This window comes from Myotis daubentonii, chromosome 1 (assembly GCF_963259705.1).
Source record: "Myotis daubentonii chromosome 1, mMyoDau2.1, whole genome shotgun sequence".
In the NCBI taxonomy this organism is placed as follows: Eukaryota; Metazoa; Chordata; class Mammalia; order Chiroptera; family Vespertilionidae; genus Myotis; species Myotis daubentonii.
The window spans coordinates 637,044-697,991 of NC_081840.1; the positions used below are offsets into that span (position 1 = coordinate 637,044).

At 69.8% G+C, this 60,948-nt stretch overlaps 1 protein-coding gene across 5 annotated transcripts; it reads right to left on the minus strand.

Annotated features, from left to right (window-relative positions):
- Positions 1-20,912: 20,912 nt before the first annotated feature.
- KIF26A (kinesin family member 26A) lies at positions 20,913-54,649 on the minus strand. Of its 5 annotated transcripts, XM_059684986.1 has the most exons (16): positions 54,061-54,248; positions 53,501-53,746; positions 43,378-43,830; positions 37,630-37,820; positions 32,144-32,330; positions 29,037-29,249; positions 28,502-28,595; positions 27,984-28,246; positions 27,697-27,868; positions 27,445-27,607; positions 27,009-27,168; positions 23,819-26,522; positions 23,157-23,359; positions 23,057-23,077; positions 22,557-22,707; positions 20,913-21,960 (listed from the first exon to the last, which is right to left on the minus strand). In XM_059684986.1, the coding sequence occupies exons 1-16, from the start codon at positions 54,100-54,102 to the stop codon at positions 21,779-21,781; spliced, it is 5,445 nt and encodes a 1,814-aa protein (XP_059540969.1). In that variant the 5' UTR covers positions 54,103-54,248; the 3' UTR covers positions 20,913-21,778. The 5 variants fall into 5 exon arrangements, with proteins under 5 accessions (XP_059540969.1, XP_059541008.1, XP_059540988.1 ...); XM_059685025.1 differs by lacking the exons at positions 32,144-32,330; positions 54,061-54,248 and adding an exon at positions 54,516-54,649; XM_059685005.1 differs by lacking the exon at positions 53,501-53,746.
- Positions 54,650-60,948: the final 6,299 nt, after the last annotated feature.

The window sequence follows — 60,948 nt, forward strand, 5'->3', positions numbered from 1 at the left end:
AGGCCGTCAGCCCTGTGAGATGATCCGGGGCCTGGACACCAGGGGCAGCTGTCACCCCGGCCCTGACCCCGACACAGAGAGAAGGGCGTGTCCGTGTCACAGCCGGCGGCCAGGGGCTGAGACATTTATTTATGAGCCCAGAGCCCAGGCCGCCCCGCGCGCCCTCCTGGCCGCTGGCCACGGCTCCCGGGCACCCAGGGCCGGCAGGAGCTGGCGCCCAGCCCTGAGCTGCTCCTGGGGAGGGGGCACTGCCTCATGCACGGCCGCCCTGGGTCTCCGCCGCCAGCCCGGCTCAGGCGTGTGGATGCGACCGGGAGGGCGGCCGTGTGCGGTGGGGGTGGTGACACCTGCAAAGGGGCCTGTGCAGGGCCCTGGTGTGTGTCTCGGAGGGCGGGGGCGGCCAAAGCAAAGAAAAGCTCCTTCCCGCTGAGTCCCTGTGGGAGACACAGCAGGGGGGGCCCTGGGAGGAGCCTCCCTCCAGCCCCACTGGCCCCCCTGGCCCCCCAGCCCTGCCTGGTCCCCCAGCCTCACCAGCCCCCCCAGCCCCGCTCGGCCCCCCAGCGCAGCCCACCCAGACGCCGCCACAGGCCACTAATTGCTGGAAGCTGGTCGAGCGCATTAACATTCATCGCCACGCTCCCCGCTCCCCGGACTCCAGGCTGTCGCCTGCCTGGCCAATCGCTGAGGGGTGGCCTGTGAGCCGCCCTGCGGGACCTCTGTCCCTCTGTCCTCTGTCCCTCTGTCCCTCTGTCCTCTGTCCCTCTGTCCCTTTGTCCCTCTGCCCTCTGTCTCTCTGTCCCTCTGTTCTCTGTCCCTCTGTCCCTCTGTCTTCTGTCCCTCTCTCCTCTGTCCCTCTGTCCCTCTGTCCTCTGTCCCTCTCTCCTCTGTCCCTCTATCCCTCTGTCCTCTGTCCCTCTGTCCCTCTGTCCTCTGTCCCTCTGTCCCTCTGTCCTCTGTCCCTCTCTCCTCTGTCCCTCTATCCCTCTGTCCTCTGTCCCTCTGTCCCTCTGTCCTCTGTCCCTCTGTCCCTCTGTCCTCTCTCCTCTGTCCCTCTGTCCTTCTGTCCCTCTGTCCTCTGTCCTCTGTCCTCTGTCCCTCTGTCCCTCTGTCCCTCTGTCCCTCTGTTGCTGTCACGTCAGGAGGGGCGGCCGCAGGGCTTCCACCCCCAGCATCACCGCTCGTCGTTAAACATCAGTGAGAGGCTCAGGGAGGCGCCATGCAAACTAGGCATCGACCTCCGGGCAGGGCTGAGAGGAGGGAGCGGGGGGGGGGGGGGCGGGGGGGGCGTGGGGGGCGTGGGGCCCACCCTCCAGCCTCTGCCCCCGCTGTCCCCGCCCCCGGCAGACCCCTGGGCCCACTCCGCTCGCTGCCTGCATGTTTTTTATTCTGTTCGTTAATGGGAGCGTTTGACTTCTTTTCACCTAATAGACGTGTAAATGTCTCAGACCTGCGGCCGCACGCGTGTTCTCCCCTTAAAGCGCATCCTCCCTGTCGCAGGCGTGACCGTTACAGACGGCCCCTCGGAGGCTGCCCCGCCCCCGCCCGCCCTCCCAGGCCCGGGAGGAGCACACACGCCTGTCGGTCCCCCCCGTCCCCCCCACCCCCCCTTCCCCGAGGCCCCGTCTGCTCGGTCCCCATCCCCCCCCTCCCGGAGGGCCCCCGCCTTCCCCGAGGCCCCGTCTGCTCGGTCCCCGTCTGGGGATCTTCTGTTCGCCCGTCCACCTCGTTCATGAGACGCCCGTGTGAGTGACCACGGGGTGCTTGTCTTCCTCTGAAAGTCCCCTTTGCAACAGGACCTCAAAGAAGGAACGACTCGGCCGCTGTGAAGAGCGGGCCGCCTCCGGGTCACCGAGGCCTGGACACGGCCCTGACCCGCGGGTGGGAAGGCCCAGCGGCCTTCGGGGGGAGGCGGGAAGGTAGGGGCTGCGACGGCGGCACCTGGTCGTGAGCCCCACCCTCGCCTGCACCTGCGTTCAGCCACACACTGACCCTCCGCCTGAGGGCGCCCTCGGCCACACCCCGGGGCAGCCCCTCCACCCCCCCCCCCCCCGCAGGCGGAGCCGTGGGCACATCTACCTCCTGTCCTGGGGCCCCACAGGGGCTGTACCCACCTGCCCGAGGTTGCTGGCTCCCCCTCTCGCCCCCTTGATTGGCCGTGGCCCAGGGGGGGCTCTCTAGTCCACCAGTCCCCGGGGGCACCCGCCAAACCCTGAGAGTGTGAGTCCAGAGGGTGTGGCCCCTTCACACATGGAGAAACTGAGGCAGAGAAGCAAAACCACCCGCCCACAACCCCAAACTGGTCCTTTGCAAGAAGGTGGGCAACGCTGGGCCGGGCTCCAGGGCCGCCTTCTGTATCCACGGCCGGCTCTCCCGCCCCCGGCCCCGGCCATGTCCTCATCCCCCGCCCTGCGCCCCCCCTGCCCGTCAGGGACCCACGAACGTCCTTCCCTCGGAAGCAGGGCGGCCGCTCCGCCTCCCGGGACACAGGAGGCGGTTCTCTGCCCCACACACACCCCAGCGCCCACGCCGCCCACGCAGCCCACGCAGCCCACACACCCACCGCCACGCGGCCGCCACCGGGGACCCCCCCCCCAGCTGGGCCTGGTGTGTGCGCGCGAGGAGCGCGGATGCAGGACTGAAGGCCTGTTTGTGAGTGAACATCGGTTCTGAGCAATTTCTCTGCAATAAACTCTGCCCCGGCCGGTGCGTCCCGCGACTGTGCGCTGGCCTCTCCAGGGCCCGGGGCTGGGGCGCCGCCCGCCGGCTGGCAGGGAGCCTGGGCGGGAGCGGGGTGTGGGGTGCAGTCGGCTCTCCAGGGAGGCCCTGAGCCCCAGGTAGGAAGGACCCAGCTGAGGAGGGCAGGACCCTCAAGGCCCCAGGCTGTGCCAGCTCCCGGGCAGGGGCAGCGCCTTGCCCAGCGCCTGGCTTCGACCGGGTGGCCCAGGGACCCCGGCTCCTTCGCCCTGGCACGCCCTGGTGTGCCCCGCCCGGCCCCCCCAAAACCCTGCTTCCAGGCATCGACTCCACTCTGCGCGCCCCAGGCCCCGTCACTGCGCCCGGAGCCCCAGGGCCACGGCCCCTCTGGGGGGTGGGACCCTCCCTTACAAGCTTCGGGGACCTGCAGGCGCAGGCCCGGGCAGAAAACAGGCAGGGGTGAGGCCGCGGGGAGGGGGGCGCCCTTTCAGCTCCTGCAGCCGGGAGCCCGCCCTCCCTCTGACGCAGGAGGAGGCGCTGGGAGGCACTCACTCACGTCTAATTAGACCTCGTCGCGTTTCTATGGAGATCGCTGGAGCGGAGCGGGAGGACCAAGGTGCCCCCCTCGCTGCCGGCTGTGGATGGAGGGGCAGGAGGACAGGGCGGGGACAGGTGGCTCGGTCCTCGGGCCAGGGGTCAGCTAGCGAACCCCCGGGCAGAGACCCCACTGAGCCCGGGGTCAGCTCTCCTGGGGACCCGCCTCCCTGCGCCCAGGGCCCCACCCAGCCCTCCAGAGGGGCCAGCGCCCGAGGAGCTGTGGGCGGTGTGGACCCGGAGGACCCAGCCAGCTGTGCCCCTGCAGGTGCCCTGCCCAGCACCCCTCCAAGCCCCGGCCGACCCCTGGGGTGGGCAGGGCACACGGCCACGGAGCAGAGACAGCCTAGCGAGGGAGCCCAGAGTGGGGGACCGAGGCTCGCCCCGCGCCGCCTCCTGCGCCTTCCCTGATTCTCCTCCCTCTTTCCAGAACGTTCTCTGACCCGCCCTGCCATGCACGGCTCCCTCCCTCCCCCCCTGCAGCAGCATCTGTGCCAAGGCCCAGGCGCCCCGCCCAGGCCCAGGCCTCGGGGCACAGCCCAGCCCTGTGAGGTCACCACGTGCATGTGCCCCTCACGCCCCAACAGGCTGGGGCCGGACACAGGAGCCGCCGCCAGGGCCGTGCCAACCTGCCTCCACATGGCGGGGGGCAGGGGCGGGGAGCGGCTACCGCGTTTGGACAGGTTCGAGCCTCGGACTGAGGAGAGGGCACAGTCCTCTCATGGCAAGGCCAAGTGCAAGTCCCAGCTGGAGGGCAGAGCCACACTGGCCTGGCCAGGTGGATGCAAGCCGGGCCCCGATGGCTGCTGGGTGCTCACCGAGCGGCCGTGGGACTGAGCAGCCCGCTCCCCGAGGCGTCAGCACGGCAGGGCGAGGGCGGAGGCCCCTGCACCCCCCGCGGGGAAGGCAGCTTCCCCCCAGGCCTCCCGGCACCCGCCCTGCCTCCTCCGCACTGTGGCGGCCGTGCGGCTGCCGGGGCAGAGCCCAGGCTCAGGCTCCAGCCAGGGGTGCGGCCGGGGACCCTGGGGGGCTCCTCCCCGGCAAAGACCCAGGACCCCCCCACTCCCCACCGCCCCTTCCCACGGGGGCTGTCATTGGAGGCCCCAGGGACAGGCACACCTGGCTGCCAGGACACAAATCACCGCCCCCCGCCCGCCCCCGCCGGTCCCCAGTGAAGATCAGGCCGGCCTGGGCCCTAACCCTCACCCTCCCGGGAGGGGGCCCAGGTGCCGCGGCCAGACCTGCACTGAGACTCTAATTGGCACCAGGATGGCGGGTCCCCACGGCTGCTCTCGGGCGCAGGTGGAGGGGGGTCAGCCAGGGCTGGGGGCCCCTCTGTCTGGAGGGGGAGGGTCTGCGTGGGCCCAGGACCAGAGCCGCTCAGGACCGTAGGGTGTGCCTGTGCGTGCGGACCCCGCGCCTCGGCGGCTGTTCCAGAGAGGCGGGCGGCACCCACGGCCCGACAGAAGGGGTGGAGGAGGCAGGGTCACGCTGAGCTGTTCTCCGGGGCAGGGGGGGCTATCGGCGGCTCTCTCTGTTTTCTTTTTCTTAAATCACTTTCTTGTTGAGTCTTGCAGATGCCCCCTTTCACCCCGCATTCACCCCTCCAGCCGCCCCGCCCAGCCCTGGCCACCTGCTGCCTGTGTCCATGGGCCACACCCATGTGCACACAAGGTCCCTGGTCGGTCACCTCCCACCCACCCGCCCCCCGCTTCCCCCCAAGGCTCCGCAGCAGCTCCTTCCATGCCCTGGGCACCCCCCCTCCGTCTCCCAGTCTGTGTCCTGGGCACACCCCCGCCCCCTCTGTCTGAGGGGAGACCGGCCGCATGTCTGCCTGGTGCCCGCCGAGGGGAGCTGCCCGCAGGCAGGCGAGACTGACCCAGACTCCACGGCTCCTGCCCCGGTTCCCCTGCTCCAGGCCCCCAAGGACACCCTGCCCTGGTGTCCCCGTCAGAACCTCAGGGTGCCCCTATTCCAGCAGAGCAAGCCACCTCCCAACGGTCCCCAACCTGCCACACTCCCCGTCCCCAAGGCCTCCTCCCGGGGCCCAGGTCCACCCCGAGCCCTGTCCTCACCTTCGCTGTCACCCACCGCCTCTCCCTGAGGGTCCGCTGCCCCCCAGGGGGTCGCCCGGGGACACCGGCCTCCACACTCGGTGCCCGAGAGGACACGCTCTCCGTCACAGGGACCGCACCGGGCCGAGCTGCAGACCCAGGAGGCCCACCCACAGGTCAACAGAGAGCAGAGCCCTTCCCGGGCACATACATGCACACACACACACACATGCGCGTGCACACACACACATACACGCACACATGGGCACACACGTGCATGCATGCAACTAGGCATACATATGCACACACTCGTGTGCACGCTGCATTGGACGTGTGTGCCCACTGCTACACATGCACACACCTGTACACACACACATGCATTTGCACACGCACACATGGCAGGCATTCCCCATCATGCACCCCGCTTGCTGGATGGATGCCCGAGGCCGCCCCCCCCGCCCCCCCATCCTCTGTGTTCCCTGCACAAGTCCCACCCCCAGGGGGAGGCTGGTGACCGAACACCCCCCACGGGGCCCCCTGCCTCGCCCGGCGGTCCCGTGGCCGCATCACTGACGCCCCCGGAAGATGGTGGCCCTGAGGTAGCCGGGACCCGGTGCAGGCGGAGGCCGGGGGCAGAGCGTGACACATCCGACTATTAATTGTGCCCATCTCAAACCGACAGCCCCGTGCGGCGAGACAAAGGCCCCCCGCTCGGTTCACACGCATAATTTACCCTCCATTAACGCGGACACGCTGACAAATTAGGGGCCGTGCACCGGCTCCGTCTGTGGCCGTCGGCGGGAGGGGCCCTGCCCGCTTCCAACACTTAAGCCTCCGCATAAAACCGGCCCGGAGCGCGTGCGGCGGGAGCCTCGCGCTATCTTTAGGGGCGAGGCCTGCCCGCCCCCCTCACTCCCCGATGCAAATGTCCCGCCTTTATCTGCAGCTCACAGGCGTGTCGAATAGGATTAGAAAACCATTTCGTGAAATGGAAACGAACAAGATTTAATGGAAAAACCAAAAGACGGTCCGAGACCCATTTTTCTTTAATGGTGTTTCTGGCCAGGAGGTCCCCCGGAATCCCTCCTGGGCTGCCCCTCCCCCAGCACACCTCCCCCAAAGTGGGGCAAACGCCAGACAGAGCTGGGGGACCCTGGAGGGGGCCCGGGGAGCAGGCCCGGCCACCCGCCGGCCGGAAGCCATCACGCCATTGATCTGCCGGGAAAATTCACTTAACGGCTTTGCTGGGCTCGGTGGCAGGAACGACTTAATCTCTGGCCCCGGACTCCCCCTGGGTCCCCGGGAGCCCGCCCTCCACACCTCAGCCCAGGAGGCCCCGGCGGTGGGCACACCGGAGCTGCCGGCCGGCCGGAGGTGGAGGCTGGCACGCCGACCTGCAGGCTGGCCACACACCCAGAGGGGGTCTGAGACATGGGGCAGCCCTGTCTGCCCTCTGCCCATCCCCCCAGTGCCCCAGGCCGATACCCGCCCTCATCACTCCCGACAGGTGGCTGCAGTCTGGCCCCAGCACTCGAAGGCCGTAGACAGAGACTCCCGGGTCTTGTGGCTTCAGGGGACCCCTCACCCTTGCTCTGCCCTCAGCCCGGCTCTCCGCACCCACCCCCTGCCAGATCTCCACACCCACCCCCTGCCAGCCTCAGGCCCGACTCCTAGAGCCCCATCCACAAGCCCCGTCTCCACAGGTGTCCACAGCCCCCAGCCCAGCACCCCCTGGCCCAGCCCCTGTCTGACGCCCGTCTCCCCAGAACTCGATGCTGGGGAGCCCCGCCTGCCACCCAGGCCCGCCCAGAGCCAGGGGTGTCGCTTGCTCCCTCCTCCCCACATCGCCAGGACGGGACCGGCTGGGCGAACCCCATCCCAGGAGTCAGGCAGCTTCCAACCCAGGCGGCCTTTTTACACCGAAAATAAACTCGTCCTCACAGCATGTGTCTCCCACAGACGCCCAGAGGAAGGCAGGGAGGGGGGTGGCCGGAGCATCACCCCAACCCTGGCGGGCCAGCCCCGAGCAGCCTGAGCCTCGTTCCTGCCCCCCACCTCCCCTCCCCGGCCCCGGCCCCGGCCCTGGCCCCACATCGGGACACGAACGAGCCCGGCCTGTGCTGAGCCCTCCTGCGTGGGCTGCTTCCGCCCGTGACGTGAGGAGCTACTGAAGGAGGGAGCGCGTGTCAGAGGCGCTCACGCTCCACCCCTCCCCACGGCATCGGCCTGAGCCTCTCCAGCGGGTGCCGGACCTCAGCGTGGGGTGGGGGAGGGGGGTCAGTGTCCTGTCGAGAAGTAAGAACTCACGGCCCCGCCGCGTGGCTCTGTGGGTGAGCGTCAACCTATGAACCAGGAGGTCAGGTTTCGAGTCCCCATCCGGGCACCTGCCAGGGTTGCGGGCTCAGTCCCCAGTGGGGGGCGTGCAGGAGGCAGCCCATCAGTGATTCTCATCATTGATGTTTCTCTCCCTCTCCCTTCCTCTCGGAGATCCATAAAGATATGTTTTTTAAAAAAGGACTCACGCGTGGGCCCCGCGTCCCGCTTGCACAGAGCCCGGACACGCCTCTCTGCGTGGGGTCCCCGAGTGGACCTCCAGGGTTGGGGGTGAGGTGCCGAGGGGCTCCCGCTGCCAAGCAGAGGTGCGGCCATCTCAGCCTCTGACAGCTGTCCCTCCGGCCGTGTCACCCCTGCCCTGTGCCATCTTCCGCGCGCCCGCCCACCTGCTGCCGCGGGTCAGGGGCCGGTCTGCACGGGGCCTGCGTGCCACTGGGGGCTGGCCGGCCAGGCACACCAGCTCCCTCCTACCCGCTCAGGGCCCTGGAGGCGCGGCAGGCTTATTGGGCTCTAGGAACGAAACCGTATTTTAAAATCCAGTATTTAGGTGCGATTCCTTACACTTCAGTTGTTTTTTTCATGTTTCAAAACAGCTCAAGGTCCTTGAGGAAAATCCAACCGATACAGAAAAGGCGGCAACTGCCCATGTCCTGGCCCCCAGTCCCCGGTGATCCTTGTGCCCCAGGCCCCAGGGCTGGGGGTGGGGGCTCCCGTCCTGTGCCCCCCACAGTGAGGCATCCGGGCCATCGTCCTGCAGGGCCAGGCGCCGGACACAGAGGACGGGGTGCTGGCTCGTCCCCACGACCCAGCGGCAGAGGCAGGGCCCGGGAGCTGCAGCGACAGCGGGTCCACGGCCGGCCCGGAGCCAAGCCACCTAGCGGGACCTCAGGCCAGCGCGTCCCCCGGCTCCGCCCCGGCCCGAGGAGGGGCAGCAGGTCAGAAGGAAGGTCACGGAGTCCGCCTGGAGAGGCCGCTTTGTTCTGTCACCCTCCCTCCCCCCTCCCCCCTGCTCCTACCCTCCCCCTCCCCCTCCCCCTGCTCCTACCCTCCCCCCCTTCCTCTTGTCCCCGTCCCCCCTCTCCCCCCCCCCCCCGTCCCCCATCTGCTGCTCGTGGGCCGTGTTTACATCATTAGCGTTTCACAAACATTCGTCAGCCAGAGCGGCTTATGGTGTGCGAGGCGCGCACACACGTGCACACCGCAGCCGCCAACTCCCCCCCTCAGCTGCCTGAGCCCGCGCCCCCCAGATCGAGGGCTGGAGGCTGCCCCATGCAGGCGCCCTGCAGACGGGGCCCTGCCTGCCCTGCCCACCCCTGCAGGGGGCGCCCCTCCTCACCACCAGCAGGTGGGAGCGGAGGGCCTCAGGGTCCTCCTGCCCAGGGCCCTGTGGGAGCTCCCTCGCCCCTGGGGCCGCGCTAGGGCCCCCTGAGGACACTCCCTGCTTCGGGGCGGGGACAGGACTTGCCAGGTCCCGAGTGCCCCCTGAGGACCTGCCCATCCCACCCTCAGAGGTCACCCTGTGCGCCCCGTCCTGTGGGGCCTCAGCCTGTGGGGAGACACCAGCCCGGCCGCCACGCCACCCGACTTCCCGCCTCCAGAGCGTGAGAAAGCGCCTGCTGGCGGCGGTGGCCCATCGGGCGCAGCTAGGGCAGCCAGCAAACCCGTGCCGACACCTGTCCCAGGAAGCGAGGCGCAGGACGAGACGGGGCGGGGGCACCCCTGCACTCCTTGCCTGGCTGACCCGCCCCAGGCCCTGGGTCTGAGCTTCCCTCCCTCCCCCTCCCCCTGAAACCCACCAGGTGCAGCCTCCCCCTCCACGCCTCCTCCCGCTCAGCCCCCGCCCCCACTGGGACCCCCTCGGGGAGGCGGAGGGGACGCAGCCCCCTGGTTCCCAGCCCGACTGACCGGCCTCCGGGAGCGAGGACAGACCCCCTCCCCCACCACCCCAATCAGCCTTTTGCCAAACACAGTCAATAAATTATTCAGTTTGCAAAATGCCATTATGTGTGAGTTTACTTAATTGAATAGAATAATTTATGGTAAAACCTGGGGAAAGAAAGATCGATGGGGCCGCGAGCGGAAGAATGATTGAGTTTCGCGGAGGCAATTTGATTTTTATCCCTCATTATAATAACGTTAAGGGGGGCATCAACTCGGGTCAGAATCAATATTTGCCGCGTGGCCGGGCCATGAATTCTCGCTGGAGGTGGCGCGGGGGCTGGTGGCCGGCGGTCACGCACACCGCGTCCGCCCCAGACAACAGAGGCCCCCACCCCGCCCGCCGCGTCGCGGGTGGCCATAAAAGGTGATTTAGGAACAAGTCTGCTCAAGACACGCGGGCGACACCCGGACATGATTCAGGAGCAGTTACGTGGCCGCTCCCCGCAAATCACCGGGAGACACACGCGCAAGGCCCGCCGCTTCCTCGGGCCGAGGGGCGTCCAGACGCCAGTGCCCGACCAGCTCAGCCCGCAGCCGGCCACGGCCACGGCCACGGCCACGGCCACGGCCACGGCCGCCTGACCCTGCGCCCGACCCCAGGCCTGGCCGCCCCTCCCGCCGAGGGCACCTCAGGGGACAGGGGGGCTCCGCCACCCGCCAGCGTGGGCCCCGGCACGGCGCCTGCCTCCGCCCGGGAGCCTGGGCCACGCAGGAGGCCGCGGCTGCAGGAAGGGCTGCTCCTGGCTGGCTCCCTCCTGCTGAGAGGGCTGAGCTGGTGCGTTGAGCCCCAACTCTGGCCGGCCGGGTCCACAGGCTCACGGCCAGACGCCCACGGCCACGCCTGCAGAGAAAACATCTGGTGTCGGGTCTGCGGGTCTGGGGGCAGCAGGCGGCCCCTGGGGCCCGGGCAGCTCTCCAGCCTCAGTCCCCGAGCTCCCTGCCCCTGGACTCTGGAGCCTCCCCAGCCCCCCAACCCCCCGCCCCTCGGTGCCCCCGGCACACACAGAGTCAGCTCAGGGGGCCCGGCGTGTGCACATGCATTCAGGACCGCCACCCCATTGGATAGATGAGGAATGGGCTCAGGGCTTGAGGGACCCGCCCAGGGTCACCCCCCCAGGTGGCAGAACCAGGTCCAGGGCTGCCTACGCTGCCCCCTCCCCTTCGGACGACCCAGCCACTTGGTGCTCCCGGCGTCCATGCGGAGGGAGGCAGCACAGTGCCAGTGCCCGAGGGCCTGGCAGGCAGCCCAGGCACAGCCACCACTTCAGGCCTCTGTGGGGACCGGGACATCTGTTCTGAACAGAAAGTGGCCGCCAGCCATTGGCCTTGTGAGCAGAGGGTGGCACCAGGGCCCTGGCTCACGGAGTGGCCTTGGGTGTGGTCCTCCCCTCTCTGGCCTTCCTCCCAGTTTCTAAGCGCCTCTCCAAGCCCTGTGTCCCCTGGGCTGGGGGCAGGGGTGGGCGGTGGGCCAGGATCCCTCCTCTCATTCAGCCTCAACTCACAGCACAGAAAGCACAGATGACGGCCTGCGGAGAGCCGTGCCCACCGCAGCGTCTCCCCTGCACTGCGGGGCCAGAGCCCAGCCCGGCTCATGACGGCACAAATGGCCTGAACGCTTTCCCGTATTTCACAGATGCTTCTCCTGCCCACAGGCCGAGGGGTCCCCACGCGCAGGGGCCGTGTCTACCTCATGTCTGTGTGGCCCCCACCCCCCCCAGCCCTGAGTCCAGCACCAAGTAGCTCTAAGTGCGGCAGGATAGGATGGTGAGTGGGTTGGTGGATGGGTGGGTGGATGGGTGGATATTACAGATGGATAAATGGGTGGGTAGGTGGATGGATGGATGGATGGATGGATGGATGGATGGATGGATGGATGGGTGGGTGGATGGTGAAAGATGAATGGATGGGTGGGTGAATAGATGGATGGATAAATGGATGGATAGGTTGGTGGATGGTTGGGTATTACAGATGGATGAGTGGGTGGGTAGATGGATGGGTGAGTGGATAAATAGACGGATGGATAAATGGGTGGATGAGTGAATGGATGGGTAGGTGGATGGTTGTGTATTACAGATGGATGAATGGGTGGGTAGATGGATGGGTAGATGAATGGGTGGGTGGGTGGATGGATGGATGGATGGGTGGATGAGTGGGTGGATGGGTGAAAGATGAATGGGTGGGTGGGTGAATAGATGGATAGACAAATGGATGGATGGGTGAATGGATGGGTAGGTGGATGGTTGGGTATTACAAATGGATGAGTTGGTGGGTAGATGGATGGGTGAGTGGATGGATGGGTGAGTGGATGGATGGGTGGGTAGATGGATGGGTGAGTGGATGGATGGGTGGGTAGATGGATGGGTGAGAGGATGGATAGGTGAATGGATAGATGGATGGATAAATGGGTGGATGAGTGAATGGATGGGTAGGTGGATGGTTGTGTATTACAGATGGATGAATGGGTGGGTAGATGGATGGGTAGATGAATGGGTGGGTGGGTGGATGGATGGATGGATGGATGAGTGGGTGGATGGGTGAAAGATGAATGGGTGGGTGGGTGAATAGATGGATAGACAAATGGATGGGTAGGTGGATGGTTGGGTATTATGGATGGATGAATGAGTGAATGAATGAATGAGTGGATGGATGAGTGAATGCATGGATGAATGAATGAATGAGTGAATGGATGAATGAATAAACAAGTGAGTGAATGAATGAGTAAGTGGGGGAGGGAGTGGGTAAGGGGGGAGGGAGTGGGGGAGGGAGGAAGGGGAGGGGGAGGGAGGGGTCCCTGGAACAGCAAGCCCACCCTCGCGCTGATTGGCAGGGCCAGAGGCTCTGACCGCGGTGTGTCCCAGAATCGCGGAGACGAGCTGAAGCAGCTCAGGGCCAGCGCCCTGCGGGTCACAGCGGGACAAGAGGCCCAGCAGGAGGGGCTGCCGGCCTCACAGCGGCCCTGGCTGGACCCTGGTGGCTGCCGCCTGTCACACCAAAGGACAGGGGTGGACAGACATGGCCTGGAGGGAGCGAGCCACCTCTGGACAGAGCGAGCCACCTCCGTTCACAGGAAACGCCGGCCGCCCAGCTCCAGGCCTGCCTCCCCCCAGCCCCCAGCCCCAGCCCCAGCCACTCCTCCCCCGACATCCTGGCCCCTCTCCGCTGTCCCTCATTTACACCCCCATCTTTCTTCCTCCAGCCTGTCCCACGGGCGTGCTGGTAAGTACACACACACACACACACACACACACAGAGATACACACACACAGAGAGATACACACACACACACACAGTCATCATAACCCTCGCTGCGACCAAGGATGCACCGCACAGTTTACACCAGAGCCGATCCAGACTCCCCCTGTGGTTCTGCCCAGCCCTGTCCACACAGGTGCCCCGGCTCTCCCACTGGAGTTCCTGTAGCCGACGCCACAGCTGCCACTCAGGAGCCGGGACGCAGGAAGCCGCACCCTCACCTCGCAGACCCTTCCCGGGAAGCTCACGGCCCAGAGTCTGGACTCACTGCTGCGGGGATCCCGCCCTCAGGCCGACGAGGTGGCCGCAGGCGGGGCTCAGGGCTTGGCATCAGCCCAGGGCCAGAGGTCACGGTTCGAATTCCGCCAGGGCACAGGCCCGGGTTGCAGGCTCGATCCCCAGTGTGGGGCGTGCAGGAGGCAGCTGATCCATGATTCTCTCTCATCACTGATGTTTCTCTCTCCCTCTCCCTTCCCTTCTCTGAAATTAATAAAAATATATTTTTAAAAATAATTGCGAGGGCGAGTTTATTCACTCAACAGAAACTCCTCCAGTGCCCCTGCAGCCCGAGGGGAGGGGAGGGGAGGGGAGGGGACGGGCGGGTCACGCTCCTCAGGTTTCAGGACAAACACGCCACTGTGGACGGAGGGGCCACGTGCTGACCTGACAGCTCCGGGGAGGCCTGCGGGCGGCCTCGCACACTCAGACCTAAAGTCACCGCAAAGGAGGGTCTGAAATTAAACTTTAACTAAAGCAGTGATGGTGGGCCGTTACGTCCTGGGCGGGTATCTTCCCTGACAAGGTCAGCCTTCACCTTCACGGAGCCTGTCTGTCTTTTTGCATCGATGATAACACAGCCTGGAAATGTCTGGGTGCCTGGTAACTTCCCCCCCCCCCACCCTCCGGGCACCACCTCCTGTGCTGGGCGCCAGGACAGAGACCACAGGTTCCTTCATCATCATGTTAATTGTCCCTGCACCCACCTAAGAACTGTCCATCATTTCACCTCTTATCCAATCCCAGGGGTTCCCGCTTTGCTTGCTCCCGCCTCTCTAGTCTGTCACCAATGGATTCCATGTCACCCACCCACGTCCCTTCCTGGACTGCAAATGTATAGAAATAGAGGCGAGACGGCCGTTCTCCGGAGAATTATCTCGGTCGTTGGCGCCCTGCTTCCCGGCAATTGGCCGCGGTTTGGCTCAAATAAACTCACCAACATTCTCTGCAGGTTTGAGTGTTTGTACGTGAACACTGCCCACCGGCTCGCACACACCTGCAGACTCGGCACTGGTCTCCCCTCTGCACCCGGTCTCAGCCCGGAGCCCCGCCACGGCTGTCGGAGTCGGGGGGCAGCTGTGCACCTCAGGCCAAGCGGGTCCCCAGCAGCTGGCAGCTCGCAGTCCACTCCCGCTGGGCCGTGTCCTCGCCGGGCCGTCCACCGTGGGGGACCCACGGAGAGACCGGAGCCATGAGGTTCTCTCCGGACCACGCTGGTCCCGCGGGAAGCAGCTCGGCAAACGGACAGCCGTGATGCAAAACGCGCCAGAGAGAGGCGCCGGGACCATGTTCTTGGAGCAAGGGGACCGCCGGCCTGGAGCCGCTGAGCCCCCTTTCCTGCTCCCTCCCCAGGACAGGCTGGGAGCCCGGTGTGGGGACCCAGTGTGGCTGTGGGCCTGGGGGGCGGGGGGGGGGCAGCCCAGGCTCCGGGAAGGGGAGGAGATTACAGTGAGAGAAGGTTCCGGGGCACAGGGGGCTCTGGTTTCCACCCTGCAGATCTGGGGAGTCCACGCGAGATGGGGGGGGCAATGGAGTCGCAGACGTGGGATCTGGGGGGCCCCAGCGTCGAGGAGTCATGGTGTCACTCGTGGGAGGGAGGTGGTCTGGGGAGAGCGTGCAGGGAGCGGGCCACCCAAGGGGCAGAGCAAGGACCCCTGTGGCCAAGGACCTCCAGAGAGGGGAGGGGGGAGGGCCCCTGATTCCAGGAGCGGCCTGTGGCCCTCACCTGCACCCTAGGGGGCAGCCCCGCCACCTTGTGGGGGAGGGGAGGCTGGGTGCCGCCCTGCCAGGCTGTGGGCCCTCCGCAAGGCCAGGCCCTCCAGCCGGCTTCACACCCACACACCAGCGCCCGCAGCCTGCCTGCCGCCGCCTGGGGAGCCGCCGCCTCTGGGCTCAGAGCATGGGGCCCTCCTCACCCGCCCACCTTGCAGGAGGCTGTCCCAGCCCTGGCTCTGGGGGAGACCTGGGGTTAGGCAGGAGGGGGCACGCAGGCCTAGGCCAGACTGGGGCCCGGGGTTTCCTGGAGGGGAGGGGGCAGGGGCAGAGCTCTCCCCCTCCCACCCCACGCAGGTCCGGAGAAACCACAGGCCAGTTGGGGTGCCCAGGGCATCACAGATCCCAGCCCTCTGTCCCCCTGCACCTGGCCCTCCAGCTCCTTCTCTCAGCCCCCCTGGCCCAGCCCCTCCCTCACCCCAGCCCCTCCCTGACCTCAGGACCCAGCGTCCTGGTGGGCGTCAGTGGCCCAGCGTCAGATGCTAAGTAGCTCTGGGGACAAAGGGCCCAGGAATCATGTGTGTGTGAGTGCATGTGTGTGCATGTGGGTAAGTGTGTGCATGTGTGAGTGCATGTGAATGCCTTATGGTATGGGCATGTGTGAATGTGTGTGTACACGTATGTGTGTATTTGTGAGTACATGTGTGGTGCATGCATAGGGTGGCATGGGGACACGTGTGAGTGGTGGATGGGCAGGCGGGTGGCGTGGGGACACGTGTGAGTGGTGGGTGGGCAGGCGGGTGGCGTGGGGACACGTGTAAGTGGTGGGTGGGCAGGCGGGTGGCGTGGGGACACGTGTGAGTGGTGGGTGGGCAGGCAGGTGGCGTGGGGGCACGTGTGGGAGGCGGGCAGCGGGCTGTAGATCACCCTCCTGTCCCAGGTCCTCGCCGAGGCCCGTCCTGCCTCGTAAAGATGCCAGCGCCGCCGCATGGGCGGCCACAAATCAGGGTGGCTCCAGTTCAGAGCGGCCCCTCAGCCGGGAGATGGGCTCCCGGACGCGGAGCCTGAAGAAATACGGCGCCATCTGCGAGGCCGGGGAAGCAGGAGCGGTTTTCCAGCCCGAGGCCGTGGCCCACGTCTGGGCGGCGCAGACACTGCAGGCGCCCCCTCGACGGGAGGGGGTCCAGGCACAGGCGGGGCCCCCAGAGCAGCGGCCGGTCCCCCCCACACCCCAGCCGCGTGCGGCTCAGAGCGGGGGAGGGGAGGGGGCTCCTAAGGCAGGGGGAGCCCGGCTATTAGCCTGTACCCCGTTTTCCCAAGTGACTAGAAAGCGGGAGCCAGCGGGGGAGGAGCAGGCCGGGGCGGGGGGGGGGGCTGGCACTGGAGGCGGCGTGTCCTAACTGACCAGCGTGCGAGGGGTGACGGCAGGAGGGCGGGCGTGGTGACCTCAGCGCGGAGGGAGCCGCCCTGTGCTTGGCCGTCCCGGTCCCCCCACCCCCCGCAGCCCCGGCTGGGCCGCCCGCCAGGCACCCTGGCATCACTGTGCCCTCAGCACTAGGCCACAGCCCTGCCCACGGGCCAGCGGTCAGCGGCTGCACCAGCCCTCACCCGCCACGAGCTCTGCAACCACAGAGGGGACTGCTCAGCCTCGGCAGCCCCGTGACCACCCGGCTTCCTGGTCTCCCGGCTGCTCACGGGCCTGGGCTGCCGCCGGCTCCAGCTCAGGGAGGCCCGGGGCCCAGGCCCCTGCTCCTGCCGCCTGCACCGCGACCGGCTCCCAGGCGCTCAGGTGCCCGTGGGGGCGGGGAGGCCGGGGAGGCCAGGCCCATGGGCAGCACGTGCCCTGACGGTGATGGGTGCCCGCTCCGGACAGGGCCACCCTGGGAGGCCCAGAGGACCCTAAAATGGCTCTGACCGCCTGGCTGGTGGGCCACAGGGTCCTGGGTTCGATTCCAGTCAAGGGCACGACCTCGGTTGCAGATTTGATCCCGGCCCTGGTCAGGCGTGTGCCGGGGCAACCAATCACGTGTCTCTCTCACATCGCTGTCTCTCCCCCCTTCCCTTCCACTCTCTAAAAATCAATGGGACAATCCCCTCTGGTGAGGACTAACAAAAAATAAAAAAATAAAAGATAAAATAAAAGAGGGCTCTGAAAAGGGTGGGGTTGGGTGGTGGATGCCAATGACATTCTGCTTGTCCCTGTGGGGACATTTCAGAAGGGGAAGGAGGGGGGGAGGAGGGGAGGGAGGAGGGGGAGGGGGCTGAGGGGGAGGGGGAAGGAGGGGGAGGGGAGGGGGCATAGGGGGAGGGGAGGGGGCATAGGGGGAGGGGAGGGGGCAGAGGGGGAGAGGAGGGGGCAGAGGGGGAGGGGAGGGGGCTGAGGGGGGAGGGGAGGGGCAGAGGGGGAGGGGAGGGGGCTGAGGGGGAGGGGAGGGGGCTGAGGGGGAGGGGAGGGGGGCAGAGGGGGGAGGGGCAGAGGGGGAGGGAGGAAGACATTCCGAGCTCCCTGGGACAGGCTCAGAGCCGCCTGTTGGAGGCTGAGTAGGGCATCTGTGGTTCTCACCTGGAAGGGGTGCTGGGGGCCCTCCGCTCCTCCCCTGCCCAGACCACCCTCCCTGGACCTCAGATGACCCTGGATGCAGGCGGGACACCCATGGCCTGTCCTGTGTGCTGGGAAGTCGTCCCCGGCCTGGGCCTCAGTGTCCAGGGGAAGGGGTACGAGGACGTGCCCGCCGCCCCGTCCTGGGCTCTGGGTGGGCAGGGGCCCTCCGGGCTCCGGGCTGCCCCCCCCCCCCCCCCCGCCGCCCCCTCGCAGGCCGGACCCACAGGAAGCGGCTCCTTGCCAGCCCGGGGACCCTCCCGCCTCCGCCTCCCGGCTTCCTGTGTGGAAACGGCCGGATCCGCCTGGCGAACACAGTGTCGGGAGGGGGTCGCCCTCCAGCTTCCTGTTTGCTGGGAGCAGACGCGGGCCCAGCCCGGCCCAGGGCCCAGGCACCCGGGGGGCAGGGCCGGCGGCTGCTGTCCCAGAGGTGGAGCCGGGCCCTGAGCCGGCAGGGAGCACGGCCGTGCACCCCCAGGTGGCGGGGGGGGGGCAGACCCAGCCCTCAGCCCTGGACCCACAGCACAGACCGGAGGGCGAGGCCCTGCCTCCAGCCTCAGGGCGGTCGGGTGTCCGAGGGGAGGGCAGCAGGTGGGCGCGGGCGCTGACCCCTCACCTCCGCCCCCCCAGGCCCCGCCCACACCTGCAGGGCCCTGCCAGTGGGAGCCCACGGAGGTGCTGCTGAGACCTCACCCCGTTTCCCGGCAGGCCCCATCTGGCTTCCCCGGGGCCAGCGCCGGGGACAGTGCCTGGGACAGGTGCCCGGAGGAGCAGGGGACTGGGGCCTCGCAGTGTGCCCGGGCTCCGGGGGCAGCAGGCATCTCCCAGGCTCACCCGTCTCTGTGTCCCCGCCCCCACTCTCACTGCTGCCACCCCCTCCCCCCCACAGACCACACCACACGGATGCCACCCTCCCGCAGCCATCGCTGTGGTCACTTTCGCCGCCTGATGGCAGTGACCACAGAGGAGGCTGCGGCTGCTCCCCGGCCCCCCGCCTGGATGAGGCCCAGGGGGGAGGCGCCAGGACGCGGGGACAGGTGGGCCCCGGGGCCCAGGCCGTGGGTCAGCTCGGCCTGCAGGACAGGGGCTCCGGCCCTGCCTCCACAGGCCCCAGCCCAGCCTGACCCCGCCTGGCCTGCCTGCCGCACGGCCTCTGGGTGCCAGCCTGGTGGGCGGGTGCAGAGCAGGCCTGGACTCGCGGGGTGAGTCAGGCAGGCACGGAGCCCAGGGAGCCGGCCGGCTGAGAGACGGTGTCTGCGCCAGTTCATGCCCTGGTCCCCGCATGGCCCAGGCAGGGCCCAGCCGTCTCCCACCGGCTCCCAGGCCGCCGCCCCCGCCCACCCCACCCCCGCACCGGCTGGTCCTGGCCGCCCCCGTCCACGGAGCCTGTGAGCTCCGACTCCGTCCCTCCAGGGAGAAGGGACTCCAGTGCCCGCTGGGGCTGTTTCCCCAAACGGTCCCCAGCAGGCCTGCGGACGCAGCAGGCAGCACGGGGCGGCCTGGCCTTGGCAGCCGCTGGGCCTCACCGCTCCCATCTATAAAATGGGCGTCCTGGTTCCCAGCCCGTAATGACAGGGCCGACCGAGGGCTTTGATGTCCCAGATGAAAGCAGCCTGGGCTCGGGGCCCAGGACAGGGGTTCCCTCCAGGAGCAGGCGCCGCCCTCCCGGCTCCCCAGGCTGTGGGAAGTGGGCCCCACCAGCCGGTCCCAAAGTTCAGCCAGGTCCGCTCCAGCGAGGCCCCAGCCAGGACCCCAGGGCGGTGCTGGGAGGGGGATCCACCCGAGGGCCTCTACATGTGCATGTGCGAGGGAGAGGCAGGCCCTGGGCTCATCCAATGATTGACGGAGGGGAGGGGAGGGGAGGGGAGGGGAGGGGAGGGGAGGGGAGGGGAGGGGAGGGGAGGGGAGGGGAGGGCCAGGGTTGCTCTCTGCAAAGGAAGGGACCGCCCAGCAAGCCCCACGCATCCCCCACCCCTCACAGCCCAGGGTCACGGCCGCTGGGCCAGGTGGGCTCCTGAGAGCCTCCCTTAGACATCAGGTCCCCAAAGGATCCATCTCCCATCACACCCACCGGCCCCCCAACCCCCTAAATCCAGTGACAGGGGAGCCGGGTGGGCGGCATGTGGCTGGGGAACCCCCATGTGGCCTCGGAACAGAGAGGGAGACGGAGGGGGGGGGGCGAGGGGAGTCCGGCCCAGAGCCTCCAGGCTGATGGGACCCAGTCCCACAGGCTGGGCCGGGCCAGCGGCAGCCCAGTGAGGGGGCGGCCTGGGCGGGGGCTGGGCACAGCCGGCTCCGGGGCTGACCCACAGGGGCCAGTGGCCACGCGAGGACCAGGCTGGCTTTAGGCCGAAAGGAGGGTCCGGGCCGGCACCCGGCAAACTGAAGTGATGTGGGTCTTGGGCCGCTTCCGGCCCAGCTGGACCCTCTGTGATGAGAGGCCCTCCCTCCTCCCCTCCTCCCCCCCTCCCTCCCCTCCCCCCCTCCCCCCTCCCTCTTTTCTCCCCTCAGCAGCCACTGAGCGGCCCAGGGGCCCGCCCTGCACCCGCGTGGGGGAGCAGCAATGACTCAGACCCCACCCCACCCTGGGTGCCCCCCTGGGGTGGGAGACAGGCTAGACCACACAGGGGGGACGCCCCAGTGGAGGGGCTGGGGCAGCAGGGCCACCAAGGAGGGCCCCCCACTCACTGCCTGGAAGGTGAGGCCCAGATACAGGGCTGCACAGAGCCCAGGGCTGGGGGCGGGGGGCAGGGGGGGGCTAAGGTGCCTGGAGCCCGAGGCCAGGACCCAGCGGGGTGGGCAGCACCAAGGTGGCCCGGGCCTCAGAGCAGCCTGAGGCTGAGGTGTGTGTGAGGGGGCGGGGGGGCTCGTGTGGCTGGGACAGCTGAGCTCCAGGCCCCCAGACCCCAGGAGGCCCCAATACCAGGGGAGGGGCGCCGGGGACAGTGACCCCAAAGGGTCCAGGGGCCCTGTGTCTATACAGAACTGGGGCCCAGTCCTCCAGGATGAGCCCCAACCCCAGGCCCCAGCAGGGGCGGCTGAGCGGGCTGGGTTCCTGCGGCTCCTGGGCCTGGGCTCTGGCATGTCCTCAGGGTGCCTGCTGCCTCTCCTGGAGGGGCCAGGGGCGAAGCGGGGAGACCAGGGGCCTCCAGGGGCACACCCCCACCCCTGCCTCCGTTTACCCAGCTAACAGACCCCCGGGGACCAAGAGCCAGGAGCCAGCAGGAAACAGCTTCCCCACAGCCCAGCCCGTCCCCTGCCTCAGCCTCGCGGCACCAGCGTGGCTGGGGAAGGAGACGGGGAGCGGGGTCAGCTGCGGGCTGGTCCAGCGTGGGCGCCGCAGGGCTCGAGGGCCGAGTCCCCCGCTTCCCAAAGCCCTTGGACCCCCGGACGCCTCCCTCCCCGACCCCAGGCCCCTCGGAGGGCTGAGCGCTCAGTGACTCAGGAGCCGCGCGAACAATCGATGCGTCTTTTATTCACAAATAGAAGCCACGGAAAGTGAAATCTACACATTTGTACAAAGGGGTGGGCGCCCCCGGAAAAGCGCACCGCGGTCAGAAAACAGCCCGCCGTGGCGGGGACGCCCTCGCCCCCCCCCCCCCCCCCCCCGTGCTGCCCGGGGGCCCCAGAGAGCCCCCGAGGGCACCTTCCATAGAAAACCGTAAAAACATAGACCCTTTGTCTGCAAACCCCACGGCAAATACCGCGTTTATCACAAAATGATACAAAACACGGGCCTGACAGAACCGCTGCAAACCCCCCCCCATCCCGTGTGCGGGTTCTCTGCTGTGGTTTTGGTAAGAATTCCTGCCGTGGAAGAAGGTGCCGCGTGCCGTGGGCTCGGCCCTGGGCACTGCCTCCGGGTCCTGGGACAGAGCAGGTCCTGGCGGGAGGAGCCTGCGGGCGGAGGCAGCAGGAAGGAGACGGGCTGACTCCTGATGGGACGGGGGGCCCCGCCTGCAGCCACGTGAACCTGCTGCAAAGGAGACAAGACGCCCCCACACGGCCGCCCCCACGCCCGCCCCATGGCCGGGGCCCGGCACAGCGGCTGCTGGTGTCTGGAGTGCTTAGCACCAAACGTCAAGGAAGAGAAGTCCGATTCCAGTTAAAGGCACTTGCGTTGCTGTCTGGGTGGCCACAGTCCCCTCGTCACGTGCACTCAGCCCTCCGCCCACGCCTCGCCCTCGTGTTCCACCGACTCCCGGCCCCCGTCCTGCACGGGGCCCCAGCATCCACGTCCCCCCAGCCCCCCCACATCCTCCGTCCACCCCACATCCCGCCTCAGCCCTGCACGTCCCGCCCCGAGCCACGGCCTCCGGCCTCAGACGTCCACCTCCTGCGGCCCCGGGGTGGCGGCCGGGGTGGCGACGCGGATGTCGAAGCAGGTGACCATCATGACGTGGGCCTTGCACAGGTTCACGTGCTGCTCCAGCGCGGCCGTGGCGCGCTCCAGGGCCGCCAGGTACTCCACCGACTCGGGCTCCAGCGCCGGGTCCACCTCAACTGGGAGGGACAGCAGGCAGCTGGTCAGGCCGGGCGGCTGGCGCTCCCAGAGCGGGGCCGGGGGCGCATGGCGGGCAAGGGAACCGGGGCGGGGCGGGGGGGAGGCCTGCAACCTCTGCCTGTGGGGGTCTCACTGCGCCAGCCAGGGGGGGGGTGGGGTTGCAGGGGGGTACAGGGGGGGTGGAGAACAGGACTCACACTGCGCCAGCCAGCGGGGGGGGGGGGGACCGGGTGTGGGGGGTGCAGGGGGGTGGAGAACAGGACTCACACTGCGCCAGCCAGCGGGGGACGGGGGGGCAGGGGGGTGGAGAACAGGACTCACACTGCGCCAGCCAGCGGGGGACGGGGGGGGCAGGGGGGTGGAGAACAGGACTCACACTGCGCCAGCCAGCGGGGGACGGGGGGGCAGGGGGGTGGAGAACAGGACTCACACTGCGCCAGCCAGCGGGGGACGGGGGGGCAGGGGGGTGGAGAACAGGACTCACACTGCGCCAGCCAGCGGGGGACGGGGGGGGCGGGGGGGGTGGAGAACAGGACTCACACTGCGCCAGCCAGCGGGGGACAGGGGGGCGGGGGGGGTGGAGAACAGGACTCACACTGCGCCAGCCAGCGGCCAGGCTCCACCATCAGCCGGCCCTGTGTCTCCGCCAGCTCCATGCGAAGGCGCTGGTGCTTGGCCTGTACGTCCCGCAGCCTCTGCTGCCTGCGCTCGGCCAGCCGCAGCTGCGCACTGGCGCACACCAGGCCCTGGGCGGGGGCGGGTCTCAGGCAGGAAGGACTCCCAGGGCCCCCCCACCCCCCGGCACCCCAGCCCCGCCCATGAGCCTCCCTCCCCCTCCAGGCCTGGGTGGGCACAGTGGACCTTGGAGGTGGGCAGGGGCGGGCCCGGGCCCTCAGGTGGGGCTGGCACCAGGCGGTGCTCCCAAGCAGCCTGCCAGGGCCCATCTGGAACTGGCCCAGGATGGGTGGGCAGAGGGGGAGGGAACCCCCACCCGGCGCGACTCCAGGGAACAGCAGGGGAGGCCGAAGGACCCCTCCAGCACCCCCCTGCCCACAGCGGGCATCGGGCCACCACGGGCTCAGGGCGACTTCCTACCTTCCCGGTGTCCTGGGAGGGCTGTGGACAAGAGGGGAAGGTGAGGTCAGAGGTCTGCGGACCACGCCCCCCGCCCCCCTGCCACGCCCCGACCCCTAACCTCCACGGCCTCGCGAGGGGGCGGCCGGTGCCGCTGCAGGCGCTCCACGTCGTCAATCTCGTACACCTTGATCTCGAAGGGCTCCTTCAGCGAGGTGCCCAGGGGTGGGGGCAGGTCCACCCACTGCCCGGGGAGGCTGGGCTTGCGGCCCAGGGCCACGGCGTCGGGCAGTGGGGCGGGGATCAGCCGTCTGCGCTGCAGGCCTGGAACAGAGAGGGCGTGGGTGAGTCCCTGGCCGGGTCCCGTCGGGGAGAGCACAGGCCCAGACCAGGCCTGCCCGCCACGGCTGCCGGCCGGGCAGATGCGGCCTCAGCCCCGGCTGCTAACGACCACCCTGACTGGCCGCACCGCGTCCCAGCTCACTGCCTCACAGACCCCCAAGCCAGGCCCCCGTCTCCCCACCACTGTCCCACCCAGCTCGGCCCCAGAGCGTGCGGCCCCTCCCGCACATCAGCCAATGGCTGGGCCCCCCCCCTCCAGGTGCCCAGAGACAGAGGGTCCAAGGGATGGAGGCAGGGCTTCCAGGCAGCTGGGCCCCGGCCCCAAACCCAGGTCCTCTCCCATCAGGGTGACCTGTGCAGCCACCCTCTGGGGCAGAGGCGGGCACACCGGGCGTGTCTATAAACTGCAGAGGCTGTGCCAGGCGGGCAGGCAGCACCCACCTGTGGCCCTCTTCTTGGGGGACTTGAGGCTGCGGGCGCGGGAGCCCGGGGAGCCGGCCCCGCTGTCGCTCATGGAGTCGGGCGCGGAGGAGGCGCTGCCCGTGGCCTCGCTGTCGCGCATCATGCTCTCGTAGCCGCTGCTGCCCCCGCTGTGGTAGAACAGCGCCGTGCGGCCCATGGCAGGCGGCAGCTCCCCGCTCAGCACGCTGCTGTTGTCGCTGCCATGGCCGCTGCTGTAGCGCTGGGGCCGCCGTGGGGCCGTCACCTTGCTGTAGGGCGAGGGCAGCGTGGGGCCCGCGGGCGGCCGCTCCTCGCCCACGTTCACGCCGCTGTCGTTGCCGCTGTCCGAGTCGGCCGAGCCCCAGGAGGGGCCGCCTCTGGCCGCCAGCTCGTTCACACGGCTGTGGGCGGCCCGGAGCGCCTGCTTGGTGCCCATGATGGTGCCCCGGCTGGCCTTGGCCCCAGTGCCCGGGGGGGCCCGGGGAGCCGCCCTAGGTCCTGCCACGGGGCTGCCGGGGCTCCTGCCTGCCACGGGGGCCAGCAGCTTCGCCGACGCTCCCAGAGCCCTTGACCCGCTGGCAGCCAGGCTGCGGCCCTTGCTGCCTCCAGCTGGGGACTTGGGGAGCCCCACGCCCTTGACCGGGCTGCCCCTACAGGCAGGAGCGGGCCCGGGCGGGGCGCCGGTGGGGGGCACACCCAACCTGGGCACGGCCCGAGCGGGCCTCCCGGCGGCCTCCCGGGCCTTGCCGCCGCCGTGGGCCAGCCCCTCGCTCCGCTCCAGGGACCCGTGGGTGGGGGAGCGGCATGCGGCCTCCGCCTTGCCCGCCCGGACCTTCAGGCTGGACACGGCCCTGGAGACGGAGTGGTCGGCCCGGCCGGTGGGCCTGGCCTCCTCCTCCCCCCGGCAGAAGGCGGCAGCCCCGGGCCTGGTCAGGGCCCCGGCCGGGGTAGGGGCGGGCGCAGGGCCGGCCTTGTGCTCCAGGCTGGACTTGCGCACGGGTGGGGCCGGGGGGGCGGAGCCGCCGGGCCTGGGGACCAGGGTCCCCTTGGGGGCCACACTCTTCTTGCTGCTGGGGGCGGCCTTTGCGCTGCCCAGACCAGCCGCTGCCTCGGCTGGGACCTCCCCACAGGGCGTGGCGGGCGTGCTCACGCCCAGGGTGGTGGCCCCCCTCCGCAGCGGCGGGATCTGAGCCACGGCCTGGGGCCTGGGGGCCCCCCTGGCTGCCACCTCACAGCCATCCACCACCCTCCGGGAGCAAGACATCACACCGGCCGGGCTGGGCATCCTGCCGGCGGCCCCCTGAAGCGGGCCACACTCGTGCCCCCGGAGCAGCCAGGGGTCCTCGAACAGGCCTCCGGGGCCCGGCGGGCTCAGCGCCAGGCGCGGGCAGCCCGCGTGGCTGCCGGCGGAGGTAGCTCTGGGTGTCCGGGGAAGGCTGGAGTGGATGGTCTGCGCCGGGGCTGCCCCGTGTGGGGACCCGGCCCAGGGTTCCCTGCCCCGCCGGACCGAGGCTGCGGCAGCCACGGGGCCAGGACCGTCTGGACTGCCGCACTCTGAGGACCCCAAGTTGCCGTCCTCCGGGGGGCTGTCCGGGATCGGAGGGCCCAGAGGGCCGGGCCCTGCTGAGTCGGGGCTGAAAGGGTCCGGGCTGGCCCGAGAGGGCGGCTGCGGGGTGGGGCCGCGGCTGGGGGTGCAGGCGCTGAGCTCGCTGAGCCGGGAGCTGCTGGAGGAGCCAGCGGCCTGCGCGGTGTAGGCGTCAAACTCGTCGTTGATGCTGCTGATGATGCTCACGGGCCTCGAACCCGAGGCCAGGGCCTGGAGGGAGCAGTCGCTGCTGAGGCTGGCGAGGCTGGCGGGGCGCCCGCCCAGGGCCAGCTCCTCCACCACCGTGAACACCAGCTCATCCTCGCCGTTCAGCTCCAGGGGCTGCTGCAGCGTCACCGTGGTGGTCAGCAGGCCCCGCGTGCACGGGCGCGGGTGGCCCCCCTGTCCGCTCATGCCCACCGGGGGTGTCCGGACCACGTCGTCCGCGGGCTGGTCGGGGGCTCGGCCAGCGTCCAGCTTCCCAGGTGGCGGAGGAGCCGGGCTGGGCAGTGGCCTCCTGCCTCCGCCGCCCGTGACCTTGCCTGGCCCCAGCTGCTCAGGCCTGGAGCTGCCGTCCTCCCGCAGGTCCCTGGTGGCCTGGGAGGGCTCCGGGGCGCCCCGGTGGGGGTCTGGGCCAGGGCTGCCGTGAGGCGTGCTGGCGGCCAGCGGGGTGCCCACGGCCATCCTGGGGGCCGCGGCCTCGGGCAGCGACGGCTTCCTGCCCCCCGGGGCTGGGCCGGGGGGCCCCTCGCTGCCGTCGATGCACTCGAGCCGCTCCTGCAGCTCCGCGAAGGTGCTGCAGCGGAAGTGGTCGGCATCCCGCGGGCCCCCAGACGGCCAGCGGCGGCTCAGCGCCGGAATGATGGGCACGAAGTCGGGCGGGCCCTCGTTGTCCGTGAGCTCGCGGTCCGACAACGCCGCCCCGCCGGGTCCCACGTAGATGACCGTGTCGCAAGACTGCTCACTGCTGGACGAGTAGTCGGGGTCGCGGGGCGAGCTGGGGGCCAGGCGGCCGGGGTCCTGGGCCCCGGAGCGGGGGTGGAAGGGAGGCAGGGTCGGGGGGCGGCGGGCACGGCCTTCCTCACAGGAGCTGTCCCCCCCGGAGGAGCTGGACGCATACTGGGGGCAGAGCAGGCCGGTGTGAGCCGGTCCCCACACGGCTCCTCCTGCCCCCACGCACCCCAGCTGCACGCACCCTCTCATGAAGGGTGTCAGCAGCCACCCGCTGGGTCCCGCCGAGCGTGGGAGACCGATGCCTCAGACACAAGCCCAGCCCAACCCTCAGCAGCGTCCAAGGAACGGCCAGAACCGAACCAGGGAGGCGAGAACAGCGCCCACAGCTCCTGCCCAACACTTCAGAGCCGGGACCCAGACCCAGGTCCCTCTGGCCCATCTCTGCCCTTTCACCAGGGAGCGCCCCAGCCACCCACCCACCCTGGCCAGGCAGCCGGAAGGCCTGCCTCCTCCGGCCCTGGCAGGTGGGCGCAGCCCCGTGCCCCCAGGACCCACGGGGAGTCTCAGGTCCCCCAGGGTGTGGGGCAGAGGCCCTGGCAGGACAGGGACCCAGGTCCTCGGGTGGGAGGGGCAGGCAGAGAGGGAACCGACCTTGACCTTCTTCCTGCGCAGGCGGTGAATGCGGGCGGCCAGCTGCGCGGTGCTGAGTGTCTCGGCGTGGCGGGCCGGGGCGGCGGAGACGTGGACGATCATGGTGGCGTGGCAGCCGGGGGCCAGGGCCTCCCGCAGCAGCATGGTGAGCCGGTGCTCCCTGGGCCGAGGGTCAGGGTGAGAGGCCGGCCAGGCGCGGGGCGCGGGGCTGCAGCGGGGGAGGCGGGCCCCTCACCCGACCAGGGCCCTGCCTGCATCGCCAGGGGTGGGTCTGCCACCCGCCTCTGTCCCCGGGGTGCTGGGGACCCCTCCAGGCCTGGGCTAGTGAGGCCCCTCAGGTGGCAGAGCCACAGAGCTAAAGCGCTCAGGCCGGACACAGGGGCCTGCCCGGCCCGCACCTGCTCCCCCGGCACCAGCGCCCGAGGCCTCCGCTCACCTGTAGGGCACCTGCTTGGCTCCGCTGACCAGGGCCAGGATGACGCTACCCAAGGCCGACAGGGACACACTCGGGGGGCCACCGGGGGCCTCCCCGCTCCGGCTGGGCGCCCCCTCGCAGCTGCCCAGGTCAATGAGGTGCAGGCGGCTGCGGCCCCCGGACACTGAAACCACAGGGCAGGTGGGTGAGGCGCGGCCACGATGGCGACCCTGCGTCCGACCCCAGCCCGCGGCGGGCGCAGTGGGCACCTACTTCCGCCCTTGCCGCACTTCTCCACGCGGTACTGGTAGACGTGCAGCGTGAAGAGCATGTGGGAGCCCCGGGCGTCCTGGGGGCAGCTGGCACTGCGGGCCGCCAGGGCCGCGTCCAGGTAGAAGGCCGCCTTCTCGGCCGTGGGCGCCCGCAGCTCGCTCTGGTTCTGCAGCTGGGCCGGGGAGGACAGGGTGCCTCAGTGGCTCCGGGCCAGGACACACCCCCGCCCACCTCCCGGGCCGCCCGCCCCTGCTCCCCGCACGACGACGGCGGAGGTGGTGGCCTACCTGCGCCCCACAGACGGGGTCCTCCCGCAGGTACACGCCCGGGGACTGCGCGTCCTGGAGGCTGCCCGAGGCCACCTCGGCCAGCAGGTCCCGCAGGCCCTGGTCGCGGCCGCACACCTCCACGGCCGAGACACGGACGGAGAAGCGGGTGCCCGTCCGCTCCTTGCGCTCGTCGATGAGCCGGAAGAGCCAGGAGATGGCGCAGGGCGTGACGCCCAGGCTCTGGGGCGAGCTGTCCCTCCCGATCATGGTGTAGGACTTGCCTGGGGGCCACGCCAACGGGTCAGGGCCCCTCACGCTCAGCTGGACGGGCCCTCGGAGCCCCGATGACCCGGCGGCTGCCTCGCTGGCCCTGCCCGGGCCTCTCAGGGGCTCTCACTGAGACACAGGGGCCGCCCCTACCTGCTCCCAGGCCCCGTCTTCCATGCCCGACCCGCCATCCCGTGTGCCCACCCCCTGCCCTCTCCCCTCCAGAAACAGGGCCCAGGGACCGCAGGATGGGAGACGGGGGCACTCACCAAGGCCCGTGTGGCCGAAGGAAAAAATGCAGCCGTCAGCCCCACTGACCACTGACTGGAGCACGTCGGCCACGGCGCCCGCACAGACCTCGGCCTGGGGGAGACACAGTCAGGCGGGCCCTGGAGTCACGGGACCCGTCACCCGCCTCCCTCCACGCCCGCGTGTCACAGGGCGGCCAGGCCGGCGCACACAGACCCAGGACTGAGCTCTGTGCACAGAGACCACACAGACAGGACACGGACGCACACGCAGCCTGAACCGGCCGGACACACGCTGCCCGGCACGCAGGGGTCGCAGTGCCACGGGGAACCCAGCCGGGACCCAGACCACAGCACACGCGTGGTCGCAGCAGGCACAGGGCACATCCAGGGCCAGGCACGCGGGTCCAAGAGCCCCCGGGGAGGGGGTGCTTCCCTGGGAAACGGCCCGGAGCCGGCCGGCAGCCGGTGGAGACCCGAGAGGCCGGGCGGCAGGAACAGGGGCCCGCCGGGCCCGCCCTGCGCCCACCGGCCCCGGCCTGGCCCCCAGGCTCACCTGCTCCGCGTCCTGGGGGAAGACGGCGTCGAAGGCGAACATCTTCGGGACCGTGGCGGTGGCCGCGCGCCGGGGGCCTGCGCTGCCTGGGGGCCCGGCGGCCGGGTCGTAGAGGGTCACCTGCTTCCTCCGCGGGTCCACCTTCAGGAAGGCCGTGGACTCGGCCGCGCGCTGGGCCCCCTGGGCCGGCCAGACCCGCAGCATGACCTTCACCTGGGGAGGCAGGTGGGCCGGCCTCTGAGCACCACCCCCCGTCCGGGTGCCGTTCATGACGGGGCGGTGGGGGGGGGGGGGACAGAGCCGGGGAGGTCGGGACTGGGATCCCCCGCAGGAACGCAGGCCCGCGCCCCTGCTCCAGGCCAGAACCCGGGAGGTCAGCGGGGCAGGCAGAGCGCGGGGCGGAGCACGTGGGCCCTGGACAGGACGGGGCCACGGGACAGCAGGAGGACAGGGGGGCCGGGGCGGCGAGGCCAGGACAGGGGGCAGGCTCTGGACACCCCGTGGGCAGAGGGACAGAGTGCAGGGACTGAACCCAGTGACTGTGCCTGCCCTCGATGGGGGTTCAGTGCAGAACAGGGGACCCCAGAGCCTCAGAACGTTTGCAAGCAAGTCAACCCCACACACATGCACAGCTTGGCCAGCTTCCTGCGTGGGGCGGCCACATGGCGACCCCCCGACCCAGCCCCCCTAGGCTAGAGCTCAGAGAGGTCAGCTGGGGTCACAGTGGTCTCCTAAAACCCCAACCGTATCTGAGGGCAGAAGGAGGAAGAGGCCAACAGAGGGGGCGGCAACCCCCCAAAAGAAAGATGTTGGCCCACAGCCCTCCCAGCAGGGCCCATCTCCGTGCTTCCCCCCCACATGGGAGGAGGCGGCAGCCAGGCCCCCCTGGGCCCCTCCAACTCCTGATGTGGGGACCAGCTCGGGAACTAAGCGCAGTGGGTGGAGGGACCCCCTGGACTGGGGCCGGGACCCAAGGCAGAGGCGCTCAGCCCGAGGCACAGCTCACTCCCGGCTAAGAAGGGAGCGCACCCCCCCTGCGCCCCCAGATGTCTCAGTGCAGCCTTTCTCCCCTGGGGCCCCTCCTCCCTCCCGGCCGAGCGCAGAGGCCACGCAGCCAGAGGCGGAGGAGGCGGTGGAGTTGTGGCAAGATGCCCGGGCGGCTCTGGGCACCCCGGGCGCAGGCGGGTCCTGGCTGCCGTGAGCCAGAGGACAGGCGGGAGGGAGAGAACACGGTAGCCCCGCCCGAGAAGAGAACCCTGAGGCCTGGGAGGGGGACGGCCAGGATGGGCCAGGCAGGGAGGGAGGGGCACAGCAGCGTGGTCCAGCACAGCCAGCAGGCGGCCAGGTGGCCTCGGCCAGTTTCCGAAAAACACAAAACACAGATGCAGAACCGTGTGCCCGGCAGGAGACGGCGTCCTGGAGGCTGGCCCAGCCCGCAGGCACGGAGGCTGGGGGCGGAGGCCTGGGAACCGAGATGCCCACCTGCCGAAGCCACCCCCACAGGGCGCCCGTGTTCAGCCTGCGCCCCCAAGGTCCCGCTGGGGGAGCCCCTCTGAACAGGCCCTACTTTCTGGGGAGGCCCCTCGGCCCCGCCCCGCGGGCTCCACCGCAGCGAAAACCGAATCACCAGACTCATCCCGGAGCCGCTGTTTTTCAGGGACTTCATTGTAAGTGATACAGCACGCCCGCAAAGCGCGTTTCCCGTGGGCAGTGCGTGCGGGCACCACAGCCCCCCACCCCCCCAGCGTGGGGCACGGCGTGCACAGCCGCCCAGGAAGGAGCGTGCCCGTCCTCGGGGACACGCGGGGCATTTTCTGCGGCTCCTCCGCCGGCTCCATTAGCCCAAATCGATTCTTTACTCCCCGGCCACCGAACACAACTATTTCATTTCCGAACGCCGCGGCCGAGCGGCCGCCGTGTGCCCTGCCCGGTCGTTTGGGGCCCGTTTGGCTCAGCGTGAGCTCCGGCCACTGCAGGCGCTCCTGGCGGGGAGAGCCCTCACGCAGCCGCGGTCCAGCTAACGGCCCGGGCGCCCAGGCTGCGAGCAGAAGGCTCAGACAGTACAAAGCCGCGATCGCTGTGGCTAGGAAACACGTATTCTGCATAAGAAAGGGGCTTCCTCTCCTAAGGGGTGGCCCAGCGCGAGGGGGAGGGGCGCGCCCACGTGACGGCGAGGCGATGAATTACCGTCAGTGGCACATTAACGTCAGGATCCAGCCTAAGCCAACTTCTTCCTGCGACAATATCAAATGCCTTCAGGAGGCACTTCTGAGGGTGACGCTGGTGCAGGTGACAGGCAGTGACAGGCAGGGAGGGGCCCTGGGTGGGCGGTGACAGGGCTGACTCCAGGGTGGGGGGGGGAGTCACCCACAGAGAAGGGAGGACCCTGCCCAGGAGGAGGGGTGCCTGCCGGTGAGAACCCTCAGCCGCCCACCTGAGACCCAGCCCGTCCCTACCCACCCGCCTGCGCACAGGGCCCAGACGCTACAGAGAGGCCACAACCAGGCCAAGGTCAAAGCCTGGCCCGGGGCGTTGTAGCTTCTCCCCAGAGCCAGCTTGCTCTGTCCAGCTGCAGCCTCGCCCTGGCCCAGGGGGGCTCAGGGCTCCGTCCACAGCTCCCGGCGGCACCGATGCCACGCCTCCACGGGCACAAAGGCATGAGCCCGAGTGTGCGCACGGATCCCGCACACACGGGGTCCTGATTGGCCCGGCGCCGTGACCCGCAACCCCGGGGGCCCAGGGCTCAGAGCCAGGGGGGCCGGCCCTTCTCCCCTGTGGGCCTCAGTTTTCCCGTCTGAACGGAAGCACGTTCCCCCTTTCCCCGACGGGAGAGCCCCCAGCCCCAACAGAGGCGAGACAAAGGGGCTCCTGGGGCCAGACCCCAAGCCCTGGTCCCAGGACGCCCTGGCTGTCCGGCCCACGCTGAGACCAGCACGCAGCCCGGGGGCCCCGCGCCCGTTTCCGGACCCCTCCCCGTCTCCCAGGCTCCAGGCCACCACCTGGAGCCCACAAGGCTGGCCTGGGCCTCAGTCTTCCCGTTTGTACCCCAACCTGGGGAAGGAGGCAGAGCCCTGCCGGGGGTCACCCCAGGTCCAGACCAGGCCTACCTTTCCGGCAGTGCTGGGGTGGTCCTTGGCCTTGGAGGCGGCCCTGAGCAGGCAGGGGGGCACGGGGGGCGGCCACAGCTGCAGGACCCCGCTGAAGTCCGTCGGGTAGGTGGAGGCGCCTCGGGCGGCGGGGGCCGGCGGCGGGTGGGGCTTCTTGCGCTTGGCCAGGCTGAGCTTCTGGGCGGCCCTGGGAGGGGGACAGGCAGTGGGCGGGGCGCTCAGAGCCGTCCCAGCACCGGGCCCTAAATGCCGCTGCCCGCCCCAACCTCACTTCTCCCAGTGAAGCAGGGCCGGGGGGCTGGGCTGACGTTGGGGGCCTGGCTAGGTGTCCCTCCCCCACCCGCCCGGCTGCCTCAGACCTGCCCCACGGCTGCTGGGGGAGCAGGACCCGCCAGCCACTCGCAGGCCCAGGACCCGGCATGCTGACTTGGTCTCTCCCTGCCTCAGTTTCCCCATCTCTAGGGTGTGGGGCCCTGACGAGCCAGTGCACCCTCACACAGGGGGAGCCCCCACGCAGGGCTGGAGGGAGGAGAGCTGCTCTCAGGGCAGAGACCCACCGCCCCAGCCCCGGCCCTGGGCACTCCCTCTGCTGCCCGGCGCCCGGCCGCCTCCCACGCGGAGACCTGCCGGGCGCTGGCGCGGCTCCTCTCGTCGGCACAGGGCTTGTCTTCTAAGAGGCCCCAGGGACACTTTCCTCCTCCTGAGGTGTCATCGCGGGAAATAAAAGTGAGCTATGGTGCTGGGGCCTCAACCGCAGGGGCGGTGCCACTGGGGCCGGGGTGGGGGGTCCCGATGCACCCCACGTGGCTCAGCAGGGGCCCAGACCACACAGGGCGCCCTTGGCCACGGCAGATATCAACCGACTCCCGCCCAAGCCTCCTGCACGGAAGAGCCCCCTCGAGCCCCCCGCCCCCCTGGATCCTCCCCACCCCCATCAAGCCTCCCCACCCCCCTCGAGCCTCCCCGCCCTCCTCAAGCCTCCCCGTCCCCCTCGAACCCCCCCACTCCCCCCTGCTGGACGACCACACGCAGATCAAGGGCAGAAGGGAGGCCACGAGCCTGACCTGAGCACAGGTGAGGTGGGCAGGGGGACAGGCGCTCTGAGAACACTGGGCAGGTGACGTGGGGGGGGGGGGGGGGCGGGTAGCCAGCAGGATGGGACCAAGGAGACCTGGGCTGGGCCAGGGGAGTCTGGTCATCATCCCAGAACCTCCGCTCAGGGGCTCCCATGCCCCACCCAGTGCCCAGCCTGGCTTCCTGTCCAGGACCCCAACCACCATGGGTTTCACTGCAGCTCCTGCCAACCCCCCTGGGGGTACGGGGCGGGGGGGGGGGTAGGAAGGACATTGCTCCAGCAGGCAGCCCCCCCACCCGCCTGGCACTGCCCTGGGGGCACAGGGAGGATGGGGCAGCTGTGGGAGGGAGGCGGGGCCTGGCCTGACTGTAAAGCTCACGGAGCCCGTGGACTCCTCTCCCATCTGTGCCCGGCAGTGGCGCCCACCCTGGGGCCTGGGGGAGGCAGCACCAGGACCACCCGCACCCGCCTGAGCTGAAAGGCGTCAGCTCGGCTCCCAGGTCCGCAATCAGCCAGGGGGTGTGCCCCCAACCCTAAGCTGGCTCCCTGCCCCCCCCCCAGGAGCAACAGGGACCCCGAGGCTGCGGGGGCAGAGCATCCTGACCCACACCCCCAAGCCTCTGGGGACGAGGAGGCCGGGGGGACGCCTGGCTGATAGGGGAGGTGCCTGGGAGGCCAGGGGACTGGAGCCTCCAGTCCACAGAAGCCAGGACCAAGGGCCGGGCGGGCCGTGCGGGGCCCTAGGGCTCCGACCCTCTGTGACCCCCTGGGAGCCAAGACCTAAGCACAGACCTCCGCCCGGGCCCCTGGAAGCCAGGAGGTGAGCACGGACCTCCGCCCGGGCCCCCCCCAGCCCAGCCAGGACCTGAGCACAGACCTCCGCCCCGGCCCCTGGGAGCCAGGACCTGAGCACGGACCTCCGCTCCGGCCCCTGGGAGCCAGGACCTGAGCACAGACCTCCGCCCCGGCCCCTGGGAGCCAGGAGCTGAGCACAGGCCTCCACCAGGCCCCCCAGCCCAGCCATGCAGCGCAGGGAGGTTCCTTTCCCCCGGACACGCCCAGGCCCCACCTGTGCAGACACAGGGCCGGTCCTCTGAGGTCCTGCCAGCCTGGAATGTTACTGGCCGGCATCTCCGCCCACCGGGTGATCTAACTCAGGGTGCCTCTCCCCTGCCCCACGTCCGCTGGGCCTGCAGGGCTGAGGGCGGGGAGCTGCACCGGGCCTGCCCGCCCAGTCCGCTCCCTCAGCTCCGTCACCACAGGAGTCAGGGTGCATCACTGCGCTCACAAGGCCGGGGGGCACTCTCTCCTTCGATGAAAGCCAGGCCCCGGTGAACTGGGACGGGGGCGAGTGCGCCCAGCTGGCCCCGCCTGCTGGGCTCTGAGGGCCTCTGCGGGCCAGGCCTGCTCTGCCCTCGAGGGCCCCAGCGTTTTGGGGACACAGACCTGGTTTCTGAGCAGTGGGGGTGGGGGTGGGGTGGAGACTGGACCATGAACGCCCACTGCCCAGGTGGGGGGCGGGGGCCCAAAGTGGGACCCGCAGGCGTGAGGAATGCTGGGAGGAGAGACGTGCGGGGGGCAGACAGCAGTCTGAGGGGTCAGCCCGTAGGGAAGATAAAAGAGCAGGACCTGCCCTAACCGGTGTGGCTCAGTGGATAGAGCGTCGGCCTACAGACTCAAGGGTCCCAGGTTCGATTCCGGTCAAGGGCATGTACCTTGGTTGTGGGCACATCCCCAGTGGGGAGTGTGCAGGAGGCAGCTGATCGATGTCTCTCTCTCATCGATGCTTCTAACTCTCTATCCCTCAGCCTTCCTCTCTGTAAAAAATCAATAAAAATATATTTAATAAAAAAAAAAAGAGCAGGACTGTCACCTACAACAGAGCCTGCTCGTGCCTAGGACGCCGCCTCCAGGAAGCCCGCCCTGAAGCCCAGGCGACTGCTGGAACCTCCTGCCCTGAACTCCAGTTACATGGCTGTGCCCACCCCCACCCCAGGCAGCGGCTCTGAGGAAGCCGGGCCCAGGACACAGGGGCAGCGCGGGACGCGGCCGTGCGTGATGAGGGCTCCTGGACCGTCCGCCGGCCCCTCGCTGCCAGCCCTGGTCATCGACGCAGGGAAACAGAGACACATTTTGCCTTTGTACAGGGAAAAATTGCCTCTTCCCCACAGGAAGGTAACAACAGGCAGGCAGCTGGATGGGGAGGCCCTGGACCGCCCAGGAGACACGCGGGCCTGCCCAGACGGGTGTGGGTCAGCTACGGGCAAGCCGGAGCTTCCTAACGGGCGGTCACCAGGCTGCTGGACCGGCCACGCCCCACACACCCATCTGCGTCCACCCGGGGAGCTGCCACCCGCAGGCCCTGTGGACCCAGGATCTGCCAAGGGGTTCCGGAGCCCTGACGCCGGGACCGGGTCCAGCATCCTGGCCCTGGCCCTGGCCCGGCCGGCATTCCCCAGGTCCCCAGAGGCTGCGAGGCGTCCTCAGCCCCGCCTCCTGCTCTGCGTGCCCACCAGCAGGCAGACACCGGAGGCGCTGCACTGAGGCTGCCCTGGGCACCCTCCCCCACCCCTGCTGAGCCTCTAGCTTCAGGGAGCTGACCCCCCAGAAAGGCCCCGAAGGGCGGACAGGTGGAGAGGCCGCTAATGGAGGCCTCTGGGAGGAGGGAGGCGAGGCCGGAAGAACAGGACGTCACAGGCTGCGTGGGGGATGCAGGAAGGGGAGTCAAGGTCGCCAGCGCCTCGGGAAAAGATGTGATTGTGCTGCCGGCCCGAGGCCCAGCCTGTGCAGACGCCGGTGGGGGCTGGCGCGCTGAGCTCTGGCCCAGCTGTGGCCGCTGAGCCCCGTGGCCAACCTGGACCCAGCTCAGGCGTGCACAGTGGCAGGCCTCACTCCCGGGCTCCGAGGCACCCACAAAACATCCCCCACCTCGGCCTCCCAGCACGAAGGTGAGCAGCTCGGAGGGTCCTGAGGGGGCCCCGGGGAGTGCTCTGGGGCCAGCGAGAGAACCCCAGCTCCTGACCCGCACACCACCTGCCTCCCCTTGGCAAACACCAGGCTCCTACTCCACCCTCAAAGCCCCCCTCGCGGTGCCCAGCCCTGTGGACAGCACTTGCTTCAGTTCCATGCTGCCCTAAGGCCGCCTCCACAGGCACCCACACTGGCCAGAAACTTACAGGGGCCGGGGCCAGCTCTGCCCCCCAGGCCCCGGGAGCACAGAGCATAGCTCAGCGGGCACCTCAGGGCCCGGGCGGGGTCCGGCAGCTCCACGTCTCCTGGGACTCTCCATAAGCCCCTTCCCTCTCTGAGCGGCAGCCCCCACAAGACAAAGGAGGGCGTTCACCTGCGGGGCACCCCATTTCTCCCAACAGCAAAGGCCGCTGCCGCCCTAAAGAGCAGCAGGTCTCGGGCCCCAGCCAGGCAGGAGCTGGGGACCCTGTCCCCGGCCGGGACACCACCCCTTCCGGGCCGTAACCCTTCAGACGCCGCTGGGACTCGGACGTGCAACAGGCTGGAAGGAATGGCAGCGGGCAGCGCCCTCCCCGTGGACCCCGGAAACCTGCCTTCCGTCCCTGCCGATGCGCCCGTTTCTATGGTAACTCCCCAAGGTCGGCGGCAGCCTCGCGAGGCTCCAGACAAAGGCGCGTGTGGCTCCGCGGGGCCAGAGGCCTCTAATGAGCCAGGGCAGCCCCAGGACTCGGGACCTCGGCCGCTCCACCGCTCACCAGAGGGTCTCACTGTGGCTCCCGGCCACCTCGCCCGATGGGGCGGCTCCCCGGCCAGGGCAGGCGCGCTGGGAGGGGCATTCTCAGCTGCCGGCCTGTCCCCGCTGCCCCGGGTCCCGGCCCAATCTCAGCCTTTATTTGGGACAGCAGGCCCTGCGCCCCAAAACACCCTCATCACACCCCCCGCCCACCCCACCCCCAATCAGGCCATGCGGCCCCCTGGACCCCCAGTAAGGCACCTGGTCCCGCCACCAGGCATGACTCGTGGCCAAGCTCAGCGCGCAGGGCTGCTCCTGGGACAGGGGCCCCCGCTGGGCTCCTCACCACCACCCACCCCGCGATCCGCAGGACGACAGCTGGCCCCACTGCCCCCCACCCCCAAACCTGGGCTCACGCAGCGCCCCCCGCCAGGCAGGCCTCCCCGGCTGGCCTCCCAGGACACAGCCAGGCATCCTGGACTCCAGGGACGCCCACACACCAGGGCCCGTGCCTCGGACGGGGACCCCCTGGCTCCTGGCTGTGGGCCTGGACCGCACCCCGTGGCAGCCCCCTCCGGGACCCTCCCTGTTCACCCCAACCTCTTGCCCGTCACCCATAAAGGCTCCGTCGGGCCCTGTTCCACCCCCGCCCCGACCCCCGCTCCTATCCAAGCCGCCCTGAGCCAGGCCGGACCCCACACGACGTACCTGACAAAGAAGGAGGCCGCCGCCGATGGGCCTGCAGAGCCCGCAGCCGGGGTGCCCGGGGCCGGGGAGACCAGGGCTGTGGTGCAGGCCCCCCCGCGGCCCCACATCCTTGACACGCCATCGGGGCCCCCGGAGGGAGGGCCATCTCGGACCGTGTCTGCCACCGCCACCGCGGCCACCGCCGCCTCCGCCTGCAGGAGAGAGACCCTCGTGAGGGACCTACGCCAAGGCGCGGGCACCCCCACCCCAGCCCGCAGCCCCCAGGCCCCGCAAGGCCCCGCGGGGGCCTGACTGCAGCCCCTCCTCCATCGAGCCCCGGAAACGCGTGGCCGCAGCGGTCAGGGCAGAGGGACAGGGCCCCGCGCCCTCACCCCCGGGCTGTCCATCTGGGGGCACCCGGACGCATCGTTAGAGAAGAAACTGCGATAAATATTTGTCACGAGCGCTAATTGCCTCGCGGAGGGTAATGTATGAGGTTCCGCGCCTGAAACACTACCCTGGCATTTCCCGCTAATTAGCTAAAATAAATCCCAGGGAGGAGGACAGCCTCGTAATGAGGCACAAATGTGATTACGTGCTCGGGGGACGGCGCCAGCCACCTGGAGGCCCCGCCGCGCTGCGTCTCCGTGCACATGGCGGCCCCGGCCCCCAGGCCCCGCGGCCGTGCCCAGCCGGCCGGTGCGGGCGGCAGCCACAGCGGGAGGCCCCCGTGAGGACCTGGCAGGGACGTTCGGGGGAGAACCCAGGGGCACCAGGCTCTGGAGGGTCTGCCAAGTGACACAGCCAGAGGCCGGGGGCGGGGGCGGGGGGCACTTCAGCAGAATAAGACACAGGGGCCAGGAGGAATGTTCCGGAAGGAGGTTCTGTCCTCTCGGGTCTCACCCCACACAGCCCGGGGTCCGCATGGCTTCCATGCCCTCTTGGGACACAGAGAAAACACGCTGGCGGGAAGCTCACAGGAGCCCCAGCCCCAGGCGGACGGAAGCCAGGCACCCGCTCTGGCCCGGGCGCCGCTCCTCCCGGCTCTCTGAAGGTTGGCGGCAGAGACGGGCACACTGGCACAGCCCAGGCCCTCACCGGGCGCTGCGCCAGCACGCGGGCCCTGCCACCGACCTCGCCTCCGCCCAGCGGGCAGGGGCTCCCTGCCTCCCCCAGAACCCAGCCCTCCCCCTCCAGGCCATTCCCTGCGCCCACCCAGTGCCCCGCCCGCCTCCCCCGAGCCCTGGGACCTCTCCTCAACTCCCCACCGTCTGTCTACCCAGCTCGTCAGCCCCTCCCGCTCCCCTTCTCCCCACTTTCACGGGCACCTAGAGCACGCTGGGCAGGAGGCCCTGGAGGTGCTGGCACCCTGCCTGGCACATAGTAGGTGTTCCATAAGCCTGTCCTCCCGGAGCACGCCGCCTGGTGGGGACACAGAACCAAGACAGACGCAGCCCACGGCTGGGAGGTGGGCCCCACACCAGAAGGAAATGGGGCTGCAGGGGCAGAGCGGGCACAGCTAACCGGAACATTCTGGAAGGAGGGTCAGCCAGACCCCGGCCTGGGCAATGAGAACCGGGAGCTGAGTTCCTCCATCGCTCAGCACGTGCTCCTACGAAAGCTCCCGGCCCCGCCCAGCGGGGGTGCAGGAAAGGCTTAGGGCTCCTCACGCTGGTGTCACCACCAGGGCCTGCGCTGCTCAGGGCAGAGCCGGCTGAACTGAGCCCCACAGCCGGCAGGGGCCCTGGGACCCACACTGGCTCCCGCCAGCCCCCAGGACAGGGGCCCACTCCCAGCAGACCAGGCCCCTCGGGCCACATTCACTGGGGTGCCCTGAGGGCAGGGTGGAGGGCCACACCCTGCCCTCCAGTCCCCACGCCCCCACCGGGCCCAGCCATGCCACCGGCTCCCGCGGGCACCGGCCTCCCGCCGGCGAAGTGCAGGCCACCCAGCGAGCCTGCAGCGGCTGAGCCCCACACTGACCTGTCTCGGGCGTCCCGCATGCCTCGGCTCCGCTGCCCCGCGAGCTGCCGGGACACGGCTCCGGCCACTGGGACAGCCGCCGCCGCCTCCTGCCGGAGCAGACCCGGGCGCGCCAAAAGAAGCCGGGGGGTTGGGGGGGCGGCGAGAGGGAAGACCACAACACAGGGACAGGAGACAGAGGGGTGAGTGGTGGGCAGGTGGCCAAACAGAAAACGTGATGGAGGTGCCAGGGCAGCAACGAAAGAAAAGTGAGAGGAGAGCGGAGAGCGTGAGGCCACTGTCCGGAGGGGCCTGCCCAGCAGAGGGTCCTGCCGGCAGCCATGCCAGGTCTCCAGGGGTGCCCACAGGGGGTGCTGAGGTTCCACGGAACACGGTTTGGGAAACACCACACTAAGCCATTTCCTAGGGACCCTCGAGGCCTGAAGTCCACGTGGGTCTGACTCTGGCATGAGAAGGGCAGCGGGCACCAGTCCGCACCTCCCGGGGTTACTGGGGCCGGGAGCGGGGAGGGGGAGCGGAGGGGCAGGGGCTAAGGGGCGGCCAGGTGAACCTCGCAGGCACAGCATCAGCCCTGCACAGGGCAGGGGTGGCATCGCTCAGTGGGCGTCTGCCAGGCCCCGGGCCCTAGTGAGGCAGCCCCGGCCGCTCCCTCCAAGCTCGGCCTGGTCACCCAGAGGCCCCAGCTGGGCCGGTCCTGCAGGCGGTGCCTCCCCCCACCGTCACGGAGCAGCTCCGCTGCGGCCCCACGGGGAGGGGACCTCCCATCCAACCTCACCCACGGCAGGTAAACTGAGGCACCAGCAACAGGTCGCATTAGAGAGGCAGGCCAGAACCCACAAAGCTCCAGCCACACCCCACCCCCACCGTCCCAGCCACGGCCCTGAGGACCCCACCAGGGACCCCCCCCCAGGGCTCACAGAGAGGCAGGGAAGCAAGCAGGCTGACATGGGGTGCAGCAGGAGGAACGCCCCAAACCTGTGCCCCCCAACCTCTGAGGATAGAGGAAAACCCTGGCTCCCCTCCCACCCTGCAGTCAAAGCCGCATGCGGCACCTCCTCCAGGGAGCCCTCCACCCTCCCCATCCAGGCCCACCGCCCCTGGCCCAGGCCCGCAGCTGGCCAGAAACCCTCTGCTCCAGTTCCTCCCTGAACTGTGAGCCCCGGGACCCCAGGCAGGGCCTGACCTGCACCCATGGGACTCAGAACATCTGCCTGGCCTGCTGGCCCGGCCCCGGCAGCAGCCAGCACGTGTTCCTCGGCCCCACCCTGCCTGCGCAGCCTCTGGGAGCCGGAGGCCAGAGCTCACCGTGGCATCTGGCTGTCCACGAGCGCAGGTCCTGGCAGCGTCTGCCGGCACGCTGTTGGCACGGGGGACACACACCGCCGTCCACAGCTGTGCGGCCACAGGCACCGGGCGGTCTGGGAGACAGCCAGGAGCCTCAGCACACACTCGGGGGGCGGAACGCCCCAGAAAGGGCCGAGCTCGGCGCCACCAACACGGGAAGCGGCTGCGGTTTGACTAAGGCCACGGCTGGCCGAGGGCTGCCTCACCGGGACATGGGGCTCCCCAGATGGCCACGCCCACAGCAGGACCCCCAGCGGCCACAGGGCAGGCTCCCCCGGGCCCTCGGAGCTCTGGGTCCCACCTCCAAAGACCATCCCTCCGCCCAGGGCCGGCGCCTCCTCCAGCACCCCCTGCCCTGCCCCTGCTCTCCCTGCCCCCGCCGGCCCAGACCCCCGTGTGCCCTGTGTGACAGGCCCTGTAGGGAACTCACAGCACATCCCCCCAAAGTGTTCAATGCTACTGCCCAGTCCCAGGGCCATCGCTAATGACCGATGCCCTGGTTCAGGGGAAATTACCTCATCTGAGTCCTGAAGCCCCATTTATGGTTCTAATAATCTCCCCATCGACCGCCAGGGCTGTCGCCTAATTATAAATCCATTCCCCCCACCGGAGGCGATCGATGCACCCTTAAAACAAGCAAGGGCCTTAAATGCCCACACTTCATGGGGCACAGACCACGGGCAGGGCCACCCGGACTCCAGCAACACCAACCCCGCCCCCCCCTCCCCAACACCCGCACTACTGCTCACAGCCCCCCTCTCCTCCGGGCACCCTGAGAGGCCCCGGCAAGACGTGCACTGGCTCCCTCCCCAGGTTAGGAGCCCCGTGCCTATTTCCAGGGGCCGCCACCGTCCCCACCACACCTTGCACTGGGCCACCATCTCCGACACCTCCCTCTGGGCCCCGATCAACGCCACCTCCTCCAGGAAGCTCTCCTGAGCTGCTTCCCCACCTTGCGCTGCCGCCGGCACATCCCTCCCGAGCGACCCAGCTCCCAGCCGGAAGCACCGGGTGCGGTGGGCTGGCCTCCCCCAGCAGAAGAAGGGTGCCGGGCCCTGGGCTCATCGTCCCAACCGAGACTGGTTCGGGTCCCGTTCTCCCCAAGAGCTGCCGTGCCCCCTCCCCATGCCACCAGGAGCCGGGGCCTAGCAAGGGCAAGACCTCCCCAAGGCCACGCCGAAGCGGCAACGTCCATCCCCATCCCGCTGACCTCCGAGGGGCCAGAGCCCGGGCGGTGGGGGGTGGCAGGGCACTGAGACCGGGCGGGGCTTTGCCCAGTCACTGGACCCGCCCTGTGTGCCTAGCAGCCCCACTGGGCACCGAGGCTGCGGCAGATGCCTGCCCGTCCGTCGCTCTGCCTCAGAGACACTTGCTGGGCGAGCCTGTGGGGCGGCTTGTAGTGTCTGAGCTGTGGGCCGGGCGGCACGCGGGGGGCTCCCCCATGTACCTGCACACAGCTGTGCAGCCCATCACCTGGCCCGCCTGGCCTGGCCGTGCCCCGCACCCACCTCCCCTCCCCCAGCCCTGTCCCCTGGGACGGCCCCAGGCCGCACCCTCCAGGAGGGACTCCAGGCCTCCCCTGGCCGTTCCCTCTGCAGGGACAGCCCCTCCTCCTCCTGTGTCCGGAGAAGCCCTACCCCTGGACACGGCATGTTCTCCCCCTCGGCCCCCCTCTCCTGACCCCCCCCCATGGCACCCCTTCTCCTGGAAACGGGACACAGAGGACACCCAGGAGAGACCCCGCCAGTAAAGTTCCACGGCCAATAGGAAAGCACGGGCGCCTGCTCCCCCCTACCCCCACAACTCCCCCAGTGGCTTCATCTCGGACTGTGCGGCCGACCCTGGTCAGGGCCCTCCCTGGAAACACCCCCCACAGCCCCACGGGTGCAGGGCTGGCTCCGGAGGCCATGCCCCTGCTGCGGGGACGACCTGGTGGCCAGCGGCGGGCTGGGGGGGCAGGCATTCTGCAACCGATTGAAATGAGGCGGCTCCTGAGAACAGGCCGGGTGAGCAGCGGCAGAGACCTCCCTGCACCCCAGCTCCGGGCCCCTGTCCGTGCGGCAGGTCCGGGTCACCCTGGCCACGCCCCCGGGGGCAGCCTGGCCTGGCAGGCGAGCTCAGAGGGGGAGGGACCACTGGGGACCCCCCTCAGGCGGAAATGTTCGTCCCGCCCCCACCCCCCAAGGATGAAGAGCTGACCTCGTCCCAGGAGTCCACGGGACCCTCCGCCAGCCCACAGTGCCACCCCCCACCCCCAGGCTGGCGCTGTGCGGACGCCACGCCCCAGGGGGCACGAGAGGCGGTTGCCCACCGTGACCTGGCGGGCAGACTTGTGGCCTCGGGACTGGCCTGGGCCGCCTCCATGCCCACAGCCCAGCACTGCCGGCTCGGACCCCCTGCCTGGCGGTGCGAGGGCCGCAGCCACCCCGCGAGGGCACTCACCAGGCAGGACGGGGGCAGGAAGCTGTTGACCCTGGAGACGCTCCACATGCCCTCCAGGCACTGCTGAGCCTGGATGGTGACGGTGCTCAGCGCCCCGCCCAGGCCGGCAGGCGCCACCGACACCTGGACGCTGGGCCCCGCGGGCCAGGCCAGCCCCTTCCGCCTGTCGGGCCCCGCTCGGCCCGGCGGCCTCCCGGCTGGGCCCGCCACCGCTGGTCCATCCCGCGGGCCGGTCATGGGGCCGGGGCCGGGCGGCACGAGGCCGGGGCCTCCGTGCGGGGCGTCGAGGTCCTCCCGGCCGGCGGGGGCCTGCAGCAGCCGCAGGGCCTCCCGCGTGAGCTGGTTCAGGTGGGTGGCGCAGACGGCGCAGCGGCGCTCGGCCTCCGGGTGGCACGATGGCAGGGCCCCGGGCACCGGGAGCTTGTCGAGCAGCAGAGCAGAGAAGCAAGGGTCCTGGGGAAGAAGGGACAGTGGTCAGAGCCCAGGCGCCGGGGCCGCCCGCCCGCCCCTCCCCGCGCGGGGCCGCCCGCCACAGCTGCGCATCATCCCTAACCGACCAACAAGCCCCGAACGGTTTCACCTGCACCCGCCCTGCAGGGAAGTAATTGCAGGAGCTGCACGGCGAGGCCCACCGTCCCCGTCCTCACCGGGCGCGCTCATGCTAACGAGGCATCTGCGTGTCCCCGACCACTAGGCCACACGGCTGAGGAGCAGCCGGAAGGCTGCAGCGCGGGGCAGACCCCACCCGGCCCTGGGCCGTCCCCGGGTCAGCGCCCCAGGGCCCCGGTGCGCAGCCACGTGTATTCCAGAGCCACAGCGGCTTCCCTGGACCCATCCGGGGCAGCGGGCCTGGTGCCTGCACACCCTCTCCCTGCCTCTGCGAAGGCCCAGCCCGTCGGGGTCCCGAGGAAAATGAAATGGGGCCGGCGTCCATGTCCGTGCGGGTACTCAGAGGGGAGCCGGGCAGCCAGGGCCGCCAGGCGGGAGGCAAGGCTCATGCCCACCCAGAGCCGTACTGATTGGCGGGAGGGCGGGGGACACGACACACAGGTCCCCCTAACCCTGAGCCTGGTGTCAGAGAGGGCTAAGAGCAGGAGCAGGCCAGCCGAGCAGAGGCCCCCGCTCGCTGGAGATCACAGAGGGCTTCCGGGAGGAAGTGCCACCTCTGATAGGAGGATCCTCACCAGAGGGCCCACCCTGTTCCTCCACCCCCCCACCCCCCCACCCCCGACGCTACTCACCACCTCCCAGACCAGCCCGCAGGGGTCGGGGTCGGGGTCAGGGTCTGAGCCCCTTCCCCAAGGGCTGAGCTCCAACCTCAGGGGCCTGGCCGGGGCAGACCCTCGGCCCAGCCGGACAGGGCCACGCGCACCCAGGCTCTCCCAGTGCGGACCCGGCAAGGCAGATCCCGAATGCGGGCCTGTCTCCACCTCAGCCAGCTGGCCGCCTCGCTGGCCCGCACCCCTGCCCCTCGCCCCCACGCGCAGACCAGGGCCTCCCTGCCTCCCTGGCCACGGGCACCCTGCTCACCACTGGCCACACACCCAGCGGTGGCCTGTCAGCCCAGCTGCCCTGCTGGCCACAGAAGGGACCGGGCCCCCTACACACAGCCTCCTCTGAGCCTGACCCGTGGCGGCCCTGCCGTGTCCACGGCGCCTGGAAGCTCACAGGCGTGGCAGTGGGAGCAGGTGGCCTTGCTGTGAGGAGGCACGTCCCCCGGACCACCCACGCCCCAGGCAGCGGAAGCCGCGGGGCTGTCCCCGCACACCAGCAGGCAGGTCGGACGAAAGGGCGACCCGGCCACGCCTGGTCCCGCTGCCTGAGTGGGCCACGCGGGGGTCTGGACACGCTGGGCCGGGCAGCAGGAGGGCCCGGAGCCGCTGGGAGCCGAGCGGGAGCCTGGCTGGGATTAGTGACCCCTCCCTGCTGCCGCCTGGGGAGAGGCGGGAGGTGGACAAGAGCCCTGCGGGGAGCGGGGGGGGTGGGGCATGGAAACGCAGCTCAGCTCGGGCCACAGATGGAATCCAGACGCCTGCACGCCCCCCATTTCCCAGGTCCTGGCTCTGATTACTCTGGTTTTTCCACTCAGCAGGAGGCCACGGAGGGTGGCGGGGTGAGGGGAAGGAAGTGCCTGCTGGAGCCATTAACCCGACTTGAAAGGCGGCCCAGCCCCTGCCGGCCGGCCCAGCAGCCATTGTTCTTAATCGAGGGCCTCTGCCTGTCTTAGGGACCTCAGACCCCTAGGGGAGCCCCTAGCCCCGCTCCAGGGGCTACCCAGGAGGAGGCAGGAAGGGGCGGCTCACCCGGCACCAACCACAACCAGCCAGGCACAGGCGGGGCAGGCGACAGGAAGCCAAAGCAGCCCCCGCCCCTGCCCAGCCCCCACCCCTGCCCAGCCCCCGTCTGCCCAGCTGTGTGTGAGGAATTCAGACAGCAGCTGTCAGGAGGCCCCGCCCACTCAGGCCTGGGCACTAGTCAAAGACCCTGGAGAGTGGGGAGCACCCGGGGCGGCCTGGTCACCTGCTCAGCCCCCCCCCGCCCCCCCCCCACTCCCACCAGCCCCTCCCTGACAGCCTCAGGCGGCAGGAGGCCCACCCCCATGATCAAAGCCCAGCCAAGCCCCCTCTCGGCCCCCCCCTCCTGGCTGCAGAGCCTGGCTGCGGGCTCCTGGCCTGGAGCAGGGGCCGGCTCTCCCTCCTTTGTCTCAGGACACATGCCGGACACCCAGAGGCCGTACGGGAGAGGCCTGCCTGGGCTCCGTGTGAGCCCCGCCCTGAGCCTCCAGGCGGGCCAGGCAGCAGGCACCAGGGCAGCCGGTGGGCCCAGGACACACTGCACGCCCCCTCTCTGAGCCACACGCCCGCACCAGAGGCACCGGGACCTCGTCAGTCCGCCTGGCCAGCTGGGGACCAGCAAGCTGTGGGCTGGGCAGACCCAGAGCCGGCTCTCCCCCCCAGCACCCGGGCCCAGGGTTCAGGACTGGGAGGGAGGGAGGGCGTTCTCCCAGCGGCTGGCACCAGCCACACCCAGGATGGGCGAGGGCAGGCAGCATCTCCACACCACCCGATGCCCTGCGGGCCTCTCTGGCTTCCGTAGCACAGCCAGCACCTCAGCACCAAAGGCTGGGGCCCAAGGGCCAGCTGACCACGCCCCAACCCTTCCCAGAGGCCTCTCCCAGCCACGGGGTTCACAGGCCCCAGCCCCCGACCCAGGGGTCACAGCCAGGCCCTGAGAGCCCTGCCCCTGCACCGCCCCCGCCCCCCCCCCCCGGGGAGCCCGGCACCTCCAGGAGGCAGTAATCACCCCGCTGCAAAATATTACTTTTAATCTCCTCTTTATGGCCTAATTAAACAGATATTTTACTCGCACTTGAAAATGTTTTTCTTAATTTGATTCAATTTAGCATCGCACACCCCTACCCGGCACGCCACCCGGGTGGTAGGGAGCCTCCCCCCTTGAAAATGACTGGGTCTCTAAGTCGCTCTAAGTCATCCCTCCATCTTCCCCAGCTGGGCCCAGAGCTTCCTCCAGCCCGGGCCCAGGCCCACCTGGAGAGCTGGGCCGGAGCTGACCACACCCCCACAGAGGCCACCAACGGGGGTGGGAGCGGTCTGATTCCCAGCTCAGAGAAGCCCCAAGACCTCAGGGCTGTGGGACAACCCTCTCCAAGTCCTCATCACCCCGTCCTTAGAGAGGGGCCACAGAACCCAGGGGGAGGGCCGCTGGGAGGGCAAACTGACCAGATGCCTGGCCTGGAGGAGTGCCCGAGCCCAGGTTCCCGCCCCAGATGGAAGTGAGCCTGCAGGTGGGGGTGAGCTTGGGTCCAAGCTAGAGTCCTCCCGGGAGCCCCTCTGCCCTCCCCCAGCACAGCCCCTGCCTCCCCTCCCCCCCCAGCACAGCCCCTGCCTCCCCTCCCCCCCAGCACAGCCCCCGCCTCCCCTCCCCCCCTCAGCACAGCCCCCGCCTCCCCTCCCCCAGCACAGCCCCTGCTTCCCCTCCCCCAGCACAGCCCCTGCCTCCCCCCTCCCCCAGCACAGCCCCTGCCTCCCCTCCCCCCCAGCAGGGCGAGCAGAACCAGCAGTGACCCCGCAGCCCTGCTTCCGGAGTTGACAACAGGTCCAGGAAGGGACCCCTGCCCCGGGCCGGGCGCCGCCCCCGACTCTGCTGTCCAGGCTGAGGACATTCCGATGTCGCGTGCAGCCTGGCGGGACTGGGGCAGGTCAGGGGTCAGGGCTCAGTTTTCCAGCCTGGAAACCGCCAGGCTGTGGCCGGCCTCTGGGCGGCCCAGGCCCCTCCCTCCCACCGGGCAGCTCACCAAGGGCCCACCTCCCAGCCCGAAGCCCTGCGCCCGAGGCCGGCTCCACGGGACCTAGAGACCCAGAGACCCGCCAGCCAGGCTCCCTGTCCCACATCCCAGCCCCCTCGGCCTGAGGTCCCTCTCTGCCAGGGGCGGGGGCAGGGGGCACAGCCCAGCGCACCCAGCACTGACCAGCACCGTCCCCAGGCCCGGTGCCAGGAGCCAGCCAGCCGGGCAGCTCGGGGCACAGGAGTGCATTGAGGCCGCCTCTGCTCAATGGGGTCCCCTGTCCTCCAGCCGGTGCCACTGAAGGGCCCGGGGCGGGGGGGGGGGGGGAGGCGGGGGGCTAAAGGCGCCTGAGCGGGTGGGGGAGGGTGGCAGGGAGGTGGCCTCCTCAGGACCCCGCTGCTCAGAGGAGGGACTCGGCATGTTTCGGGGGCCTGGACTCACCCAGACTCCCTTCAGCCCAGCACGTGGGTGCGGGGTGCGGGCCTGTCCCTCATCTGAACCTGGCAACAGCAGACTCCCTCCGCCAGGGTCGGGGCACCACCCTGCAGGCAGTCCTCACCCATCACCCACCGCCAGGCGCCCCCCAAGGCTCCCACGGCCCCCTGCGTTGGCTGGACCAGGCCCCTCAGAGTGCTGGGCACCCGCCTCCACAGACCCCACCCCACGGGGAACTGCCCAGCTTGCTGGCTGCCACGAGCACGCCCCCTGACAGATCGGGGTTCAGAGAAGCTAAGACACTTGGCTCAGGCCACACAGCGGAATTGGATCTCAAAGTGTGGGAGGCACAGAAAGGGATGGGGCCAAGGAGCGGGGCCCCAGGGACCAGCCCAGGAGGGGCTGTGGCTGGGCAAAGGGCAGCCATCGGCGGGCCAACCTGAGCCGGTGGGCCGACGCCCCCTGGCTTTGGACAGGCCCAGCGTACGGGGCTGGCGGGGGTTCCAGGAGCCAGTGCTGGGCTGTGGCCTGGCACCAAGGGGGTGGGGAGGACCGGGCATGTAGGGAGGGCCGTCCTGCAGCCACACCCCTGAGCTGGGCACGAGGCAGGGCCAGGGCCTGGCACGCTCCACCTGGAAACGCGGGTCAGGGGTGAACGCACGCAGCGGTGTAAGGCCATCATCTGAGACCGGACACGCGGGCGTGGGGCGGCCTGGCGCTGGGCGTGCAGGACCACGAATCCGCCAGCCCCGGCGCCTGGCTGAGCCGCTCCCCGCCCCACAGCCTGGGGTGCTGCCAGGGGGCAGGGCCAGGGAGCTTCCCACAGAGCACCAGGCACCTGGCAGACAGCCCTGGAGCCACCCAGCCACGGGGTCCCCCAGACACAACACATGACACAGAAGCCAGAGTCCCCTAACCCGGGGAGCAGTCAGGCCAAGACCCTGCTCACAATGGGGGGCTGAGACCCCGAAGGAGCGGCAGCGCCGTGGGACGGCCCCCGCCTCCCCTCCGCCCAGGAGAGGATCCGGGAGTCCACCCGGAGGGAGGGAGGGAGGGAGGGAGACCCAGGGCGCAGAGCTCAGGGCGGACAGGGAGGCCCGGCCGGGTAGCCGGCCACCGCCACGGGGACCCTGACTAGGGACAACGCAGCGTCGGCTCCCACTCCCCTCCCCCACATGGAGCAGCGAGGGGACACTCACTGCGCCCCCACCTTCCTGCCCAGAACCTGCGGCGGCTCCCGGGAGCACTCAGCACAAAGACAGAGCCCATGACCACAGTCACGTCCACACCAGGAGGGGCCGGCTCCCACGGACACGTGAGAAAGAGCCGTGTGGCTGGTGGAGGCTGGAGAGCTGTGAGCTCCCTGGCGGGCAAAGGGAAATGGAAACTACACTCCCCTTGCTCTTTAAAAAAAGACCCAGCTCGCCCTGGCTGTTTGCTCAGTGGTTAGAGCGTCGGCGGGTCTCGGGTCCCATTTCCTGGTCAAGGGCACGTGCCTCGCTGCAGGCTCAGTCCCTGGCCCCAGTCGGGATGTGTGGGAGACAACCAATCGATGTGTCTCTCTCACATTGATGTTTCTCTCTCTCTGTTTCTTTCTCTCTCTCCCTCTCTCCCCTCCTTCCTCCCCTACACTCTCCCCCAAAAATCAATGGAAAAAACATCCTCAAACCCCCAGGCCAGGCTCTGAGATTCAGGGGTGACCTCCCCCCACCCCCTCTCCTCTCAGCAGAGGGACAGCCAGGCCAGTCACAGCCCAGGTCCCTGCTCAGCCCCACCTCTGACAGCAGCTGGACTTCTCGGCCAAGAACCCAGCTCCTGGCAGCGCCCGCCTGGCGCTCCCAAGGCCCCACCTCCGCCCTGGCTGAGGCCCAGAGGGCACCGTCCGCTCAGCCCCACCCCCACTGGCCTCACCCCGAGACCCCGAACCAGCAACAAGATGGGATGAGCACGGGAGCCGGGAGCCGGGAGCCCGTCGCTCCATCACTGGACAAGGTGGGTCCCCAGGGACGGGGAGGCCCAGCTGGAGAGGGGCCGGCTGAGGTCACAGAGACGATCGAGGAAGCCAGGCCTGGCCAGCCTCCCCTGTCCCCTGCCAGGTCTGTCCCCCGAGTGGCCTGGGAGCCTGGAGTCCCGCAGACGGATCCCTCGGCTGAGTCACCCGGTCCCCTGCCAGCTGGGAGCCTGCCCGGCAGCCCAGGGAGGGCCGCCCCTTCACACCTCGGCTACCCTGGAGCCTGCCAACACCTGGCTCAGCTGGGTGCGCCCCTGGAGCCCGAAGGCAGACACTGTGGCCCTGGTTCTGGGTGGTCCCAGGAGCTGGTGCAGCGCAAGCCAGACTCCAACCAGCTGGGGAGTGGAGGGGGGACGCTGCCCCCCCACCCCCCCAGCTGCCCACAGCCAACACCAGCTGGGCCCCGCCCGCCGCCCCTGCCCACCTAGGGCCACAGCCATCAGACCACAGACCCCAGACCACCCCCTCACACCGGTGGAATCCGCAGTGGGCGCGTGGACACGGGGCCGGGGAAGCCTCCCAGGGGAATGGACGGCTGGCAGGACCGCCATCCCCAGACCAGGCCCAGAGCCGGGAGCGGGGCTCTGGCTTCCAGCCCCAGGGCCAGGTCAGGCCACCAGCAGCAGGACGAGACCCCTGCTGGGGGAGGGGGAGGGAGATCGGCAAGAGCTGAATGAGAATTGATCACTTTGCCCAGGGGGGCGCTAATCAATTCAGCACCTGTATTGACACTTTGAGTGTCGAGTGTTGAGTGTCGGATGTCACCTCTGCCACCTCTGTCACAGGCATCTGGGTGGCAGCTGGACCAGATCCCCGCCAGGACCCCGCCCCCACGGCTGCCAGGAGCAGGGCTGCGGCCTCGGTGGGGGTGGGGGTGGGGGTGGGTAGAGGGCTGGACCCTGGACCGGCCCAGCTGGCCTGGGGTGAACTCAGCAGGCGCAGGAGGGAGAGTGGTCACTGAGTCGCTCAGCAAACGTGGCGGGGTGACCGGCCCTGCACCCGCCCTGCACACTGGACACCGTCCACGCCGTGGCCGAGGGGGTGGAGGGGCTGAGGAGGGCCGAGGCCGGGCGGCCTCCTGAGGAGGCTGGGTTGGGCTGGAGCGGGGAGCCTGGATGCAGGTGGGGGACCCAGACCTCTGTGCTGTGAAGTCAGAGAGGCGGTCAGCGGGGCCTGAGCCCCCGCCACGGTCAGTGCCACGGGACAGATGGGAAGCCGAGGCCGGCGCCGGGCGGGGAGCACAGGGCAGCACCGGAGAGGCTTCACACCTAGGCCCACGCTAACCGCCACCCCCCGCCCAGCCCGCGTCCCGCCCCCAAAGACCAGTCACAGTCCCCCAGCCGCCTCACCAGGGCTACGTGTGCAGCCTGTGCTGGGCACTGCCCGGTGGATGCCCCTGTGTATCCCGGGTACAGAGAGGGAAACAGGCCCAGGTCTCGGCGCACCTGCCAACGTCCCACAGCAGGACCTGAGTGCTGGCAGGAGGGCGGGCAAGGGGCCCTGGGGTCTACCTGAGACCAGCCTGGGCCTCACGGGCCCCCCAGCAGCGGGAGCCCAGCAAGCCCGCACCCAGCGAGCTAACAGGCACCCCGCGCTGAGCACTGTCCTCATGAAGTCATCTCCTGAGGAGCCCGCGCAAACCCCGAGGGAAACTCCCAGAAGCAGGCCTGTGCGCTCGCCTGGCCGCGCCGCCCGCTGCCCCAGAGCCCCCCTCCCCCCCCCCAACCAGCAGCAGCAGCTGCCTGTGCGCCTGTCCATCCGGACACCGCCTCCCCCTCCCCTGAGGGAAGCCCCGGGCAGGCTGGCCGGGCTGCAGGCTGCAAGTCAGCCAGGACGTGGGGAGTCGGGGTCGCCCAGGACAGTGACACTCGCCAAGGCCCCGGGGTTGCAGGCCCACCCCCCACGCCCCGTGGCCCAGGTGCCTAAGCCCCCCATGGCCCTGTCTCACCCTCTCTACAGCGGACAAGGGCCTTCCCTCCCCCGCACAGCACCTACAGGGTGGACAGCACTCCCAGCCCAGCCCCGGGAACTGCCCGTCGGACACAGGAAACAGCGGGAGGGGCTGCAGAGCAGGAACAAAGCCCGGGGCCCTGGTCTGCCCCATGAGCGGCCACTGGGCGCCCGGGAGGGCAGGGGACGGGGTGAACCCACCTGGCACGGGGGCGAGCCAGTGTCGAAGGCCAAGCTCAGGAGAGGCCAGGGGAGGTGGAGGGGGGAGGTGGGGGGGGGCTTCCCTGATGAGCTGTCTGCAGAAAGACACCACTAGGCCCCTCCCCCCAGGAATTCACCAGTGACTGGTGTGACCTGCAGCCTCGCCATCGGAGCCTCGCCCATCGCCCACCTTGGACCAGCGGCCCCTTGCCCTGGGCCACCAGGCAAAGCCCAGCTCAGTCAGAAAGTCCCTCCTCTCTCTGGCCTCAGACTCCGCTGACGCTGACGGCTCCCTAGCAGACAGGCCCCGGGGAGTCTGTCTTGGACACACCCTCCTGAGGGCCTGAGGTCCGCGCCAGTGTCTTTTCAACCCGGCTCAGGCCATCTGGGCACAGAGCTTAGCCCGGCTTCACCCTCATCACAGCGGAGGGGGAGTCCGCCCCACCCCAGCACCGGCCACAGGGCAGGAGCCAGGCTCACGCCACCCTGCCTGCCCTAGACGGGGGACACATGGGAACGCGGGGGGAAGGGGGGGGACCGAGGAGGCTGGGGCCACACCCTACCCCGGGGCCATGGCCTCCCGGGAGAACTATATTTAGATTCAATGGGGGCTGTGGACTTCCCAGGAACCAAACGCTTTCAAAGGCTGAAGGGCTGAAGGTCGGGAAGGGCTTCCTCTGCAGACCCCCACCTTCCCGTTTCGCCAACTTCCAGGTGCATTGTTGCTCGAACAATGGTCCCAGCTCCTTCCCAGGCCAGGCCAAGCCCACTGGCTGCAGGATGCCCCCCCCAACACCTTGGCAGCTGGGACTGAAGCCTGGGGAGCCCAGGGGCCCAGCCACTCAACTCCCAGATGGGTGGCCACTGCCCAGAGGGCAGAGCTCCCACGTGCCCCACACACAATTCTTGGCTACGAGGGGCAGGCAGGGCCACCCGCTCCTTCCAAGCCCTCCTGCCCCAGATGGCGGCCCTGGTGGCCCAAGGGCAACAGCACACCAAGTAACCCCGCCCGGCTGGCAGGGCAGGTGCTGTCCTGCCTGGGGGGAGTCCCTGCCCTCGCCCTCCCTCTCCCCTCCCCCTCCCTAACTGACCGCGGCTCCAGCTGCAGCAACAACCACCCCCCCTCCCACCCCACCCCCGACTCCTACACATGGTTGCAGACGGGGAAACTGAGGCCCAGAGGGAAGGGACTGGCCAAAACCACGGGAAAGGTCACATACCCGGAGGGGCGTCCCGGGCCCGCTGACCAGCTTCCAGGCCTGTCGCTTGAGCTCGGCGAGCTTCGTGTGGCAGTGGCGGCACCAGCCCCCTCCGCCGGCCGAGTGGCCGTGCTCGGCGCCTGCCCCGGCGCCCTCGGGCGCAGGGCGGCTGCCACATGGGTCCTGCTCGGGCCCGGCGGGCAGCCTCTTGCAGGGGGGCAGGTCCACGGGCTGCAGCGGCTCCCGGGCCGGGCCAGCCTCGACCACCTGCGGGAAGTGGGTGCGGAAGGGGACGGTGAGCCCAGGCCGCTGCGGCGGGATCCCGCCGTCCAGCACCGGGGACCCCAGACCTCAGCGCGTTCCGGCCCCCGCCTCCCCCGCCAGTGACACACTCGACAAAGTTAGGAGCTCGGGGCGCGGACCTGCGTCCCCACCAGGAGGCCCCGCAGCCCCTGGCCCCTCCAGGCCCAGCCCCTACCGGGCGCCCCGCACACCGCGACCAACTCCAGCGTCTAGAACTCTGTCCCCGGTGCCCTCCGGCCCCTGCCGCCCGCCTCCCGCTCGGGCCCGGCCGCGCGTACCGCGGGGTGCGCCGCGCACAGGGGGACGCCGCGGCCGCCCATGGCCCCGGCGCAGGAAGGGCCGCGCGGGCTGTCCGGGGCGGCGCGGCTACGTGACCCGGCCCGGGGGCGCCCCCATCGTCCCGCCGGCCGCTCCGAAGTTGGCGGCGCTGGCGGTCGAGTGGCGGAGAGCGCGCGCCGGCGGCGGGAGCGCGGGCGGGAGGCGGGCCGGGGGCGGGGCCCGGGCCGGGGGCGGGGCGCGGGGAGGACTGCCCCGCCCGCCCCTGCCCTCCGCTCGGCGGTGGGGAGGGGAGGGGACCCTGCCCCGCCGCGCGCCCCTCCCCCTCCAAGGACCCCAACTAGTTGGGTGAGTCCCAGGCCTAGGGAGGGCCGCGCTCGCACACGCGCCTTCCTGCTCTGTCGCGGGACACGGGGGTCTGCGAGTCTCCGCGGAGGCCAACGCACTCCTCACTCACCCGCGCGGAACTGTGGCCCGGCCGGGAAGGTCTTGCCCAAAGTCACTCCAGGAGGCGGGACGAGGAAGGGGCCGAACCCAGGCCCGATTCCCGGTCACTTCCTCCTGCAAAGCCGGCGCACGCCGCGTGTCGCTGGCCACCCTTTGGGTCTAAGTGCCGCGCGCGTGAGTGACTCCGCGGTGTGCGCCTGGAACGTGCCATGCCCCCGGCAGTGTACCGCGTCTAGGCGTGTCGGCCAGCGGCACGCGTGTCTCCGCAGCCGCGCGTGCGCCGGAAGGTCGGTCGGTGTGCGAGCTGTGTGCCCGGGGAGCGGGGGGCGGTGGCGCGGCTGGCCCTGGGCTGCGCGCGGGACCTGTTGTCAGCCGGCCCGGCAGATGGGAACTGCGCTCCGGAATTAATTGCCTGTTTGTATCCGGCTGGGAGGTCTCCCTTCCCCCTCCCCCGTCTCCGGCGACCAGTTGCTCACGCTCCAGCTCAGCCCTCGGAGTCGCCTCTCTCCGAGGCGGCGGGAGGTCCTGGGTCCCCGTTCCGGGTCAGCCCGAAACCAGGGTCAGGCTGCGCGGGCGGGGATGCCCGCCTTCCCGTGACGCGGGCGACCCCTGCCGGCCACCGCGCCCCGCCGCCGGAGCCTGGAGAGGGACCTGGCACCGCTGCTCCAGGGCGCCGAGGCTCTCCCCGGGGCCCAGGGGCTGGGGTCCAGGCGGAGACCGCGGCCCGCGGCTCCCCGCGCGCACAGAGACCCACGCACACGTTAGAGGCGCTCCCGCCTCTCCTGCGCCCCTCAGAGCTGCCTTCTCCATTGCGTTTTACCCACCACCCTTTTACTTGGAAAGCGCTCCCCACCCGCGCACGCACTGTCCCCAAAAGAGAGGTGGGTCGTCTCATCCTGGCGTCCGAGTTGTTTCCGACCTGTAGGTGGCGGGAGCGGGGGGGGGGGATAAAGTGGGGAGGGGCTCCCCACTCTCACACTGCGCGAGGTCCCACAGCCTCCAGTCCCTCAACACCCGGCCCGCTGAGGACAACAGGCGTCAGCCCGCATCCGGATCCGGGTACCGGGACCCCACCACCGATGGGCTCCCCCCCCCCCGCCGCCCTGCAGACAGCACCGCCCCCGCCCCTCAGCTGCTCTGGGCCACACACACACACACACACACACACACACACACACACGCCCCGGGCCGGAAAGCGCGGCTGTCTCCCCCCCCCCCCCCCCCCACACACACACACACACTCACTTGCCCACATGCGCTCCTGGAAACACCGACGCGGAGCCCTGGTCCTAACACCAGGGCCGGCCACACCCGCAACTTCGGTTGTCCGCACGCACCGCTGCGGCGCTTCGGGAAGCACACGCTCCCACCCCACACCCGGGTCCCCCGAGGGGACGGGACACAGCCCCGCAGATTCTGGAGGTGCACGCGGGACGTGGAGTCATCTAGGGACTCGGGCTCAGCCGCCAGCCGCCGACTCCATGCCTCGCCCACCCAGCCAGGCGCGCGGTGGGACCCCGAGTCCCAGCGCTGCCCTCTCCGCCCCGGCCAACCGCCTCCGGCTCAGGGCGCAGCCTGGAGAGGAGAGGGAGATGGGGCGGCACCAATGGGCGGGGGGTGGGGGGGTGAGCCCGCGAGTCCCGCCGCTCAGGACCGGTGCCTCCTTCCCCGCGCCGCACCCTCAGCCGCGGGAGCCGCGCCGCAAAGTCGCGGGACAGCGCCTCCGCTGCCAGCGGTCCCGCCGCCCTCCCTCACCTTGGCTCGCCGCCGCAGGAGGTGGTTGGTGAAGCCCAGGATGATCTCCGAGTCCAGGCAGAGCGCCCCCATCTCCAGCAGGCTGGGCGCCTTGCGGGGCGCGCCGCGGGGCTGCTCGGGCGGCCCGGGCAACGCCATGGAGGAGCGGAGCGCGGGGAGCGGCTCCCAGCGCCTCCCGCCGCCGCCGCCGCCACCTCCCCGCCCGCGCGCTCACTGGCCGCGCGCCCGCCGCCGCCGCCGCGCCCCGCACGGCGCACAGCCGCCTGCCAGGCCCCCGATCCTCAGCGGCCCGCGCCCGCGGCACCTGCGCTCGCTTCGCGCCGCGCGCCCCCGCGCGCCGGCCCCGCCCGCCAGCGCCGACAGCGCCCCCTCCGCCCCGGCGGCGAGCCCGATACCCCGACACGCGCCTCCGAGGACGAGAGTCGGGAGGGGACGAGGGCCCCACTCGCTGCGGGTCCTCATCCCCCTGCCTCGCACCCCCCTTCCTGGTGCCACGGCCCGGCGGCTCAGGGAGAGAGGTGGCCGCGCTGCTGAGCTGGGCTCCGAGAAACCTCTGCCGACAGGGGGCGTGTCGCAGGCCCTTCCCCCTCCCCGCATCCCCCACCCCCCTCCTCCAATTATCCCGGACTCTCCGCGCCTTGGGGTCCCAGTCCCCGGAGACGTGTCCGGAGCACAGTGACCTTGAGCTCCCCACTCGGTCTCCGGCAGCCCCCCCCCCCCCCCACGCCGCAGCCTCGGTCTATGGACCGCAAGGCCCACCCCCAGGACCCCAGAGCAGCGCAGTGGGACCTGTGCCCCTCTGTGCTCCACTCCAAACCCCAGTTCCGCCGCCACCCGCAGCCTCTCCGCCCTGGACCCGGAACCCTCGGGCCGCTCCAGTGACTCCCTGCGGCTCGGGGGTTCGGTCTCGGCCCCTGGCGCGGCCACATCAGGTCGGAATGAGGGGCAGGCGCGCTGCCTGCCCGGCTGCAAACTCAGGCCCGGATCCCGCGCTCCTGCTGCGCGCGCTGAGCCCGGCCGCTCTCGCGTACTCGTAGGCGCCCCCTGCGGGCGCAGGTGGAGCGGGCCAGCCGCCTGCTTGGGGAGAGGAGCAGAGACAGGGTCGCCTAAATCAGCTAGGCCCGGGGAAAGGTTTGGGGAGTGAAGGGGTCAGGGAACACTGCCCGGGGGAGATGGGCCGTGATGGGGCCTGTAGGTAAACGGCAAGGCGCGGAGAAGATTGAAAAACGGGACCCGGGAGGGCAGGACGCTGGCGCCTTCAGATGGCAGGACAGGACAGCTTGGCTGGGGTGCTAAGGCTGCGCCCTTTCTGGCCCCTAGGGAGGACCATGGAACCTCCCTACCCCACCCCCACTCACCGGGTTCCTCCCCTGACTCCCCCAAGTGGCAGCTGGAGGCTGTGTCTCCACCCGCTACCCCTCCCCACACCCCACCTCCCTCCTACCCCCTCACACACACACCAGCTCATCATAAACACATCCGTGGGCCACAGAGTCCCCCCCCCCGCCCCCCCCCTCCCCAGGCCTCGGGTCAGGAGCGAGGGCCACCCCTGGCCTGGGGCAGAGATCAGGACAAGCCATGGGGGGGTCCCCTCATTCTGGCTCCTCCCTGTCCCTTTTCCGTCGCCTCCTGCCGGCCCCTGTGGTCTGGATTGGGAGGAGCTAGGATCCTGGAGGCCGACCTGGGCCCCGCCTTCCTCCCTCCTCCACCCGCTGCTGGCACCCAGGAGCCTGTCCTGACCCCTCCTCTCCTCCAGGCCCCTGAGCCCCGGGAGGGGCCTCCCTCCTGGGCACCCGGCTCCCTGGGGGGAGCTGCCACCATCTCAGCGGGTTGATTAAAGTCGTCACAGGGCTGTTTTGAACATTTAATTTACCAGGCACTCGGCGCGGTGAGAGCTGCCCCTGGGGAAATCTAGGCCCAGCGAGCAGAGGCAAACCCTCACCAAGCACAGCTCAGGCCCATTCATTGCTGGACTCGCCTCCCATCAGCCCCAGTGGCGACACCTCGGGAAGGCAGGGCTGGAGGGTCAGGTTCCTGCACAGGCCTGGGGAGACGAGTCCTCGTACCCCTCACCCCCACCTGCGGGGGACATGGGGGACCCCCCCAATGCACATGCACACGCATTCCACACACAGACAGCCCCTCCTGGGCCCACCCAGCCAGCTTTCCAAGAAGGGACCGGGCCCGTCAGCCAGCGGTTGGAGAGCTGGGGTGCCAGCACGCTCGCACAGGCCTGCGGGGCGGAGACTGCAGCAGTCACACTGCGACGGGGGAAACCTGGGCCCGAGGGGAATGGACAACGTGGACGCAGGTCAAAAACCAGGGCTCATCTTCGGCCTGTGCACTGAAGGGTCCGGGTTCCATTCCGGTCAAGGGCACGGACCTAGGTTGCAGGCTCCTCCCTGGCCCGGGCCCTGGTCGGGGCGCATGCAGGAGGCAACCCATCAATGTGTTTCTCTCACTCACATCAATATTTCTCTCGGTCTCTCCCTCTCTCTCCCACTCTCTCTACAAATCAGTGGGAACATATCCTGGGGTGAGGAATCTAAAAGAACACCAGGGCTCATGCTAAGCCGCCCCAACACAATGTGCCCATGACCCGGCTTGTGTGTGTAGAGACCATCTGTGCCCAGAAGGGCGGGACCCTCCCTGGCAGCCACGGAGGGCCTGTGAGAGTCCTCACCTCCAGGGAGAGGGGAGGCTGGCCCCCGGAGGGACCTTCCTTCCCATTGCGTCCTCCCGGCCGACTCGAGCCGTGTGGGATGTGTAACCACGACAGGCCAGGTTCCATAGGAGGCAGGAAGGCTGGGAGTGCCCGGGCTGCCAGGCAATGCCGAGGCCGTGCCAGGACCACATGGGGCATGGACCCATCCTCGTCCCCTCGAGGGTGGGAGGGTGAGACCTTCTCTCTCATCTCAAGGTGCTTCCCCAGGGCTGGTCAGCACAGCAGGGCCCCTGCCACACCACTCCTGGAGGCTGGGCCCGTGCCCGGGGAGGGGGGGAGGATGCCTAGGGGAGCAGCCAGCGACCACAGCCCAGCCCAGCGAGCCTCGGAGGGAAGCCATCCTGCTCGGGCTGTGCCCCCCGCAGCCCGAGGGCAGGTGTCAGGTGCGAGGGGGTTGCTGTCACTGCGCCAATCCTCCTTCAAGGGCATCTGCTGCTGGGGAGGCCCAGCGGTCAGGGGTATTTTCCTGACCCTCATCTTGCAGATGAGGAAACTGAGGCAGAGGACTCATCCCAGGCACTGCACCGAGGCTGCCACCCCTGCGTTCTGCTGGGGCCTCCCTCCCGGACGCCAGCGCCAGGCCGCAGGAGTGCAGCAGGGGAGGGCAGGGAAGGTGGTGCGCTGGGAGCTCCCCGAAGGGGGCGGGGCAGGAGCAGGAGCAGAGGATGGTCAGCCCCGCAGCCAACTGAGGGTGAGGGTTTGTCCGGTGGAGAGAGAGAGGCCAGCGGGGTCAGGCCGGCCTCTGGAGATGGGTCACTCAGCCAGCCCACGGCCTTCCTGCCCTCCTGCCCTCCTGCCCTCTGCCCACCCCACCAGCTCCTCACATCCGGAGGCCCAGGCCCAGACTCTCAGCGCCGCGGGCGCCGCGGTTTCAGCACCTCGGCCAGCGCCCCGGCCCTGCCTCCCCCCGCGGGTGGGCTGGGCGTCTGGACCTGGAGGTGTTGGGTGGTTCCCGCTTCATTTACTCCCGCACTCGCCCCCGAGTCCGCCTGGACCCCCATTGCTGTCATCGCCCCGCTCTCTGTCTCCAGGACCGCCTGTCCCTTGAGGGTGTGTCCGCAGTCAGACCTCCCCTCGGCCTGCGCCTCAGGCCCCAAGCCGGCCACCCACCTCTTCGCTGCGAGGCCCCCGCCTGGGGGCTCTGCGCCCACCGCCGCCTCCTGGGGGCTGGTCTCCGCACTGCAGCCGGGGGGGGGCGTGATTTAAGAAGGTGACGGTGTGCTCTGGCCCTCAGCCTGCCCGCCAGGGCGCCCAGGTGGGGTCTCCAGCTCTCTGGGCCCGTCGCCCCCACCCCCTCCATGCCCAACCCCCAAGTCCTACACATCGCCTGTCCGCTTTGCCTGGGCTTCCCCCTCGCAGCTGGCCAACTCCAGCTCCAGGTCAAAGTCAGGTGCCACCTCTCCCAGGAAGGCCCCAGCCCCAGGCAGAACGAGTCCCCCAGTCCTCGCTCTCCTGCCAGAGCTGGGCTAGACTCACCTCGGGGCGCCCAGAGCCCAGCTCCGGCTCCGCCGAGCACTCCCGGGTGTCAGTGGACATTTAAGGAAAGCAGGCAGCCGGGCAGGTGGCAGGAGCAGACCCCTCCTCCCGACCCCCTGGGTCAGACACGGGGAGCCAGGACCCTGGGAGCCAAGCTGTGCACCCGCAGCCACATCTGGAATGGGGGCACTTCCCAGCGCAGCCAGCAGGTGGCGCACCTGGGCCACAGTCGCTGGTCAAAGGAAAGTACTAGTATGTGAGTCCACCTGGTTCAGTTTCCCCCTTATGCAGATGGGGAAACTGAGGCCCTGAGAGGGGCGGGGCTGGCCTTCCACCCCTGAGAGGGAGCCCCGGCAGCCCCGTGGCCTCCCCAGCATCCCTTCCACACCACCCACAGGCCTGGGCCCACCCACCCCACACCCCTGCCTTCCTACTCCGTTCTGGTACCTGTGCCGCTGCCTCTACCCACCCAAGTCCTGGGCTCGGC

Bases quoted from the DNA above. Each gene is read 5' to 3' on its own strand.
- KIF26A (XM_059684986.1), bottom strand. From the start codon at position 54,102: ATGGGCGGCCGCGGCGTCCCCCTGTGCGCGGCGCACCCCGCG. The intron at 29,250-32,143 runs GTAGGCCTGGTC...CTGCCTCCCCAG, and splicing joins ACCCCAGCACTGCCGGAAAG to GTGAAGGTCATGCTGCGGGT. The intron at 23,078-23,156 runs GTTAGGGGTCGG...TCTTGTCCACAG, and splicing joins CCCCTCGCGAGGCCGTGGAG to CCCTCCCAGGACACCGGGAA.